Source organism: Coffea eugenioides, chromosome 2, assembly GCF_003713205.1.
Source record: "Coffea eugenioides isolate CCC68of chromosome 2, Ceug_1.0, whole genome shotgun sequence".
NCBI classification, from domain to species: Eukaryota; Viridiplantae; Streptophyta; class Magnoliopsida; order Gentianales; family Rubiaceae; genus Coffea; species Coffea eugenioides.
In genome coordinates, this window is record NC_040036.1 from 68,365,336 (window position 1) to 68,437,424 (window position 72,089).

The 72,089-nt window shown below is 34.5% G+C and overlaps 3 protein-coding genes across 7 annotated transcripts; 2 read left to right on the forward strand and 1 right to left on the reverse strand.

Annotated features, from left to right (window-relative positions):
- Positions 1–6,580: 6,580 nt before the first annotated feature.
- LOC113760427 (cysteine synthase-like) lies at positions 6,581–17,974 on the forward strand. Of its 4 annotated transcripts, XM_027302994.1 has the most exons (13): positions 7,916–8,092; positions 8,185–8,207; positions 9,224–9,309; positions 9,706–9,761; positions 9,860–9,969; positions 10,120–10,177; positions 10,495–10,758; positions 10,828–10,965; positions 11,056–11,107; positions 14,542–14,621; positions 16,119–16,178; positions 16,284–16,364; positions 17,511–17,974. In XM_027302994.1, exons 4-13 carry the CDS (start codon positions 9,723–9,725, stop codon positions 17,598–17,600), a joined length of 972 nt encoding a protein of 323 aa, XP_027158795.1. In that variant the 5' UTR covers positions 7,916–8,092; positions 8,185–8,207; positions 9,224–9,309; positions 9,706–9,722; the 3' UTR covers positions 17,601–17,974. The 4 variants fall into 4 exon arrangements, with proteins under 4 accessions (XP_027158796.1, XP_027158797.1, XP_027158795.1 ...); XM_027302995.1 differs by lacking the exons at positions 7,916–8,092; positions 8,185–8,207 and adding an exon at positions 6,581–6,732; XM_027302993.1 differs by lacking the exon at positions 8,185–8,207 and having other exon boundaries at positions 7,916–8,124.
- An 836-nt stretch (positions 17,975–18,810) lies between these two features.
- LOC113763143 (protein MON2 homolog) lies at positions 18,811–44,554 on the forward strand. 2 transcript variants are annotated; one of them, XM_027306873.1, is made up of 44 exons: positions 18,811–19,038; positions 19,156–19,341; positions 22,088–22,177; positions 23,157–23,230; positions 23,385–23,540; positions 23,841–23,961; positions 24,126–24,181; positions 24,884–24,938; positions 25,026–25,082; positions 25,193–25,294; positions 26,916–26,996; positions 27,116–27,168; positions 28,612–28,681; positions 29,040–29,103; positions 30,858–31,006; positions 31,094–31,221; positions 31,296–31,353; positions 31,605–31,702; positions 32,435–32,519; positions 32,605–32,670; positions 32,744–32,803; positions 33,036–33,128; positions 33,272–33,458; positions 34,364–34,407; positions 34,490–34,609; positions 34,695–34,826; positions 34,914–34,966; positions 35,052–35,100; positions 36,403–36,461; positions 37,071–37,210; positions 37,330–37,478; positions 39,000–39,128; positions 39,203–39,288; positions 39,405–39,520; positions 39,618–39,730; positions 39,937–40,060; positions 40,434–40,555; positions 41,085–41,271; positions 41,461–41,554; positions 42,174–42,495; positions 42,986–43,125; positions 43,214–43,338; positions 43,446–43,644; positions 44,102–44,554. In XM_027306873.1, exons 1-44 carry the CDS (start codon positions 18,931–18,933, stop codon positions 44,187–44,189), a joined length of 4,788 nt encoding a protein of 1,595 aa, XP_027162674.1. In that variant the 5' UTR covers positions 18,811–18,930; the 3' UTR covers positions 44,190–44,554. The 2 variants fall into 2 exon arrangements, with proteins under 2 accessions (XP_027162674.1, XP_027162673.1); XM_027306872.1 differs by having other exon boundaries at positions 18,812–19,038; positions 41,347–41,554.
- A 2,261-nt stretch (positions 44,555–46,815) lies between these two features.
- On the reverse strand, positions 46,816–49,295 carry LOC113760091 (late embryogenesis abundant protein 47). The gene is made up of 3 exons (XM_027302665.1): positions 49,194–49,295; positions 47,656–47,925; positions 46,816–46,995 (listed from the first exon to the last, which is right to left on the reverse strand). The coding sequence occupies exons 1-3, from the start codon at positions 49,293–49,295 to the stop codon at positions 46,816–46,818; spliced, it is 552 nt and encodes a 183-aa protein (XP_027158466.1).
- Positions 49,296–72,089: the final 22,794 nt, after the last annotated feature.

Below are 72,089 nucleotides of genomic sequence, written 5' to 3' on the forward strand. Positions count from 1 at the left end.
ATGTGTTTAGCAATAGATTAACTCATTTTAACCTTAAAATTATGAGAATAAAATTTAACTCGCAATCTGTTTTATCGAGGGTGGTGGGTGCTTGAGAGTAAAAGCGTGATCTTTCCCATTCATAAATGTAGCTTCCTAAGTTATTTCTCTAATTTTAAAAGACCTGGAGTTATATAACTAAAGGGTTTTAATTTGTGTTTCGAAAATAAAAAATTACTCTTTTTAGGTGACTCAATAATCTAAATTCTAACAAGTGGTGATTCCAAATTTTTCAAAAAAATCCTTTTTTAAGATTCTAGTGGGTTCAAATCCGTCACTTTTGTCAAGTCCCATTGTAGGTTCTTTTTACTTTTCTTTTTATATTTTTGAAAAAACCCAATGACAACAAAATTCATTTTTTATTTTTATTTTTTATTTCTATTTTTAAAAAATGGGGTTCAACACTAATAGTACCTATCCCTAACTTAATTTGTGCAGTGAGAATTAAAACTAATCTCAATATTATCACGCATGAAGAGAAATATCTTTTGACGTAAAATTTTCCTTTAGCCTAAATAAATCGCTTATGCTAACTAAATCAAAATGGCTATATAGCTTAACCTACTAAATAAGAAATATCGCCAAATCAAATTACATAGGGAAATATTATTTGCACTCCTATTATTTCATTTTCATCTTGATGAGGTCATATTATTCCTGTCCTAATTTCTTCTCATATCCTATCTTGTGTTCACATGCAAGGAAGTTGGATACAATTGTCATACGAGTCAAAAAGGTTAAAAAACATTAACTTTTACTTCTCTTTTTCTAAATCTGTATAACTATTTTTAATTTATTTTTTATATTCTTATTTCAATTTTGCAAATTTTTTATTACAATTGAGGTTCTATTGCATCGTCTGGATGCTAGATGCTGTTATTATTTTGTTGAAATACATTACTCCCTCGGTCCCATATATTTAATTATGTTTGAGGATACGTATTTTTTTATGTATAGTACATTTCACCAAAGAGTTTTTCCTTTTGTTTCACTTTTGCCCTTAATTATGTGCTGGTCAAAATAAATTTTTTTTTTATTACAATTGAGGTTCTAATGGATCATCTGGTTACTAGATGCTGTTATAATTTTGTTGAAATATACTACTCCCTCCGTCCTATATATTTAGTTATGTTTGAGGATACGTATTTTTTATGTATAGTACATTCCACCAAAGAGTTTTTCCTTTTGTTTCACTTTTATCCTTAATTATGTGTTGGTCAAAGTAAAAAGTAAAAGTAGAAAGCAATTCCCTTACATTTGTTTTTATGTATCATTAATGAAGGGCATAAGGGAAATTTCAGAGTATAAATTAGTTAGAAATGTCAAACATAACAAATATTTTGGAATAGCCAAAAAAGGAATTTATGACACCTTTCACTGGGAGCGAGAAGTAAAAGTTTCACTCCCTCTATGGTGGTTATATGAGCTATTCTTAGTAGATTTTTTGAAGTATTAGTGTCTTATATATGAGACATTGTAGTTATACTCAGTTTTGGTTATCTTTGATGTTTAGGATTTATTTATTTATTTTGGGTTTGAGTTTGGAATTTGCTCATATTACATTGTTAGATTGATCGTGAAGTTTTGTAGAAAAAAAATAATACATATTAGTGACAATTTTAAATTAATCATTTTAATGTGTAATGGAATGATTAATTGGTTTTAGAATGTAAGAGAAAATCTAATAAAGTTAACTCATAGGCAAAGAGATGAAATTAGGGAGGGGGTAATATGGTCTCCTCAAAATAAAATAGGATAGTGGGAGTGCAAATAATATATGAGGAATGTAAATAACATTACCCATTATATATTACATTAAGATTTTGACATTACTAGCTTGCCACTATAACCGACTATTCATTCCGTCCTAAATTCATAATCATACACAAAAATACACCTAAATTTTTGCAAATGAGCACTAAAGAATAATTTGTGAATTTCATTCAGAGTGCAAACTCATTCTCTTGATTTACAACCATTCACTAGCAATTTTTTACTCAAAACTTTCAATACTTACATCCGCTTATTAGAATTTTTTTGTTATCTTTTAAATCTTTTAATCTAGTTTGATTGTTAGATAAAAGGTCGTTTTCTTATTGCTAGTGGCATTAGCCTATTGTACCAAGGGGTTTGATCCCATTCCCAAGGACATCGATTTTATCTTCTTTGGAAGAGGCTTAGTCAACATACACAATAATGATGGTGCCATCAATCAATATTTGTTTATTTTTTGGGGATAGAATTCAATATTTTTTTTAGTGTATTCATATTTTAGACTTATATATTGAATTTATCATTATAAACTTTGTTCAATGCTCTAAACATAATAGCTTCCCTATGGAATGCAAAGAACGGGTTGTACCTACCACGACTTGATATCAAAAAATAAAGGCCTTCTATCATTCTACTTCATTCAGAGCTGCAAGTTAAGCTGCTATAGGTTTACCTTCCATGGTAGAATGAGCAACGAAAAAGATTCCATTTAAGAACTTCTCTTTCCCTTTATGTAGGCCTGATACCTCGTTTTCAAAAAAAAAAAAAAAGGATTTGTAATTTGATTTAAATCAGTTAAAGTCCAATTTTCTTATAATTGACTTTTTCATATATTTCATTTGGTATCCTTCTTTAGAAAGGCGATCACTAAAGTACAATTTAAAAAGATCGAATTCCCGATCCATGGAAATAGAATGAGTACATTAACATTTTTATAATTTGAAAGGAAAAAATCAATGGAGATAGAACTTCAGTTCCTCTCAATTCCATCCATCAAGATTTAAAAGAAAATAATATCACTGGAATGGACTAGGGGCAGGTACATTGGAATTTTGTTACATTCACAAATTATAGATGAAAAAAAGTACAATAACTGTACCTGATTGTACCTAACTCAACCATATTTGTCCCCCACCCCCTACCCCGTAAAATTGGGTCATGTATTTCATACTTTTAGATCCGGTCCAACTCACCCAAAAAAAAAATATTATGCTGTTTGTATTTATTTGGAAGAATTGTGAGGAGAGGGATGAGTTGAGTGGTATTGGGAAGGAATATAAGTGAAAAGTGTCGAGTTCAAAACATACCACTCACGCCAAAAAAAAAAACTGGAAGAATTGAAAATAAACAAGTAGGAGGTATCTAAAATTTTGGAAACTCCAAGCCCATAAAATAGTTTTGATGGACCCAAATTGATAATCAATCACAAACCCATAGAAAAATATTCAAGGTAAATGATCAAAGAGGCAAGGGAATTTTTTTATCGATCAAGCGAGACTCTTGACTACACACAATGAAAAGTACGACGGAAATTACTACTTACAAAAAGTCAAAACACAAATAGAGATGCCACTGATTTGTACTACTTCGACTCATGTATTGCGACTCTCGGTCCTTACACACACACACACACATACAACACGGATACAGGGCCGTCCCTGAACGATCCCCTCACAAACACAACCGTGAGGACTAGAAATAACCACGTCGACTAGTTTTGGGAAGGTGAAAAAATGACGTCACATAAATTAGTAATGGAAAAAAAATTTGACGCTTCTGACAGACCTCGTCATGAAGCATTAGCTCCGTTCCACAAAATCCCGCTCAAATGAATCATCAAACAAAAAGTTCATTTGCTTTCCCTCCACAATAATTGCCAATTTTCATTCATCCATAACACCAGAAAATGGAAGCAAACAGAGAATATAAGAAAGTGGTTGGAGGCAAAATAAGAAAGTGGTTGAAGGCAGACTAGGTATAAGGGAAAGCAGGGAAAATACAATTGCACTAAGGTATATTACAGCAAGAAAAAGGAAGAAGTAGCGACAGAAGAGCAGAGTTTCGCATTCGGAGAAGAGATAAAGCAGGAAACATCCAGGTAATAAAACAATAATGGTATTACATAACTTTTGAAATTTGACAAGGTCATGAAGCGATGTGAGTAGTTGTCATTGTTGGACAATGTTGTGAATGAATTGGTCAATTGATTTTTAATGGTTTTGATGGAACAGACTGTCCACTAGTCTCAAGTAGAAGAATGTAGGTATTTTGGTGACCAACATAGGGGAGGATAGGTGAGGAAAATTTAGTGCGCCAAGTGTTTGTAAAATCGTGTGAATGGGTTGGAAAATTGCTTGGGTAATAATATAACAAGGGTACTGGTTGTTTTATGAATTTCTTATAGATTTTGTTGATTAGCAGTGCTTGCGTGCAGATTATACTTTATGTGTGGTTTGTACATACTATTCATGGCAACATACAAAGCGAAAGAAAAAGCATTACAAAGATAATTTCCTTAAAAATGCCTCTTACAGCATGTTATATAAGAGACATTTCACATGAATAAATAATGACGCGGAGTAAAATTATTATGCGGAATAAAATAACATGACACTTAGATTGGTAGACGCATTGCAGAGAAAAAAGTTATAAGTTTTTTTAGCTAGTAGGGTTGGTCACCATGTTGAATAACTGTTACATGCAGTTAGTCAACAGTTACAGTAGAAGAATTGATATGTAATATTGCGTGAGCATACTGTAAAATTGCTACCTATTATTTGTTAGTTAACTTGTATTTGCATAATCACAGGATAAATAGAAGAAGGGGTTAATTGTTTGAAACTTGATAGTTAGGGCAGCAGACGACAATCTGAACAGGGTAGATAGAATGAATAACATAGTTTTTAACTTGGCACACTCAATGTGGAAAAAGGTTACAAGTTTTACTTTGCTAGTGTGCGTGGACATGAAGTTGAATAACTGTAACATACAGTGAGTTAGCAATTACAATATAAGAACTGCTTTGTAAAATTTCGTGAATATAACTGTGAAATTGATACCTCCTGATTGTTACATTAACTCATATTTATAGAGTAGGACAAGAAATAGAAGAAGAAGTTAATTCCATCAAACTTGATAAATGAGTGAGAGTAGATTGTAAGTGGAATTGGTGAGACAGAATAATTAACCTACTGTTAATTTTGACAAACAGAGTGTGAAAAATAAGTTACAAGTTTTCATAACTATTGTTACTAAGATTTGAAAGTGATATATTATTTATGTTAGTACTTTGTAATGCATTAAGAATAAATGGGGAAAGCATAATGGAACTGAAGTGCAATTGTCTGTGTAAAACTTCAATTTAAATGGACAGATACTCTGAAAGGGATGCATTGGAGATTAAGAATCTTGGGGCTTATGGAAAAGGAAAGTTGGTAACATGTTATTTATTGTTTACCTCATTCCATATAAAAAGTATTGGTGTATGTATTACGTGGCTTTGTTATTGAAATGGTTGGTTTAATTTGATGTTAAAGGTTGGACGACATGATCCGGACGAGAATAATATGGTGCGTGGCGTACTGAATTATCCCTGATTTGGTAGGGATGATGATGAATAGCGGGCATGCCGATATCGGTATAAATGGGCCTGTTCCATGGTTAACGAAATTTATTGTTTGGTTTGACGTAATTACTGCATATTATTGTCAACATTATGGGTCATTGATAGGTCTATCAACTTGTAACTACATACAGTTACAGTTAATATATGAAACCAATCCCAATATTGCATTGAACAAATAAGTTATCTTGAATTAAATCACATGCATGTGAATACATAAATGTAGTGATCTTTTGGATAATCATATTATAAATAAATGAAAATTCTCACTGATATCTTCAATATATCATAAATCCCGACTATTCGCATCCCCCATGTCTTGCCTTTCGCCATCCAAACTTATCCCAGTAGTACTCGAGATATCGATTTATTATAAAGGTATCACTCCTTGGTACTCGGGTACAAGAATCAAAAAATATGATCATTTTCCACCCGAGTTAGCTACGCTCAAGAGAAAATCAACCACTTTTGAGATTCCTACCCAACATACATATCTAAGATCCCCAACCATAGACATTTGTTTCACACTTAACAAGCCAATCCCTACAGTCCGAGAACCTTCTCCCGGCACGAGCTCGATAGGAGCTCTGATACCATCTGTGACGGCCCCACCTCCTCCTAAGGCGTACCAAACCTGAAATTATCAGGTTGATTCCTGACACACATATATATCATGGCCTGACTACTACTAGTACCAGTACAACTTGAAATTGAACTCTACTTCGCCCCACCATATTAACCAAACAAAATTCCTAGTACTAGAAACTAGTAGCACTAGCTTGGTTTAATAATTTCCTACAAGTTTTCTCAAAAACTAGTGGAACAGAAAAAGGATTGAAAAAAACAAAAAAACAAAAAAAAATCGGAATTCTTTTCCCGCGAACTTCAACTAACTTCATATAAAAGACCAAATGTCCATTCAATTCCCAAGTATTGATAAACCACAAAGACAACAATCCATCTAAAAACGTCAAAAAACTTTTTGTGGATACAATCTTCTCCCGTTCGTGGATACAATCTTCTTCATCTTCTTTTTGTCTTCATACTTTCTTTGGATACAGTCAAAAAACTTTTTGTGGATACAATCTTCTCCCGTTTGTGGATACAATCTTCTTCATCATCTTTTTGTCTTCATACTTTCTTTTTGTTATTTTCTTTGGTCTTCTTTCTTTCAAAGGCACAATATCCACTAGCAAATGTATATTATATTTGTAAGCATGCATTAGAAAAGTCAAATTCATCATCTCAAGGACTCATAAGAGACCGACGGCATGTGGAGACTGGAGACTTTAGAGCAGGTGTTGCTATAAATTTCAAGATTTGTTTATGGCATTGGGAAAATATTCTGCTCCATTGGGTTTTTCCGCATAAAGGGGGCTCTTGGATTATTGACGTTAATAGCAGATACAGATTCAAAACCTGAGGCAAGTTTATCTTTCATTCAGTTTTGCTTATTTATTTTGTATCTGGAGAAGTTAGTAGTGATATGTTGCTGTTATCTATAGAATCCCAAGTTTGCAATGAGCTGTTATATTGGTTCATCTACAAACTTGATTTTAACTAGTAAGAACCAAAGGATGAACACTTTTCTCTTATACTGTGTTCTCAATGTAGTGTCATTTCCTTGCAATTTTCTACTTTGTGGATTGTGAATTGGATTTAGGTGTTCTATTCCTTCAATTTAAAAGTACTTGAGCTTTTGTTTTTTAAATTAAAGTCTGGTTGGAATGTTGTGAAATGCGGTAAAGTTTCCCTTGTGTAATTTTATAGAAAAATGTCTTACTTTAGGTATTAAATCTTCATTATATTCAAACTTTGCTGACTTTCTTGATTTCATTATTTTGGGCTTGGGAGAGTTGGGAGGGGGTAGGCAAATTTTTCTTTGAGAAAATATTCTCAACTAGCTTATTTCTTTACAATTCTTGCATTTTCTACTACACAGGTAGGTTTCCCTTTAATTCTGTTTGGTTTTGATTTTCACTCCCAATTCTGCAAATCACATTCGAGAGGTAAGCCTTAGGAGGACTATTTTGTAAGATAAATGCTGCTCCTTGGTTTGGCCTTAATATTTTGGGCTCTGAAAACTGGACACTGTAGGTGTTGGCACTTGGGATCCTCGGCGATATATTTTCTATGCCAATTCAATGTCACCGCTAATATTTCGCCAAGTGTCTTATTATTATTTACACTTTAATTTTTTAATAATTCAAATTGGTTTGATTTAACACAAGTTTTTTCTACCCTTTAAACTTTTTAACCAAAATTAACCGACCGGTCTAATTCATATACCAATACTTTCATCAATGATTGCCTTCAAACTCTCCAATCCACTCCGATGAGGTCCACACTTCAATGTCGTCGTCCTTTTGATTCCTCCACCAGCTTCGCCATTCCACGTGGCATCATCTTCACTGCCGATTGCCTCACCGTCAAAGCCCTTTTCTTTCGAGCTCTCCACTGGAGGCAATTTCATGTACTTCATGGCTGAGTTCTAGAAGGGGGAAGAAGATTACGATAGCAAAAGGGCTTAATTTCTGCCTTTCCAATGTAATTTTGGCTTTGCCCTTCTACTTGTGGACTGGTCCTAGTATTCACCAAACGTTCTTCCTCACGACAACGCCGTCTACAGAGCTCTCCTTTGCTCCAACTCTGGCCTCTGTAACTTTTCCTATTGCTGATTTCCTTCCCAGGTTCTTGTTCATTCTTTTCTGCCATTTTCCCCACTTTTTTATGTGCCCATTTTCTTGCAGATGACCCTTTCGGCGATCCAAAGGTTGTAAATTTACAATCCAATGCCAATCCAAAGTTTCTATCAAGTTTACATAAAAATTGAATCTTCAATGTTATAATCGAACCTGAAATATCTGAAACTGGTGGGCCTCCACTAATTCTTCTGACGCTATGAAGAAGAAAGAGAGGGAGAAGCTTTTACTGCTTTCCCTTTGGCCTCCGTTTGGCCTTTGCCCTTCTCTCTCGGAAATGGAGTGGCGGTAAGCAAATGTCAGAGGGGACTCGCAGACGTCGGCGTTTAGTGACTCTTTTGGATCATATTCCAGTGCCCAAGATTTTATACATCATCGGCCTTTGCCCCTCGGAAGTTTCTAACCTTGATGGAAATGATGAGAAGTTTTATAGGACTTTTTCTGTAGCAATTTGCTTGGTACTTGTGTTTGTGGTCCACGTACTTTTCTGTTTGTGGAATGCTGCAACAGAGGCCCATAAATTAATGGTGTGATTAACACAAAATAGTGCAGATAAATTACCTAGAATTGTTGATGTTCGCTCCGGCAACCGTTCTTGACTCTAATATAGTGTAGAATCTCGTTCAGGGTTTGGAGGCAATTTTGTTTAGGATTTTCTGTGGTTAACTCAAAAGTATTGGTATATGAATTAGATCAGTCAGTTAATTTTGGTTCAAAGGTTTAAAGGGTAGAGAAAACTTGTGTTAAACCAAACCAATTTGAATTATTAGAAAATTAAAGTGCACATAATAATAGGACACTTGGCGCAATATTAGTGGTGGCATTGGATTGGCATAGAAAATATGTCACCGAGGATCTCAAGTGGGTGTTGGAGAGGCAGCTATGAAGAAGTGGGTTTGTAATTCTATTTTGGACTAGTTGGGTTTAGCAACTCAAGAGGGATAACTTTGAGTGGAAGCCATTAAAGAAACCTTAGGCTGAGCTTTGCTTTGATTGATTTGATATGTTCTTGTTGACATCCATAGTCACTGTTCTAAATCTATGCTTGATTGATTTCCTGAAGTTTTTTTGGTTTTCTTGATGACAGATCATTTACAGATTATTGAAGCTGATATAGATAGTCAGTCCTGTGAAAAAGGCAAAGGGTCTCCTGGAAATCTCCCTTGTGATTTGGTATGTGTTATTCTTGGCTTTTCTCAGAAACGGAATGGTCTAACAAATTATTTTGCATTAAGGTTGCATGTTTTACATCTGTGGCTTATATTGAAACTTATCAATGACTTGGGACTTTTTATTTACCTTCTCAGTTAAATGAGTCGCATCTAATTTGCATGTGTAGCTGCACACATCTGCACTGAACTTAACTTTTTGGTGGCATCATCGTCATTTTTCTGGGAATATTTTTTTTAGATGTTTTTCTTTCTAGTTTTGCAATATTTACATACTTTTGCATCTAGTTTTGCAATATGTAATACATACTTTTGCATCTCTGAAAGCTAATTTTACTCTCTTCTTTGTAATTGCTTTATTTTTCTTATCTTTGTGCAATATTTTCTTATCTCTGTGCAGTGACTCCTGACTTATCAATGGAAGAGAAGTGTGGAATTGCGAATGACATCACTGAAGTAATTATTTTTCTTGTAAACCTTTTGTTATTGATTGGTTATTTTCTGAAGGCAGGTAAGAAAGCATGATTGTTGTTTGCTATATTTACTGTTTACAGCTCATAGGGAATACCCCAATGGTATATCTCAAGAATGTTGTGGATGGTTGTGCTGCACGTATTGCTGCCAAATTGGAGGCTATGAATCCCTGCTCAAGTGTAAAAGACAGGTAAAAATGTTCCACTTATAACCGGTTCTTCTTCTGAAAAATTTTTCTCACTGTATTGTCCCAGTGGTTCCACGTCTTGTTTCCTGCATGCTGAGTACAGATGTCAATAGACCAAGTGAACATGTTATATCTCTCCTTACCTAAATGTAGGATCGCATACAGTATGATAAAAGATGCAGAAGAGAAGGGTCTAATTACCCCTGGCAAGGTTAGTTAAGTTTTTCCTACTCTCTTCTTTTAAGTTCACGTTTTACTTCTTGAAGACCATGAGTATAAATTTGCACTTGTATCCATCTTTATACTTTTCCACCAAAATTATATACTTTGTATGATGGATCTTTAAAAGATGAAACAATTACTGCGGAAGCTTTTTGTTTGTATTGTGTTACTGATGACAAAAAATTGGCCCTCTTTTCAAGAAAAACTACAAAGGTTATGGGCCCCATTTTTGGTCGTCCAACTTCACTAAAATTTTGTACTAACGATGTACTCTTGGTTTTGGATATGGACATTTGGTGGCTGAAGACGGTCCTTCTCGAGTTTACCAGCGGTAATACTGGCATTGGTCTTGCATTCATTGCAGCAACTAGGGGCTACAAACTTATCACAGTTATGCCACACACGCAAAGTCTCGAAAGAAGGATTATCCTCCGTGCTTTTGGAGCTGAGGTATTCATCACCGATGGAGCAAAAGGTATTGATGGACTTGTCAAGAAAGCCGAGGAAATAATGGAGGCAACACCAAATTGTTTTTTTCTCAAGCAATTTGAGAACCGTGCTAATCCAAAGGTACATTACATCCAGATAAAGTGCATACAGATGATCGCAACATGCCACTTAGCATTTCTCAATGTGTAGATACACTACGAAACCACTGGACCAGAGATATGGAAAAACACTGAAGGGAAAGTTGACGCCCTGGTTGCAGGGATTGGAACAGGGGGTACACTTACTGGTGCCGGAAAGTTTCTTAAGGAGAAAAATGCGGACATCAAAGTCAGATTCTTCTTCTTACTATTCTGATGCCCCTTTTGTCTATTTAATTATTCATTGTCGTTATTGTCTTGAGTAAACTATTGTTGACAGGTATATGGAATTGAACCTGCTGAAAGTGCAATACTGAGTGGAGAAAAACCAGGTGATTATATTCTAGATCTAGCTTTTCTCATCTTTTATGGTCTTTATTATGTTCAAGATTGTTTGTTCTTAGGCTTGTTTTACTGTTAGGTTAGGTGCATAATACACTCGAATAAATGACTTGGTGATAACATGTCCTTGTCGATCAAAGCCTCTCTACTAGATCACATTTCTCACTCTTTTTACCTATAATTAAATATAATCTTGTTATACAATTTGTTAATTGTGAAATGTCTCATTTTGCATCTAGTTCATAACTTTTTGATTATCCTAAGGCTGCTTGAGAAATATTAGTTTTATCTCAAATTAGTGTCTTGAATGTGTTTTAGAGTCCATGACTTGGATTTGAAAACTCATAAGCCCTCATGAGGTTCTCATCTCTTAAACTCAATTACAAGTATAATTGCAGACTATATATGGAAGTCGATAGTTCCCTTAAATTGAATTTTCCTTATGAGAATTGGAAAAAAATAGGCTGCAGTTTTCATATTTTTTGAGTCACATAAAATGAGAAATTTTTAATCTTAGTTCTTGAGCCACTTAATAGTAACAAGTTAATTTCATGATTGAATATGTATGTTTTTCATTCAAAGTTGCTCATCACTGAGAAAAACCTTTAATGATACCATATTTCATATACAGCGAGTTTTGAATTGTTTTCTACTGTCATTTTTGTTGTTCTGGAAGTAGGATTCAGAACCATTTTGATTTTTCTGCTATTCTGGCTTTATTTTCAAGTAGATCTGGTTAAAAGCTCATATTGATTTGATGGCTATGGCCTCGAGCTGTTCAAGCATACAATTGTATGGACCTAATTATTACAAAATTTAGGGGTAAAAATGAAAGAAAAATAATGTTTAGAGACCTATTTAAAATTAAAGTAGGGACCTAATTGAAAGGAACTAAAAGTTTTAGGGCCAGATTACAAATACGTAAAAGTATATGGACTGATCGGCCAATTCGTTTCTGGTCTTGCTAACCTAACAGGCCATTTGGGCCAATTTGGCCTTTTGTCTGGGTCAGAAGCTCCCTAAGCCCAATAAAAAATCCAAGGAAAATGTACTGTCCGATCCATAATCTTACCCCAAACAAACCCAACCAAAAGGGTAGGCTTTTACCTCCTAAGCCCAAGCCAAAAACCCAAATAAATAAATTAAAGCCTATTTGTAAAACCCAGCCAAAATGAACCAGACTTGTCTACCAAAACCCAACCAAATCAAACCACAACCCAAATCACTAACTATTTCACCAAAACCCAATAAGATAATAAATCCACTAAAACAAATTAAGGTATAATTACCCCAAATCACAGCAATAACATGCTTAGAAATGCACTTAAGATATGGAACAGAGGATGAAAACTCAATAGAGGCGTGACTGGTTCAATTACATAAGATTTTGGGCCATAGTGTAATTAGGAAAAAGTCCGGGAAAGCAATATATAATAGAAAATTAAAAAATACAGTAAAAATTTCATAAAAAATCTCATTTTTTATGCATTTTGATTTTTTGAGTTTGTTAAATTTTGTGTATTACTCAATTAATAGTTATTGGATTTTAACGAAACAAAAAAGAACTAAAATATGATGTTTATGAAGGAGAAATAGTAATATAATAAAAAGTGGGACAAAGAATGGCGCAGGGTGTGGGACAGAATTTTTGGAAAAAACACATGCAGAGGTTCGAGGCTTTCTTCTTCAACATTCTTCCTTCTGCAACTTTCTTTTCATTTCAACAAACACAGCTAATGCCCCCGAACCCAACATCAAAAACTTGGTTTTGTCAACCAGATCATGCAACGATATTATCAGTACTCAATCTTACTTGGTTCATGTCAAGATTACACCAAAATCAAAACCCTAGGAACACATCAAAGAGGGGACAACAAGAACAACAGTAGCCGACTTTTTGACAGGTTTAGTAAGGATCTGAACTCGTATAAAAGGAAAGGAACAAATAAATTTACCTCCTAATGTTCTATGATGCTGAATGAACGTGGAATGGTTGAAGAAAATGCGTCTGAAAGCGAGATTTTGCACCACCCAACTCCTACTGATGGGTCCAAGAGCTGGTGACGGGCAGTTTTTGAGCCGAAATTTGGGTCACCTAGAGGCAATATCTCGGGCAACTTTCTAAATGGAATCTCTTCTATGGTATGCCGGGATAGTGCAGATAAAAAGAAAACACCCAAAAGGGCAAAAATGAGATCAGATTTTGATCACCAAGTGAGCCAAACGATCAACCCTGGCTCATGTTCTTCCTCCAAAAAAATTTCTGCATTTTTTCTTCCTTTTTCTTTCTTTTTTTATCTCTCTTTTCTCTCTCTATCTACTCTTCCGCCGTCTCCCTCCTCTCTCTGCATTTAGGGCTGCGTTTGAATGCATTTATAGGAGACCAAGGTTGCTAAACCCTTATCTCAAGGGTTCATGTGCAAACTGATATTTGTTGGAGGTTTTGGAGCCCTTAGATCCATTTCTCTCTAGGTGTTTCATGATAAATCTCAAGGACTGAGGTGGCAAACGGTTGAAAAAAAAAAGAAAACAACAAAATGAGTGGAATGGGAGGCCAAAAATGGCCTCTGCAATTTTGCTTCTGTACTGTCCATGGCTTCTGGTACGAAGCCATGGTTGATGATTGCGCGCGTGCATTGAAGCAGCAAATTTTTTTTTTTAAAAAAATTGATCTTTTCTTTCTTCCCCCTTTTTTTTTGTTTTTCTTTCTTTTTTTTTTCCTTTTCTTTTTCTGATTTTTCTAAAATGATTTTTCTAAAGAAATAGAAATGAAACAAAAAATTAATAAAAATAAAAATTTAACTAAAATGAACAAAATAAAAATAAAATGAAGGAAAACAAGAAAAGAAAAAAATAAAATAAAATAGTGAAATTTTGGTATCTACAGGCTGGTAATGATCATATCACCCAGAACACAGAATAGATAAAGGGAGGGCAACCTTAACTTTGTGCTGCATCTTTTTCTTACACACCTGATTGATCTTGGATCTAACTTGGAACAGTTTTTTATTCTTAACGTCCTGTTACTTGATGCTCGATAAAGAGTTGGTTTAATATGCATAAAATCATTAACGGATGTCTAGAGTACTAATAAAGGCTACTCAAGCACCTAGTGAAAAGCTTTTTGTTTCACTATCTCTTCTTCCTATGATATGTGCCTGTTGATCTTTCTACATTTCACATCACTTCTTCAAGTGCTTCCTTTTGTTGTGTTGTAATCACACAATATAAGTGTTCTGTTTTGATGAATTGATGTTTACCTTTTTTATTGGTAATGCTGCTTTATCCTACTTTTCATTCTTTTTGGTTCTGATAATATTGTAAATAACAATTGTTGATTTGCAATGAGTCTAATGGAGCTCTTATCCTATTTTTGAGATAACTCATGTTTACCAGTTACAAATTTTTTGTATTGATCTGAAAGGTCCTCATAAAATTCAAGGAATTGGTACTGGCACCATCCCTCCAGTTTTAGACATTAATATACTTGATGAAGTTATTCAAGTAAGTAATTTGTATCTTTTTGTATCTCATGTTCGTGAAAGAAAATCATGCATGAAAGTGAAATAGAATCATGTATGAAATTTTATTTACTATATCCTTTCATCCATTTGTATTTTTGTCACAAAAGCACATTATACTTGCACTTTAGGAAGAAAAAGAAATGTGCATAAAACAGTCTAATGAAGATGGATAGTAAAGAGAAGACTTCCTTATCCAGATCTTGCTTTTTTATTCTAATGTATATCCTTGCTTTTTTTGTTTGTTTAATGGGAGTAGAGTGTAGAAAATGCTTTAGAAGTCATTATAAGTCTTTTCGTACAAATTCTACTTGTTCAGTATTTTTTGATCTTTTAGGCTCATTAAATCGTTGTTTAGCAGAAATTAGAGCTTTTTCAAATTGATTCTTGATATTTTATGCACTAATGTAGTAAAATTTGGATGTTCTAGTTCTATATATAGAAAACAAGAATAAAATATCTGAAGATTGTGCTTAAAGAAAGCTTTTGAGCCATGTCTGTAACGCATTGGCCTCAAGTATGAACTATTCTGTGTAGTTAATCTGCTCAAATGATTCTCCTTACAGTTTACCTTGTTTTGGAGTGCATCAAAAGCATTTTTAAGTATTTATTTTGGACTCATGAAACTGGTTGAATGACCATGCTATCCAGAATGGCTTTGATGAGTCATACCTTTGATCAAGTTCCTGGTTCATCCAGAATGAGTGTGGAAATCCCCCACTATCTGCTATCTTTTGTATATTGAAAAAGTTAGATTATATTGTTAGTTCCTTTTTGAGTTCAACATTTACCTAGACATTCGGCCCTTCTGACAAGATTCCGTGTCAGCTTTTGCTTTAAACTTTTGGTGCCATAGAATGAGAACATATGCTCAAATTCTGTTTGCTTTTCTGGTTTTTCTTTTACTATTTACATATATTGGCCCCTTGAAGGATCTTACATCAGTTCATCAAGTCTTGCTTATTTTTATCATGTATAATCAAGTTGATGTTCTCCAACAGCATTTATTCTCACTTGGTAGGCACATGCTATAACAGGACAAAAAGTCTAGAACCAACATAAAAGAAGACATCTTATATAGGACTAGTACAGAGCATTTTTGGCCCCCTAAATATTTTTCCTTAAGTTCTAGCAAAGCTTCTCCTTTTCATTGTAGAAGTTTTGCTTCAATGAATGGCATCATCTCTTTTGGTTATTTCAGTACATTGGTTCTAAATTTATCTTGTTGATGCTTTTCTTGAAAAGTATTTACTTAAGTCATTATCTGTTGAAAGACAGTCTTTGTTTTCAAAAGCTTAAAAATGCATTGGTGTGTCCAAGTAAAAAGTAGTCTAGGAAATATGTTTGCTAGGTGCATATGCTGGGATATTTTAGAGGCACATAAACATTTTCATTCCCATTTCCATTTAATGATTTCCTGTAACATAACTTTCTATTTGATGTCATATTTTGCTTCTTCTTTTCTCTTGGCCACTTTTAGATATCAAGTGATGAAGCTATTGAAACTTCAAAACTTCTTGCACTCAAGGAAGGTTTGCTGGTAAGTTGAAAGTTTTGAAGGCATCTCTAACCCTTCCTTCTCTGACCAACCACTACTGACATGTTTTTGCTTCAATATATATCACGTTGACTCTCGGGTTTGTAGGTGGGCATTTCTTCAGGTGCTGCTGCAGCTGCTGCGATAAAGTTAGGAAGAAGGCCTGAATATGCTGGAAAACTCATAGTAGTAAGTTGAACTTTTTCTTAGCTGATGCAGATGTTGCAGTTAATTTTTAACTGCTCAACTTCTTGAAAAGCTTTCCAAGTCAGATATCAATTATTACCCTGGTCATTCTATCGACTGCTTGAACACCCTTATGTCACAAAAATTAAGTTTCTAGTTTTCCTTGTTCTCCTGTTTTGGGTCTCATGACCAATCCATTATACTAAGGATACTTCATTTCGTTTTCCTAACGGCTGCCCATGCCTAAGATACTTAATTGTGATTCAAGCTGGAATTTTCACTTTAGGTAAATCTGCAACAATATTATGGATTTTTTTCCTTTATTATTTTTTTGGGGCGATAGGCTGAAAACTGTGGACAAGCTACAGATCTCTTGTTTCATTGACATGTTTTTTGAAATGTGATATCACCTATCAGTTCACGATTAGGTTATGTCTTTGTTATTAGAGGGTTGCGCCCATCTACTTATTTCTCTTGCTTTCAAGATTTTATTTTTCTGTGCTTCCTATTGTTAAAGCAGACAGGATATGTCAAAAAGGCAAGTGAAGAACAGCAGAATTACAGCCAAGGCCTAAACAGATATATGATGTTTTGGCTTTGGGCATAAACTTGAGCATGTATGGATTTCCAATGTCATCTGTCAACCCCAAAACCCCTATTAGATCCAATTCTCTCAGATACCTTCAAATGCTCCAAGCTATATCCATAAAAGAGTTGCAAATATATCAATCCTTTTACTTCTGTTTCAAATCCAGGTACGACAAGGAACACAAGATCCTTTAAGTCAGACTGAAGTGAGCGTTAGCAATCAAAGCAGTGATCAGAAATTGAGAAAAAAATTCCAAATAAAAAGACCAACAAGTTTTCCCTTTGGCTTGTATTCTGTTGCCCCTTAAAGGCTTTCACATTATGCTGGAAATTATAATCCACTTTAAGTTTGCTAAAGTGTATCCCACATTGAAAGTTTTATATTTTTCATGTAAACTGCAGATACAACCTATTTCAGGCATTACTCGGGTTGCGGTCCTTGACATTTTAGATTAGTCTAGGCAGCCTATCATAATAGTAGGCATTTTCTTGTTCTATACAGATGAATCTGACTTCCATCAGTTCCCCTTTTAATGAGATCTGTTTGTTCTTTCTTTTTAGGTAATCTTTCCCAGTGCTGGGGAGCGTTATATCTCTACAGAACTGTTTGACTCATTGCGGATAGAAGCAGCAAACCTGAATTTCGACTAAGTGCTCCACACTCGCACCTGCATTTTCAGAAACAGTTCACAGGACATTTGAGTGGTTTAAGGTGGCATTGTGATATATCTTTTTATTTACCTTTTTTGAAGCTCAGCCACAACTGTAGCTGTTGAGTACTTCTTTGATTAGTGGAAAGTGGCCTCTGCATACATGATATAGACACAGTTCCTCTTGTTGCAGAATTCTCTTCCACCTAGTTTGTCCTTTGTCATCATACTTTTGTGTTGTATTCTGAAGTTTTCCCTGAAGCCCTGTTCAACACCACTTTTGTTGAACATGTTAAATGACTTGCAAGCATCTTGATTAGTAATATTACTTGCTACTTGGTTATAAAGTTTGAGTCCTCTACAAATTTGACTGGAGATCGACACTTTCTCGCTCATATACTGCTTGTTTTGACATGATAATGACATTACCAGATATGGAAAAGATTATGTTGAAATGCTGGCTTTTTGTTCAAGTATATTCAAGGGGAATGGGGAATTTGTGTTGCCAATACAACTGCAACGAGACTTGAGGCTTGATTGTGGAATATTTGGCAGATACATGGAGGAAAGGTGGTTGTAACACTTAAGCAACCCTTGCTCTCAAGCTCAAGAGGTCTTATTGTGAATGGAACTTACATCCTTAATTGGTTTGATAATTTTGGACACATTCACATAACGCAGCCTGTTTAGGGTTTGAAAATTCAAGCCCTTTTTATCTTTATCCTCAATCAAAAGAATGGGAATGACGAACGGGTATGCGAAAAATCGAATTCTTATTTTAAAAATGAGAAAGAAAGAATTTTAATCACTTTGCCAAATTTAATTCTAGATTTGCGATGTATGGTGTATGTACCGATTATGCTAAAATATTAGATTTTTTTTTTCTTCTTTTTTTTTCAATAGGATAAGAAATTATCCTATTCATTGCAAATTACATATTCAACATTCTTACATGTCAACCCCCCTTTTATGCCCCCCTTCTAAGTACTAACTAAAGAACAGGCATACCACCAAGCCAGGAATATCTGGACGTTGGGGGAAGGGGACAAAATTGACATGGACGAGAATAATTGTTATGCTTGAATATGAGGGTCTTTTCATAAATATGCAAAAGAGTAAGAGCAAAAGTTGAAATATCAAAAATTGTCTTCCCCTGCAAGAGCTTCCGACTTCTAAATTCTCTGACATAAAACATTGTACCGGAGATCTTAAAAACGGTGTCGTTTAATAGTAGCACTTCCTGGATTTCAGTGTACATACGTATAAATATACAAACAAAAACGCATACAATCTAAGTTTTTTATAGGGAGGGGAGAGAGAGAGAGAGAGAAATGGCTGCTTTCATGGCGGTTCTGGAGGCAGATCTGCGAGCTCTCTCCGCTGAATCTCGCCGCCGTTACCCCACCGTCAAAGACGCTGCTGAACATGCTATTCTTAAGGTCCGATTCAATTTGCAATTTTTTCCTATCATTTTGATTTATACTGAATGCAATAAGGTAGTAGTACTTTTCTATATTGGAAGAGTGAATGTTTGATATTGAATGTGGAAATTGCAGCTAAGATCACTGTCGAGTCCGAGTGAAATTGCGCATAATGAGGATATTCTGCGGATATTTTTGATGGCTTGTGAAGTTAGAAATGTGAAGTTGAGTGTGATTGGGCTGTCTTGTTTGCAAAAACTCATATCTCATGATGCGGTTGCTCCATCGGCACTTAAGGAGATTCTCGCTACATTAAAAGATGTAAGTTTTTGTACTAGATGCTCAACGATGTCATTGCAAATAATTTGTTTTGTTTTCTGCTCATTATAACTGCAATTTGAGAGGGAAAGTTCCGTATTCCGCTCCTGTTATTGGACCTTCTATGTTTAATTTCTTGTGGTGTAGGCTTGAAGAAAGTATTGAAGATTAGCAATGGTGAGGTTTAATAAGTCAAATGAGAAGAACCAAGCCGTTCTTTACCACGCTTGAATAACGCATTCCAGATATGCCGTGTTTGGTTTTCTATAAGAACTGGACTTAGATTGAATCATATGAGCTTAATATGGATAGGACGCTATTCCAATGCCAATAAAATTTGAAGTCTGATATAGAACCAAATGTAGAACACATCAAAACTGTTCTTTGTCCTTAGTAGTTGTTAAATGTTATCCTGGACTGTACTATTGAGTGCCTATAGAATCTATTGATGTAGGGGAAGAAGGGAAATAGTATAATTATAAGAGATCGTATGCTTGAGACAGAGGAAGCTATAAGGTTGAGCGAGTGGGATTAAGGTCCCTTCTTCGGAGCAATCAAATAAGAAAATTGAAATGTTAGAGCATTAGTGCATATGCACTGTAGCTTTAGGCATTGACTTGTATACTGATGTGGTAATCAGCTATAATCAAATTTAATCACATGGGAGCAAAGAGTTAAATGTGATGTAGTGTTACGTAACATCTCCATTCCAAATGACCTTAATTGGTTTCTGGTTTGAGTAGTTTAGATAGTCTTCAGTGTCAAACCTTCTGCCATGTATTTCAGGATGAATGCATTACCCAGCAGCAAGCCGTCATTTTTATGTTTTCTAATATCCATTGTTGCTGAAAGTTTAGAGAGCTGGACAAAGTATTTAATGAGGACTAGAAGTAATGTTGCAAAGGTATATAATAGATTTTTGGAGACTTTTTACCCTCTCTTGTGGCTAACTTGGATTTGCCATTTGGAAGTAGTATTGATTTGATTTTGCAAGTACAAAAGTGTATATAACCTATAGGTAGAAGAAGCTCAGAGGAGGTTATCAAACTTTTAAATTTGGTCAAGATTGCTGGTTGCCTCTGCTTTCAAAGCAGTACACCTGAACTTTCCTTTTTTTTTTGTTTAATTGGTTTAAACTGGTATGGTTAATGGTATAGCACCTCATTCTTCTTTCATACTGTGACTGGTTTGTAAAGGAAGGCTTATGACACACTGCAGCTGAGAGCTGGAAAATTTTTTTGGTCCATTTTCAGCATCTTGCAGCAAGTAATGGCACTTAATGCACTATGTAGGGTATCCTATATGTGGTCCGAGGAATTGCCTTGGCCTGACATACATTTTCAACAAAATCCTTTGCTGGGCACGTAGGCACATTGACCCTGGCAGCAAGTATATACTATGTTTGGAGGGGTCAAATCAGAGGACTTTTCCTTATGAAAACTGGCATTTCAGACCTAGTATATTGTGAATTCAATAGTTGGAGGGATTATTGTATGTAGTGATACCATCTGCTTGATTCTGCTTGATTTTCTAACTGATGTAGAGTCTGTATGAAATAATTTGGTTGTACAAGCTTACCCAGATAAAACAGTTATTTCCACCTAGAAGTGAATTTGTAGGTAGCTAAAATTTTGATGCTTCTTTAAAAGGATGCCTTTTACTCATTGCCCCTCCTTGCCTTTACTCATTGCCGCTCCTTGCCAATCTTAGTAGGAAGATAACGATAAGAAAAAGGAGAATGAGAAAAATTATGTACATGGGTTTAGGAGCAATTTTAAATGATGTCTTGGCAGGTTGTGAAAATGGGTTAACATCCGAGGCAGTACTCACAATTATTAGACTGTTTGAAATGTAGACATGTTGAGAGCCAATGTTCAGTTTCAGAAACACATTGTACCACATATCTGTTGGTCAGTTTTCTAGAGGCATGGAATGGTGCTAATCCTGTCTATGTCGAAAATTGAAACTTGAAATTTAAACCCAAAAAAAAAAGCAACAGCAACTTATGGGAGGTGTGGACCAAGAGTTTTTAGAGTTGCTTGCAATGATGATCTTGTAGAGCTTCTGGAAGGAAAAAACTTCATTGAGCTAAAGGTTAATGAAAAAGTTGATGTTTAAGTTTGAAAAGAAAATTTTAGAATGCTATGACACTTACATGTTATAATAGGTGAACGGAGAAACAACAGTTTAGAAAAAGTAAAACAATTCTCTGCTGCTCAACATTTGGTAGGTTTTGTTGATGTACATTTGCTTTTCTCTGATGTTTGATCATAGGAAGCTTCATCAAAGTCTTGAAATGCTTAATAAGGAATGTGAGAGGTTGGCTGGGGGTTGGCCTGGGATTGGGACCCTGCTTGATACACTTAGAATTCATAGGAACTTTGTCATTCTGTCTTCATTTATTTGCCAGTTGCAAATATTCTTTTATATTGTCAAGGAACTGGATCAATATGCTGAACGTTCTACTAATGGCAGAAAGGAATTTTTTTAATACTGAAAATGAGATAAATAGTGCAGGAGTTTATGCACGTCTGACATCTATGATGCATTTTTCTGGTACTTTATGGCCCATTTTCATGCTAAGAAGTGTTTTTTGTTAGTTTTCCCCTACTGTCACTTATATTTCCTCTTCCTTAAAAGAAAAATTGACTACAGGTTGTTGTTTGAGTTTTTTCTGTGTTTAGATTTTTAACTCTTGATCCTTTTTTCTCTCTTTTTTTTTGTGTTCTTTTCCCTCATTTGCATGCAGCATGGTGAAATGGCAGATGACAGCATCCAACTAAAGACCCTGCAAACCATCCTCATAATATTTCAGTCTCGTTTGCAACCTGATATTGAGGTTATTGTCTACAACTCTACTCTTTTCATGTCTTATTTGAAGTTCTATTTGTGTTTAGCAGCAGTATATGTGTTCAATTGCATAAGAAAGGTATTGAGGAGATCATTGTGCTCCTTGATTTACCGGAAGTGCTTCTCATTCCCTCATCCTACAATGTGTTTTGGGCTTGTGTCGGTTGCTGATGCTTCAGTTGCCAGAGTCCTGAGAACCATGCGAGCATAGACTTTCTGACCATCATTTTTATTTACTTCAACAGCCTATTGCCATACTCTGTTACAATGCGTAATTGGCTAATAAACCACTAACCAGGCTGACTATAAGGAGCTCGTCAATTTTGGTTTTCTTTGTGTCTTAGTAATACAAATTTGGAATTGGATTTCGTAATGCAGCTTGACAGTATCTAAGATGGAAGTCTCCTGAAATTTTCACACTTGTTTTTGATTACGATGATATTGTTTTTTCACCTAATTCTATTCTCTGCACCAGTAATATTGTTGATGTCATATCTCAGTATATTGCCAAATTAGAGTCATTGAGGAGCCACAGATGTAGTTCATAAAACAAATTTTCTTTAACTAGTGTTACACATTTTTGGAATGTCCTTCTGTGGATGTGAATTCTTAATCCTTCAGTCAATAATGCAAAATTGACAATTTAGACTGTGTTTATCTAAGTGTTGCTTGGGCCCGGACTTTTTGCATCTCCTTCTCCTTTTCTTCGTTGTCTTGCACCCTTTCTTCTTTTCAGCACTCTCAAGTCTCAATACGTAATAAGTTAAACATAATGGCCATTTAGCCCAGTCCCGAAAGGCCTTGATCCTCCGCATCCTTGAATCATTTAGAAGGAGAAAAGGTGCATCTTTTGAAAAAGATTGATACGATCACTAAATTATGTTTATTCATTTTGGTGAGGTAATTTGAACTTGTGAAAGAATTTATCAAATTATCTGGTTGATTGGGAAGTAATCATTTAATTTCAGGAGAATATGGCTCAAGCTCTTGGTATCTGTCTTCGGCTGCTTGACAGCAGCAGATCTTCTGACAGCGTGAGGAAGTAAGATGACATTCTTTATTAGCTTAGATAGGTGCCAAATTTATTTCATATTTATATGCCAATTATCTTTCTTGTTGTATCTCCCTTCCTAGTTGACTTATTCTGTTATTTAGCAGCAAAAGTGATTCTTATCTCCCCTTTGAAACTTATGCAGCACTGCTGCAGCAACCTTTCGACAGGCAGTAGCACTGATATTTGATCATGTGGTTTGTGCTGAGTCACTTCCTACAGGGAAAGGTGGTTCTGGAGGATACATCTCTCGTGCTAGTTCAGTAACTAGTGATGTCAATCGGAATTTAAACCGCTTAGAGTATGTAATTTCCTTTTACCAAGCAATTCTTTCTTTATTATCCATATATGTGCATCCCATGTTGGTTGGATTATCTTTTGGCCTGTAGATCGCTATCCATGTGTGAGTTGTCCAGATTGCTTGAGAAATTGAGATTCTTAGATCTAGATTTAAAGCTTTGTATTCTTATATCTTGTTTGCTAGCTGTTGAGTTTGTTCAGATATGATGGCATATATCATTGAACTGGAGTTTTTCTGTTATCATATTATATTTGGCTTTGAAGGTCCTTACTGTGTGCTCACCTGAACCTTGTATGATAGGGCATTGGAGCTAGAATTGGTCTCTGGAGGGCCATCATTAATGAGGGACACTTTAACTAATTCTGGAAAGCTTGGGCTTCGTTTGCTTGAGGACCTGACAGCTCTTGCTGCAGGTGGATCTGTATGTTCTAATTCAACATTGATAAATTGCTTTTTGTGATAACTAGAATGCAATATTACAGACCAGCTACTTTTTGAAAAAATTGCAGTTGTGAGATTTTCCAATTTCAAACATCATCTGTAGTTTATTTCGAGATGAAATAGTTGTTTGCTTCAATGTCTCAGGGCATCTGGTTACGAGTTGACTCAATTCAACGGACATTTGCTCTTGATATACTTGAGTAAGTGTCTTCCCTTTCTTCTATGCTTCTGGTTGCTTAATTTCAATAGCTTACCTGGTAGGAACTTTGTAACAAGCATAAATGTGCATTTTGCCTGATAGTGGGTGAAATATTGAATGATGGAAACGCCTTTTCCTAGGGGTGTCCCTGCTTGAAAACCAACTCATGCAGGTAGAATTTAAAGTTTGATTTTGGAATTAATGTGTTCTTACTGTGTGTTTGGTGTAGCTTCAAGTAACCGTATCTATGAAGTTATTATAAGCATTTGAATGATAGGCCTCTTATGAGAATTTCGGTTTCTTTTTCATAATGTGCAAGCCTTTTGAAATTAGGAGTGTTTTAACATTTTAAATATGAATTCCAATTCTCTTTCAAGTAATTGTCAATGTACTCTTATTTTTAGTTTTATTTGTTATTACATAAATACTGTTATGCATATTGATGAAATTGAAACATATTCCTATCAGTTAAGGACATTTAAGTCAAACTGATATCTGACTATTATGTTTACAAGCAACTTCTTACTATTATGTTTGACAAACAACTTTTACGGGAAGTGGCTTCTCATTTTCTGAAATTTTAGGGAAAGGAAATGTGAATTGTTGGAGCAGGTTACTTGTGTATGTTGGTATGAATTTGTGATAATAAAATAATCAAAAGGATATGAGTTTAATTAGATTTTCTTATGCCATGGTTCTTCAGGTTTATCCTATCCAATTATGTGGTATTATTCAGGGTCTTGATTCCTTATGATCAGGTGCTATGAGTCCTCCTGCCCTCAAAACTTTTATAATTCTGTTTTCCTTTAATTTTCTGGTTTAAATATGGGCTGGACAACCAACAGGTTCTGCGTCACCAAATATGCTCACTGCTTATGACCTCACTTCGAACAAATTCTGAGGTGCTTGTCTTTCAAATATAGCCACAAAAATTTTATACAGGTTTGATGATCTATCTGGAAAAATATTTTATAACTTTTCTCTTCCACCTTGATCTGTGTTCTTGAATCAGCTTGATGGTGAAACTGGAGAGCCTTATTTCCGTCGCTTGGTCTTGCGTTCAGTAGCTCATATTATCAGACTTTATAGTTCATCACTCATCACTGAATCTGAGGTATGTTTGTTCTTATTTTGTCACAAAGCATTTGGAATAATTGTTCAAAATCCTGTTGTATTTTCCTTCAACTGATGCATTTTAGAGTATTTGAAAGCATAAAGGTTGATGTAAGATATAGGGTTAATTACACTTTGTCCCCTTGAACTTGGGCCCTGATAACACTTTGCCCCCTTAAACTCCAATTATATACACTTTACAACTTGTGGTTAACTTTTTGATGGGGTTAAAATGAAGTTATATCTTTCATGGCCAAAATATCCCTGACTAATTCTTAAACACACATAATAATTGTCACACAATAAATACCTATTTCTTTAATAGTTGCTAAATGCATCTAAACACAATTACTCTATGCACATCGAACTTTTAGTACTAAAATGAATTAGATAATTCACAAAAAAAAGTCCTAAGCAACTCAGTGTATTTATTTCATTGCGGATAGCAGTACTTATTTTAAATGAAATAAAATTAATTAGTGCATTTGGAATAAAATTATTTGCTTATATTTTTTATTGTAGCACATTTTAATGTGTTTTATATGAGATAAAAATATGATTAAAAAAAAATGTATTGAAATGCATATTTAAAAAGTTTTTATATATTTTTTTAAATATAGAACTCAAACAAAATACAAAACAAGGTATGAATGTGGTATAATTACCTAATAGCATTTTATTGACTCGTGAAAATCTTGTGAAAGCTGCAAGGTAAATGACAATTATTAAAATCAATCTGTTTACAATTTAAAGGAAGAAAGATAAGTGATGAAAAACTTGTGCAAAAGTTTTACGAATTTTTAAATTCTTTTTTTTCTCTGCAATACAATTTTTCAATTCTTTGGTATTATACTATGTTTTATTTTTTAATTTTTTAAATCATGTGACTTTGTATTTTTTTTCTAATAAGATGTTTCATATTCCAATTAAAAGTTTCTAGAACTATTGTGTGAGGGCATTAATGTCATTTTGTCAAAATTTTGGATGGAGAATTAATGTTTGACTAACAATGAAGGGGGCAAAGTGTGTATATTTAAAATTCAAGGGGCAAAGTGTTATAATGGGTCAAGTTCAGGGAGGCAAACTGTAATTAACCCTAAGATATAAGGAATAAAGATGAACTGGGAAAGGGGAGAGAGAAGGGGAACATGCCAAAGAAAAGGAGGTAAGAGTAGTGGTGTAAATCCAAAGAATAATATTTTTTTTTGGGGTGAGCGGTGGGGGGGAAGGGGGGTGGAGGAGGTACACTTCTTTGTCATGAGGACTACATGTTGAAAAGAAATCCAAAGAACTAGCTGTTCCGTTTCATTTTCTTGCCCAAGCTCCTCACTGAATACTCATCCGTGAAACCAGTTTAATTCTGGTGATTCTTGCCACTGTTTGGACTCTAATGTGAAACTTCTAATAAGCTCTGTATGGTTTGAAAAAGAATCTGAACATAAACTTCCGTTGTAACTGGAAAAATCTTCTTCCATTTGATTAAATTGGTTTTCTTACCATGTTCAGTCTGTAGGAAAAATGTTAGATTGCTTAGTGAACTTCATGTCGCTTTTTGTTCTTTCTCATAAATTCAATTCGCTGGAAGATTCTTATATGTGTAAACTTCTTTAATTCTATTGCAGGTGTTTCTTAGCATGTTGATCAGAGTTATATCTCTTGATTTACCGTTATGGCATCGCATTCTTGTTCTTGAAATCTTGAGGGTAGGTAGAATGAACCCTAATGCAGGATATCTTGATGAATTAGTCAATGTTAATGAATACATTAAGACATTTTACGTAAGCTTATGTTTCATGATGATTAATGACTGTTAAATTGACAGGGTTTCTGTGTGGAGGTGCATACTTTGAGAATTCTTTTTCAGAATTTTGACATGTAAGCATTTTCACTCTGATTAACTCTTACTAATGCTGTAACCTTCTGCTTTAGTGGAAAATATCTTGTTGGGAGATATGGTAGAACTGAGAATCCACTTTCTTAATGAGTTTACTGGTTTCCATATATCTTCTCGAATTTGCTGTAGTTGTGTAGATAAACAGTGTGTCATTTGATTTACTTCAGATGATTTTTCTATTACCTGCATGTTTTTGTGGCTTGTGGCTGATTTTGACAATTTATTTGTTGATTGGTTTTCTATCTTGTGTTTCGCGAAGATGCTAGGAGAACTGTAATTGTCAATAAACTGGTATAGCAGATTGACAATTTCTGCTTCTGTATCTAGTAGCTCAATGATACATGGACCAAAATTTAAAGAGGCCTGTGTATGATAGATTTTTGTGAAAATTTACTTAGTTTGTGTTTGGATGGGGCGATATGAGTGGATTTCAATTTCAAATCCTTCCCCAAATCTCTTGACATTTTTGGATAACTTACAGGAGATTTAGATTCACCAATTGATTAGAAGGATTTGCAGAGTTAAAACTAATGAAATTCAAATGCATCCAGATTAGGTATCACTTAAAATCCTTCTCTTTTATATTTCTCCATACTTCGTCCAAGTTATGCGTTTGTATATGTTAGCAGAGAAGACCAGGCTGCATAACCATGGTTTCGCTGTCATAAGTTTTGGCTATTGGTAAATTCATCCAAAAATAGGACACCAAAGGCAGCCTGCTACGTCATTTTGCTCTGTGATGTTATATGGTTTGAGGACTCTCACAAATTGGTCTGTGCAATTAAGTGATGTCCACTTTCAGGAAAGTCACCAACCCAAAAAAGAAAAATGGATAATAACAGCAGCTTTGCTGTGGAAGCCACTTACGAAAAGAACCACTTCAGAAGACTTTAGAAGAAGAAAAGGAAACTTATGAAAATTTAGTATATGACTATTAAACTTTTTCAATTTTCAAACAATGTGGTTGTTAATTAGTAATCCGCCTTGTACATTCAAATTGTTTGCCAAACAAGGTAATTGAATTAATGTGGATTTCAAACGAACTCATTTCAAATTCTTCCTTAAATTAAAATCCACCAATTCAAATGGACCCTTAGATTGATTTGTGCAATGATATGCCTAGAAGATTTGGTGATGGGGAATGTTTAGACACGATTAACACATTCCAAATTAATGGGGTTCTCTGATGATGCTTTCCTTGGCTCCCTTTGATGATACTGTATAGGGTCCTGGATGATCTTTGATATCATGTTGGAAGATGAATTTAAAGAAAAGTTTTAGGAAGGAGTCATTCACATGAAACTATAAATCAATGGTTGGATAACTGATGACACATTAAAGTCATCCCAAGAACAAAAATAGTTCAGACGTGCTTCTGTTATAGTCCTTTGGTTACAGAATCTGATAATTATGATGTGTTGCAGGCATCCGAAGAACACCAATATCGTTGAGGATATGGTAAAAGCTCTGGCTCGAGTTGTTTCCAATGTTCAGGTAAAAATTACACCTTGAGGATTCTTTTTGCTGTTGTATATTCTCAATATATGTTCACTCAAGTCGTTTTTTGAGTGTGCAGGGAAAGTTGCACCTTTATGATCTATCCTAGTTTCTTTTTACTGTGTTTTACTTGATTATCTTTAAATGATGCTACTCATTTTCATATTCATTATCGGTACTTGGTGAATGAGGAAATGAGAAGTATTGTGCCTTTTCCAAGTAAAGGTTCTTGAATATATACCCTGTTGTTTGTCTTGGGACTATTTCCAGCTATTCTTGTGCCCTTTTTGTCCTCTTGACTTCACAAATCAGAAGACATAGGATTTAGATTGATCACTTTTAATTCATTTTACAGTTTCAGGACACAAGTGAGGAGAGCCTTGCAGCTGTTGCTGGAATGTTTAGCAGTAAAGCTAAAGGTATTTCCCAGAATAATGTAGAGCTAAATGTGCTTTTGACCTTATTAAATGTAACAGAAAATTGGCAATTCAACGTTTTGGTATTCTTTGGAATTATTGTTGATCTTGGATGCTTGCAAACGTGCAAAGATAAAATTGTCCTCAGTGATTTTCTCCATGCTCTCTGACTGAAATATAATATAAATAAAGAAACAAAGAATCCGTTTCCAAGTGTAGAAACATGTGTCTAATGTGCAACCTATGATATGAATTATAAATATGGGCAAACTACCTAATGGACACTAAACTATTTGGATAACTTGCTTTTGGCCACTTGACTGTTTTTGTTTTCAAATTATCCACTGAACTTCTATAGTGGCATACTTTTGGCCATTCTGTTTCATTTTGGGGTTATCTAAGCAGAACTATCAAATGTGCTACACAACGAAATGGGTCTTTTTCATGAGATTTAACCTTGAAATTCAATGGAATTGTTAAAAGTATATCAGCTCTATTTTAAGGTGGTTAATTTAGAAACCAACAGAATTAGTGGCTAAAGGTAGACTATCAATATAATCTAGGGACCATTTAGGTTCTTTGCTTAAAAAATTTTTTTTTTAAATGAAGAGAAAAGCAACATCAAAATGAAACCTTTTAAATAGACACATTTGATGGTAACATAGACTAAATTAGATTAGGCTTTACAGGAGTGAGTTTTTTTTATTGTCTCTTATAATGTAGCTAAACTTTCTTGGCAGCTTTCTTTTGGATTTATAGAATGTACAATGTTGTTCTGTATCTATTATGAAAGACACCTTATGATAATAAGATTTGAAAAATTTGGTGGAATATCAGATTTTTGTCTGACTCAAGTAAGAAAAACTCAAGTGGTAGAGTGCAGTTCTCACATCAAGTTGTGATCATTAATGCTTATCAGATCAACATAATCACCTAGATTTTGACAATAACTCATCTAAATTTTTATTGCCTGAAACTAAACTATCTTACGGTAGTGCATTAATTTACTTTCACCTTAAAGTTGTTTGCTTTTGATATCAGGAGTTTTAGCAAACTTTGTTTTAGTTTACTATTCTGATTTAATTATGGAGATTGAGGCTGCACGTACTAGCACTATGGTAGAGCCACTATGAGTATAGAGTGAGGATATGAATTTTTATTATTTTCCCAGAAGGAAAAGAAGGGCTTGGTCCCTCTTTTCTTTTTCTTTTTTTTTTGGATGCATTGTCTATGATAAAGGTTGCAACATGTTTTGCTGCAAATGTTATACATTAATAACAGGATGACTTAATCAGAGCGTTATGTCAGTAAGGCCGGCCATCATTTACTACATGTAGATCAGTTGCTCAATTGCTTCAAATAATTATGACATAAGAAGTGGTCTTAGGCTAGGTATGGAAGTTTGGAAAGAGCTTACATGTTTCTAACTTATTGTTTTTGTGTGTGTGTGTTAGTCTTAAGAGTATGAAGTGCTTATACTTCCTTCTTGTGCAAGTCAGTAGCTTCTTCTATTGATGATGATCATCTCCATACAACATGCAACCTTTCTTGATCTTGCATTTGAAGAGATTTAATTGCTTTTATTTTTTTTTTGTTAAATAGCCATAAAAATTGAGTACTTGTTTTGAATGCCTGGAATTGAATAATGTATGGTTCACGAGTATGCTGTAAATAATTGTCTGCAATACATGAATTTCCCAATTGTGATTTGTTTGTCAGTCATGGACACAAAAGATGAAAACTTGAAAATGTGCCAGGGATTGAATGGAGTTTAGATAACGATGCATCCAATGCTGCTGTCTTGGTTGCCAGTGAAGCCCATTCAATAACATTGGCAATTGAGGGTTTGTTGGGTGTTGTTTTCACTGTGGCTACTTTGACAGATGAGGCAGTTGATGTTGGTGAGGTGCGCGTAGGAATCAAAGTATGTACATTTTGCTCAAATCTAGTTTTGCCACTTGCTTATTTTGTTTGTTTATCTTGGAGCCACCAGATTGAGTCCCCCCGCTATGATTCTGAGTCACCAGAAAAATGTACTGGGAAAACTGCTACTCTTTGTATTTCAATGGTTGATTCCATGTGGCTGACAATACTTGATGCTTTGTCTCTGATTTTGACAAAGTAAGTAAAAGATCATTTAGTATTTTTAGTGTTGATAAGCTGATGTGTGTGCTGATACAAAGTCAGTATTGCAGGTCACAAGGAGAGGCTATTGTGTTAGAGATATTGAAGGGTTATCAAGCATTTACTCAGGTATTCTTTATTGTCTCCAAATTATGATCATGTTCTGTTTATGGATACTATGATTTTTGTCCTTCACCCTTGGAATCTTTGGGAGCAAATTGATGGTCTGCTTATTTAGATTAGTGTCTCTTGTTTTAAAGCTGCTAATTATATTCCAACCACTTGCTTGTCCCTTGTAACTTGAAACCCATAAACTGCTATCTCAATATTGTCATCATCTTTTACTTTAGATGATAATGGCTTGCGTATTTGTTGATTAGGCTTGTGGAGTTCTTCGTGCTGTGGAGCCTTTGAATTCTTTTCTTGCCTCCCTTTGCAAGTTTACCATCAATATACCCAATGAAGTTGAAAAGAAGAGGTATCACAATTTTATTGTTCATGATGTCATGCTTTTCGTACTCCTTTATAGCTCGTTGATGTCTTACTAGTGGCATGTTAGTGGGGAACTCATTCTGTGAGTACTTTTGCGTCGATGCTGGAATTTTGTGCTATATGTCTAGATAATGGTGCCACAGTAGGAAGACAACCCCAGGGTTGTCAGTTTGCATCTTGAGATTTCCCAATTGTTCTGTAATCTAGGTCTTTTCTTGACGTTAATGTCAAGATTATATCTATTTGGATAAATGATTGCCACAGTAGCAAAACAGCCACAGGTTTGCGAGTTGGTGTCTTAAGATTTGCCATTTCTGCTGTATTTTAAATCTTTTTGTTGGCCCCTGACTTGGAAATTAAATTGGAGCCCGCTTTGGTTATAATTTAACTGGCTATAGGCTATATTAACAATCAAATATTCGACTTAAACTTGTTTTCTAGAGCACTGCCTGCATGAGTTTGCATGATATTTCTGTCTAGTCTGCATGTCAAATGAGAAATTTTGTTCATCATGTGGTACCAGAACTGTCCCTTTGGGTTCTTCCTAGTGGTCCTCTGAGTCATTAGACTGCTTACCAGCAGTGGTAATGTAGTAAAAATAAAATATAACGTCTGTTGGGTATGGAATGTGGCTGACTATTTTTCCTTTTCTAGGAGTAAGTTATTTGCAGTAAATATTTTTTGCCTTGCTTTGACTTCACCATTGAATTTTATGCAGTTTGATACAGTCTCCTGGGTCAAAGAGGTCAGAAGTAGTAGTTGATCTGAGGGAAAACATTGTCCTCACTCCTAAAAATGTTCAGGTTAGCTCTGTTTTCTGACATCAATTGATTACATGTTAGTGATTTAAACAGTATTTTGATTTATGCTAATGTTTGTGATACCCAGGCTTTAAGAACCCTCTTCAATATAGCCCATCGACTGCACAATTTCTTGGGTCCTTCATGGGTCCTGGTATGTGATTTTAGCTTCTTCATCTATATCAAAGAAGATTACATGTTCTTATTTCTTTTCTAAATAATTGTAGGTATTGGAAACCCTAGCTGCTCTTGACCGAGCAATTCATTCACCACATGCTTCAACGCAGGTATGACAATTCCTTTCCTGTCCAAGATTGAGTGCACTATAGAAATGTATCCAAAAATGCAGACTATCCCAATGAGCCCTATAATTCAGATTTATGCCAATTAACAAGTTTGAACATTTTTTTTAAATTAATATCTAACAAGATGCTTGTAAAGATCTATGAAAAAGTTTCAATTATGACTCTACATTTTACTATGATGTGCTCACAAGTTTTATATTCCATGTTCATATAGGAGGTATCTACAGCTGTGCCAAGGCTTACACGAGATTCATCTGGTTCTGGTCAATATAGTGATTTTCATATCCTTTCTTCACTGAATTCTCAGGTTATTATTATCATCATTATTACTATTCTCTTTGGGTATTTGTGGAGTATATAATTGTAATTCTTTAGTGTGTGTGTGTGTATAATCATCTCCATTAGCTTACAATTGTGTTTTTCTTTTTCTTTTTTTTTTTTTTTGTTCAGCTGTTCGAGAGCTCTGCCCTAATGCATGTGTCTGCAGTGAAATCACTTCTTTCTGCTTTACGGCAATTGTCTCATCAATACATGTTTGCTACTTCTGGTAGCTTGGCACAAGCATCCAATCAAAAATTCGGGACTATTAGTTTTGCAGTGGAAAGGATGCTAACGATATTAGTCAACAATCTGCATAGTAAGTCCAATATTACAATGCAAATTGGCTCCGTTTAATATCATTACATATTTGCATTTAAACATGTGAAAAAAGAGGAGGAAACAGTACTGATTATGGAAATTCACACTATATCAGCCTTTGCTAACTGAATGCGTGATGCCATATTTTTTTATATTAGTTGTATGTTTTTCTACTTTTCTGGTTATGGGTGTTCCAACTTGAAATTCAGAGTTGTATTCTCAAGTCTCACATATAGGAACAAATACTATAGTATCAAAGTGGTGTTAGGTTTTGAGAAGAGGATATCTTCACTTCAATTTATATGATTTACCAGAAAAGGAAAAGGGATAAGAGGAGTCATTCTTAGGCACAGGTTTTATCGACCAAGGAAGGACATCCTAGATTGAGCAGCTTGAAACTTCCTCTAAGCTGGCCACAAGTACTTGAGATAAGGCTTTGCTGAGTTTATATCATAGAGCTAATCCTTTATTGTTTTTTTTGGTCTCTGAGCATTTGATGATGCCTAGGAATTTCAACCTTTGGCATGAGCTTCAGGATTCTTATCATCTGAAATCTTTTTTCTTTTGAATGAACTGTTAGTGTCTGGGTAGTGTTGGTTAGCTTTTGAAGACATGCATATCTTTTTGTCTTTGTATTTTTATACCACACTCAGAAAAATATTTTAGTTGGAATTTGTCAGAGTGCTCCTTGCATGTCTGTTGCTTGGTTTTTCATTTTCATTAAAAAAATATAATGTTCATGTTATGAATAGAGCTTAAAGATTGAAATCGCTCTGAATAATCTGTGACGTGTAGTTCTTGATTTGAGTTTGACACGCAGAAGATACTGTGTTCCTCAGTATCTTGTGTTGGTAGATCTGTTTCCTATACTTAACATTCCTCAATGGGTATACTTGGCAACAGGGGTAGAGCCATTATGGGATGAAGTTGTTGGCCATTTCCTGGAGGTAATCTAAGCATGAATTGATTGTGCAATGTCTATACCAATTAACCCCTTTTCCCTGATTAGGTGTATTGAATTCCTTGCAGCTTTCTGATAGCTCTAGTCAGCACTTACGCAATATGGCACTGGATGCAATGGATAAGTCAATCTGTGCCGTTTTAGGTTCTGAGCTATTTCAGGGAAAAAAACATGGTGGATTTGATAATGTGAGAATTGCATATGCAGTTTCACTGAAAGGTGTAGTTTGTTGTGATTTGATACTGACTTGCTTCTCATTGATAATCTGTGCAGACACAAACTAAGTTTAGAGACTTGAGAACATTGGAGTGTGCTGTCATTTCTCCCTTAGATACTCTATATTCCTCTTCGAAAAGCTTTGACATTCATGCTGGGTCTCTTAGAATTCTTCTTCACGTTTTGGAAGTATGTCTTAAATCCTTAATGTGATGCTTGTCCCTATCTGCCGTTGTTAAACTACCTATTTTCCTTTGCTTATAAGTTTTATTTCAGAGGCATGGGGAGAAGTTGTGCTACAGCTGGCAAAATATCCTTGAAACATTAAGGTCTCTGTTAATTGTTGATATGCTTTAGCTGCCCCAGTAAGCTTGCCGTTGGTTCATGACCAAGTTTTTATGCTCATACTTTCAGGTCTGTTGCTCTTGCATCAGAGAAGGATCTCATCGCTCTGGGATTCCAGGTGAGAAAATTATGTCATTTAGTGATTTTGAAGTAGTAAAGAGCTGGTTTTTACTAAGCACAAAAGGTTTGAGGCCCAGCTCACACCTTACTTTTCTTTGTCAGTTTGCATTGATAAGTGGGTCCTTTAATGATTTTTGTTATGCAAATATGCTTCAGCTAAAGATGGGAAAGTGTAATGCACTATCAACATAAATGTACTAAAACTATTTGAATGTCTTGCTACATTTTTCTTTTTTAATAAAAAGTGTCTTCACGTGGAGCACCTTATGTGGAGAAAGAATAGTGGTCCCATGTGTTCTATTCTACCTGCTTAAATTTTAATTACCTAATTTGGTGGTGCCTGCATGTTTTTCTTTCACTCTTCAAACAGTTCTGTAATATGTAGAGTTCTGTAATCTTGTGCCTACGAATTTAGGCTTAAAGAGTATGTGAATCACTAAGAGTGATATGACTCTTATGGAAAATGTTTTGGTGTTGAATCTTGTAGATCAGACTCAGTATGTTCTAAAGATAGGTAAAAATGGAAAATATATCAGTTCTTTTCTTTTTCTTATTGCCAATCATGGAATGCAGGGGAAAACCATTGAGAATGACCAGAAAGAGTAAATTAGTTTTCCTATTGTAAACACCAATTTAGATAAGCATGCTGTTAATCCGTTGATGCGCACACTTGATAGTCTCTTGGTATATTGGAACTGCTATTATTAGGTTATAGTGACTATTTCTCATGGGAAATGCTTCAGTTAAAGGGACTGGAAATGAAATATGAACTCTTGAAAGGATTTGGTCTTTTGTACCTGGGTGGTTGCGGTCATTTCCAATAGTTTCTTTCATAGCTTTTGTTTTTGTTGCTATTAAATTTCCTCATGTTTGGCATGAATTTTTCTCTAATCCATGATAAGAATTTTTCTCTAATCCATGATAAGCAACTGGTGTTTGCCCCAGTGGCCAGGGCGGAGTGCCTTGCAAGGTTTCAAAATCCTGGTTTCCAGGTGTGTCTGTGTGTATCCCTCCACCCATAAAGAGAAATAAATGAAGAAATGGTGGTACAACATTAGTTTCCCAAAAAACTATTGAGTGCTTATGCTAGGATTTGTACAGTAGACTAGAGGGTTCAGTTTCTTTATTTTTGAGTGGTTTCTGCTTGACATGTGCTTTGCTGCATATATGCTAGCTTTTATTTTCAATTAAAACTGCTTGCATTTTTATTTCTTGGTTGTACCTAATTCCGATACTTCAGAATTGGTGCTGTTTGTTCATATCTGAAATTTCAACTGACATGTATTCCTTTCTGACTCAGAGTCTTCGTGTGATAATGAATGATGGCCTTTCAACGATACCTGCTGACTGCCTCCATGTGTAAGTGCATTTTACAGCAGGTTTACAGTCTATTGTTCTGGTCTAAACCAAGGCATGGATAGGACAAATTATTCGTCAATTGATACTACTATTCTTTTGTCATATATGCTGTTATTAGGACTTCAAAACCATAAGTTGTTGTTAGCTAATGGTGCACAGACATGACACAATGTTTTGTACATCTTGTACGTGGTTACTATGAAATTCTAAAAGATAATAATAATAATAATAATAAGTTCTCAATTCTTGTGATTTATGAAGAGAAAAACAACACTGATTCCTTTTTTAACTTTATGAGTTTAGGGTCTTACAGTCATTTCAAATACGTAGGTAAAGAAATGATGTAAAAGTGAATTCCAGAATATAAAGTTGGCAGTCAAACATAGTATAACCATTTAATTAGTTGATGTTACATGACAATGACGTTGTTCTATTAGAGCTTTTCAAGAAGGTTTTCTTTAATGAAATTGTGAAGATTGTTTATCTTTTCTTAGGTGCATTTCTACACAATAAGTACCCTCTCTGTGTGCCTGCATGAATGCCTTGTTCTTTGGTGCAACCATTAGCTCTTTACCAACACATAACATCCTTAGTCTGATGTTTTTCCAGATGCATTGATGTAGCAGGAGCTTATAGTGCTCAGAAGAATGAATTGAATATAAGTTTGACAGCTATTGGACTTCTGTGGACATCAACCGATTTTATTGTCAAGGGTGCTTCTCATGGACCTCAAAGAGAGAAAGAAACAGGTGTGTTGGCTATACATGCTTTGCTTCAGAACTCAAATCTATGATTAACTTTGCTTTAAAAAAAAACTATCATTAATTTCGGCCTTTTTGCTGTATTCTGAGCTTGTTTCTTTTTGCAGATCAAATAAACAGTGAAAAAAATGAACAGATTCTCAATTCCTCTTATCCTTTCGATGATCAATTGCTGATGAGTATTGTTGTTCGTGACAAGTTGCTTTTCTCTGTTTTCTCTTTACTTCAAAAGCTGGGTGATGATGAGAGACCTGAGGTATTGCAGTTCTTCAAAGGATTTAGACTTCTGCATATATGCAACTCGTGAGAATGACATTCCTTGAAATTTCTGATTCCTAAAGTTGTCCCAGGAGGGCAAAACCATTTAAAGAGCAAGCTGAACTGACCCTACCAAAAGACACTATGATTTTGCTGGAACACGTCAAATTTTCACATTGAAAAATCTTTCCTGAATATTTGCCTTGGTATTGATTGAACATCTTTGGACCTGGATCCTGCTTATTTGAATGAATGTTTGTTATCAGATTTAAAAAGGTTATAGACCAAATGGTTTAGGCACCATCTCTATGATTTTTTTTTCGTATGCTCTGGTTCGTTTCTGATAGTAAGTAGCTTACCCTCTGGGATTGAATAACCTCCCCTTCTCCAAGGTGTTTAATGATAGAAATTCAGCGCTTGAACATTTACTTTTGGGTTTTAAGCGGGTCTTAATTGTGAGAAGGAGATACTGAAAGATTCTGTTGGATTGATCCAAAAGATATTAACCAGAACTTTAAAGTGCCTAAGGAGTTCAAACTTCTTAATTTCTTTCGACTTTTATTTGGTGACTACATGACTTTTTCTTTCAATTTATCTAAAAAGATTACTATGAAATAAGAGCTTGTAACACCGTAACCATCAGCATGTAAACCAAACTTCTAGGTAGAAGATTGTTGTTAATTGGTACTCGGTATGAAATGACTGAGATACGATAAATCAGTTGCTCGTTCTGCTACTCCTGGAAAGGCAATAGTTACATTTGCAGCATATTAATTATTTCAAATGCATATTTTGTGGAAACATCTTATCTGTTCCATGCACCAATGATTGGTTTCTATGCTATTTGGAATATCATACAAGGGTGGTGTCCTCAACATTCTTTAAATACTCATTTTTTAACCTTTAACATTTTGCTACCTCTGAATCTCAACGTTAAAATGATTAACCAATTTGGACTACTTACGCTATAGAGTAATTGAATTATACCTTCAGGCTGTTATAGTTTGCTTCTGCTTTCTAAGCTGTTTAATGACATGTTATGACTTTGGTTTTATTGGTATTGCTTCAAGTTATCTGACAAAATTGTTCTTTATGTGTTCGTTGGTATTTAACATTTGATTGTGCATTTTGGCAACTATTGTTTATGAAGTCTTCCAATCTATGTTTTGGATATTCAGCTGCTTGAAATTTCATAACATATTAAAATCCATTTTTCTTAGTTTGGTTCTGCCAAAAAGGTTTATGTGCCTTGGCTTTGTCCAAAGTGTCCATGTTGGCTGCTAAATTCTTCAGTTGAAAAATTAGTTCTCTATTAAGTTTGTTTTATTAGTCCATGCTGACGTCGAATGTTGACCCAGCAATGAAGTGGAGTCTTCTATTTCAGTGAATAACTGTTAATGATGTGACTCTTCACTGGGCTTGATTACATAATGCAGATAGGGGAACTTTACATCATGTTTATGCAACTTATGACTATTTGAATTATTTTCTCACTTTCATTGAATTATTATATCATTAGGTTAGGAACTCTGCTATCCGGACGCTTTTCCAAATTCTTGGAAGCCATGGGCAGAAACTTTCAAAGAGCATGTGGGAGGATTGTCTCTGGAATTATGTTTTTCCTACATTAGATCGTGTGTCCCATATGGTAAGTTGAAATGGATAAAGAAAGTTCTAGAAGCTCTAATTTTTCCTTTTTAATCTTATTCTTTCTGGTCCTAGGCTGCGACATCATCTAGGGATGAATGGCAAGGGAAAGAGCTTGGAACACGAGGAGGAAAAGCTGTTCATATGCTCATACATCATAGGTATATCAATTCCACTTCCTTCATTGCAAGCAAATTTTAGTTCCTCCCATTATTTCCTAACTCCTTTTTTATGTTGATTAGTGATAAAATTTATGATCTTTTGGATGAATTTACAGTCGTAATACAGCTCAAAAACAATGGGATGAGACACTTGTCCTGGTCCTAGGTGGAATAGCTCGAATACTGCGCTCTTTTTTCCCTTTTCTCAGAGATTTAAAGAATTTTCAGTCTGGTAATTGGGTTGCATATTTTTATTTACTATTCCCTGTTAAAATGTTAGATTTTATAAAATTCTTTATCATAAGTCTGGATGATTTTTTATGGCGCAGGATGGGAGACGTTGCTCATCTTTGTTAAGAATAGTATTTTAAATGGTAGTAAGGAGGTTGCCCTAGCAGCAATAAACTGCTTACAATCAACTGTAATTTCACATTCTCCAAAGGTAGCCATTTGATTCTCGACATTTTGAGTGCCTTTTCTGCTTAGTATGCAGAGATAAACAAATCTATCTAATGCTGTGTGTTTAGGAAATGCCTTTTCTGCTTAGCATGCAGAGATAAACAAATATATCTAATGCCGCGTGTTTAGGAAATGCATCTGCTTGTTTATTAATGTTTCTAACGCATTCAAACCAATTTCGTGTACTAGGGAAATTTGCCAATGCCATATCTCAGATCAGTGCTCGATGTCTATGAACTTGTTATTCAAAAATCACCCAACTGCAGTGATAGTGCATCAAGCAAGGTCAAGCAAGAGATTTTACATGGTTTAGGTAATAAATAAAATTTATTGCCCTTTGTTGAATGAAATTAATTATCTCAGTGAATACACAATATCTGTCTGCATGCTTGTCTTCAATATTCACGCATGTGTAGGTGTTCAAGAATGATATTAGTCAGAGGACTTCAAATTCTCTTTTCCTAAACTGCAATGTTTTTGGAGGTCCCCTTGTGTTGGCCTACAACTTCATTGGAGTAGAAAGATCAGTGGGTCAGTGGGGTTTAATTATTGTATCCTATCCCGTAAAATGTGGATTAGCAATTTTATAAGTATGTCCTTTGTATCACCAAAAGGTGTGCCCATACATGCTCAATTCCTTTCCTCTCTTTTTGCTAATTTATTTTTTTGCTATAAACTCTTGACAGGAGAAGTATATGTACAAGCACAAGCGATGTTTGACACTGACATGTATAAGCAGTTGCTCTCTGTCATTGATACTGCAATTAAAGAGGCCAAATTTGCCAGTGATAACTTTGAAGCTGAATATGTGAGTTATTTTATCTAATAACTGATTTTAAGTCAAGAAGTTTTCTCCTGCTCTCTCTCTCTCTCCCTCTCTCTCTGTCTCTGTAAGTGCATAGACAGATTTTGTGTGTGTGTGTGTGTAGCTGTTTGCTTTGTTTGTTCCTTAAACGGATAGGAGATTATGGGATTATGTGTCTGGTTATTCAAAAAGTCTTCTCCTGGCCTCTCACTGTCTGTGTATATATTTAGATTTGTAAATACTCATGCTGTTTGCTTCGTTTGTTCCTTAAATGGGTAGGAGATTAATGGGATTATGGCAGATGAAAATATGAGAACTGTTGCTGCGTTATCCATATGTTTGGGATTGTATTGCGTTATCGGAGCAAATGTCTCTCTGTTTGAATTTCTTTCATTTTAATTATCAGTTTTAATCTTGAGTTGAAATTACTCTCATGTACTGTAATTCAGCGAAATGGTTATTCTGAAGTAAGTATATTTATTCTCAGTTTATAGTAAACTTCCACATAATGTGGAGATTTTCATGTTTATAGGGCAATGTTCCACCAGTTCAACGTACTGCACTGGAAATCTTGCCGCTGTTACGTCCAGCAAGACACCTTTCAGCGATGTGGTTACTACTTATTGGGAAACTATTGGAGTATCTTCCAAAACCTAGTTTGGGCATAGAAAACAACGATGATGACTTAGAGTCAACTGAGAGCAAGGACCAAAACCATGGTATTAATACTGCATAAAGATACTGCTCTTTACACAAACAAAAGGATCTTATTTCGTATTCTGACTTTTTCACAGCTCATAAGAGTATAAAGGAGGTCCCAAATGGGAAAGCCTCAACACCCCAAAAGAAAGGGCAAGCTTCTCCTAATGGTCTTGAATCAGTCACAAGCTCCAGTTATCTATTTGCAGAGAAGGTTGTTCCTGTGCTGGTGGATCTATTTTTGCAGGCTCCGGCTGCAGAGAAGTACAATATTTATGTGGAAACTATTCAAGGTCTGGGAAGGTGAGAATTTGATATCAGATTGACTGCCCACAAAGCTCAGCTGCTGAATCCTTATTGTGTCGAGTGTCATGGTGGATTCTAATAACACTTTTTAAATTTGAGTTGCTAGGCATTAGTTCCTTTAAAAAGAGAATACTCCTCTGCACATTGATAAAGTGATGGATTTACCTTTTTCTTGTAGTGTGCTCAGTTAATGTAAACCATGGGACTTTGGAAAGTAGTTGAAGTAAACATAATGCTCATTCTCTGGCAGCCACTTTAGAAGTTTACACTGTGTTATACGATAAACAAAATGGTAGATTTCTAAACTCTAGCTTGTTGACAGCCCAGACACTGTTTCCACGATCTCCTTTGATGCTTGGCATTTTTGTCTTCTCTGAATTATATGACTGTCCAGGATCTTTGTTAGGCATTATATAGTTTAAGCGGATAGAGTATGTTGTTTTCTCATAGTACCTAAAAGACTGGAAGGCTATTACTATTTTGGGAAAACTAGAAACTTAAAATGTCAAGATTTTACGTCCTTCCATGCATCCTAGAACATTAGGATGTCATTGTTTTTTGTGTATTCTTTGTTGGGAGACCTAAAACTTATTTTCACTTTCTTGTTCATTGATAGGTGTATGGCAACAAGGAGAGATAACCCTGATGGCTCACTTTGGAGATTGGCTGTTGATGGCTTCAACAACATTCTTGTTGATGATGTGATCAAAGTAACTGTAGACTCTAGTGACCTGACGTTCCCCAGAACAGCAAGAATACGTGTCTGGAAAGAAGTTGCTGATGTGTATGAGATATTTCTAGTGAGCCATTGTGGTCGTGCCCTTCCTTCTAGTGCACTCTCTGTGGCTGTGCTTAAGGCTGATGAATCATTGGAGATGAATGTTTTAGACATTCTGGGAGACAAGATTCTTAAATCTCAGATTGATGCACCTATTGATGTAATACCCTTACACCTGATTTTTTCTGGTTTTTTATTGTTGTGCCTGTACATTATGCTTTTCAGTAGACCCAGAAAAAAATAGGAGTAGAAATTGATATTTTAGAAACATTTTTATAATTAAGCCTTGATAAATGGAACTATAAGTATGAGCATTGATGAAATCTGGACATAAAGTACAATCTTTATTTTGAGTTGCCAAAAAGATATGCTTGAGCATGTAACACGTTTGTTGTGGTATTTGATCTCCTTTATGGGCTTCACCTAGTGTATTAGTAACTGGCTTGCAGTCTCATGGAAATTATACACTATCTTCTATTTTGCCTTGGAAATTTGCAACTTTCTTTTATGCACTATTCTATTTCATGTCTTGCTCCCCCTGTTCATTGATAAGCAACTCTATTGGAACCAAAAATTTTGATTTTGCTTCTTCAAGCTGGTGATAAGACGTGGCTTCTAAGGTCCTATTCAACTTATATTGATGTTCACAGATTTTGCAACGATTAATTACTACTTTGGACCGATGTGCATCACGCACCTGTTCTTTGCCTGTTGAAACTGTTGAGCTCATGCCTTCATATTGTAGCCACTTCTCCTTGAGTTGCTTGCAGAAAATATTTTCTTTGGGCAGGTAATTTCAAACTTCAGAAAAATTGAGCATATAAAGTTCCCATCTGTTTCTTTCATTTGTTGTTGTTGACTGCTGGATGTGTTTTCAGTTACCATCACGAGACCATGGACTGGAATCTTTCTAGATCTGAAGTAAGCAAAGTATCAGTAGTGATATTAATGGCCAGATGTGAGTTCATATTGAATAAGTTTTTGACTGATGAAAATGAGATAGGTGTGTTGCCCTGCCCTGCCTTAACTTTTGGTTTATAAATATCTCACCTTTATTATTCTTTTTGATCTAAGCTATATGTCACGTGAACCATTAATGTCTTCCTTCAGGTGAACGTCCCTTGCCACATGCAAGGGTGGAAGAAGTCATTTTTGTCCTCCAGGAGCTAGCACGTCTTGTAATTCATTCAGATACATCATCAGTCCTTCCTTTAAATCATTCCTTGATGGATGGCCTCTCAGGGGGAAGCGGGGGACGTAAACATTTGCTTGTCCTTTTCCCATCCTTTTGTGAACTTGTTGTATCAAGGTAAAGAGACATATTTCTTGTTGGTAGTCTTTTTAAGTAAATTATGATAATTGCACAAGTCAAGATGCGGTCATTATCACATAATCAAACTGATAGTCACTCCACAATTTGGTCATGGAATTCCTCTTTTTCAACCATCTAGTTATGGTAAATGAAAGTTTACTAGGAAAGACGCACTAAACCTGAATTTTAATTTTAACAGTGAGCCCTCAGCCTGCTGTGGTGCATACATTGTAGTGTATTTTGATATTTCCTAGTATCTAATACATCTCTGACTGCAAAAAGGATATTGCTTTACTAATAGACAGCTTGCTGTGGTTGATTATTTACAACTTTTGTGGATCTGCTATGAAATTTGTAGGATGCGAAAAAGCAAGAAACTACTAGCTTTTTTATTTGTATGCTTTTCCCACTGAAAGGAGATTACGGTATACACTCACAACCATTTCTTATGCAGAGAATCAAGAGTCAGGGAGCTAGTACAAGTGCTGCTTAGACTTATAGCTGCAGAATTGGGTCTGCAGAAGCTGAGTTTTGCAAGTTAATGTGTGGAAGAAAGCGGCTCCTGAGTGCATATTTGAGTTCCATTTTTTTGTGTTCACGTCTATGTGAGGAATTTTTTTGGGTCTCCTCCATCAGTCGATGTTGTATCACTATATATATATATATATTAATTATTGGAATCATATGGTATGTGTTTGTCTAGGTATAAAGGATAGGAGAATAGTTGGAAATGACTCGTGTAGCTGTACAGGAAGAAGAAGAATGCGTACCTCAGAAATTCCTGTAGTTTTTCTTGTAAATTACGGTTTGTTTATATATTGCTTCTTGCTACTTTTCCTGTACAAAGCCAAAAGTAGTTAATTGTCAAGCATCAGGATTTTGAGATTCCTGAAGGTATTATTGATATTATTATTGATATCAATGTGACAGTGGCCTTCACTGGCGAAGTTTCCAGCCTCTGCAATTCGAGTATTTCTACGAATGTAAGAGTGATTCTTTTCCCCGTTAACTTGCTATTTCTATTAAGTGGTTATGCGGCTGAGCCAGATCCCTTTGCTTTTATTCGCCTGGATCCCTTTGCTTTTTTATTCGCCTGGTTTTGCTTTATTTGACGGCTGCATCAATTTGATATCGGACGCAGAGGAGTTGGCATGGATGGAACGCGACTTGTAGATCCTAAGAATGTATTCCTGCAAGAGTGTGCGTCAGTGGTAAGGACTCCTTCCCGGGACTCAAATAACTATGATTTGGTACTTACCATTTGTAGTTGTTATAGCAGTTGTGCTCTATCACGAGAAAGCAACAAAAGTGAGGATGCATTGCTAGTACATGAACGTTCTACTTTCTTTTTTGGGATAATTTCAGATACCTTCCTTGAGGTTTTTGACAATTGCACTTAAATATCCTCTAAAATTAAAAGTTACACTCACCTCCCCTTTGTGATGGATGTGACAACATGTCAGCACGAGAAGCCTTCTAATGACCAACTTGCCCTCAAAATATTGTGGCTAATATTATTGCAAAAACAAAGGAAAAAATTTGCCTACAACAATAACACTTCTTTTATTTGCTTCTTGGCGCGAGCATCTACAGCAAATTGTAATTACCAAGACATTAGTAGCAGCATGAGCATGAGTTTTTGAATGGGGTGTTGCAATGTAATGTTGTATGGCAATGCACTCCAGGATGTAGATCCTTTGTGTATCAGAAACGGTCATGGACTTGGCAGTGTATGGTCTCTTAGGCTAGGCAATCCTCACCATCTTAAAGGATAGTTTGAGATGGTGTTTTTGTGTTCTATGGATTTCCTTGCATATGTATTAGTGTTGTGGCCCACATAGTAGTCTTCAAACTATCTTCTTTTGTTGCTTGGACTGCTTAGTATGGACATGTAATTAACTGGAACATATTTACTTGTCCTTGTGCTGTTTAAGGCTTGTAGTGGACTTATTTTTCCAGTTATATGTTTAATGGGCACATGCAACTGTACAAAATGGACGTGCAATCTTGGGAACTCAAAGCTGAAATTCATAAACTAGCATGCAAAAGGTGGTGTTGCTACAATGTGTCCACCAAGCATTTGCCTTCTGGTTTCATCACTACATAACTACTGAGGCTATGCATGTTGGTGGTACATTATTGCATGACTATGGACTAATCAAATGAATTTTACAGTTTGTATGAATATTTATACAGCTAGTAAACTCAAATTTTCCATTATCAGCTTTTCGATTGATGAAATTTAATTGCTTCCAATTGATATCTGCTAACTTTTCTTGCTTCGAACGGTCAAAAGTGCAGAATTGCATATCTACTCTTTGCTATACTGAGAGGATCACTACTACTTTCATCTCCTTTTCCCCTTTTTAATTAATTTTTATAAACAAAGTGGTAAATATTTTGTTCAGAATATAAAGAGGGTAAAGTTGGCAAAATTTTGTATGTCAATACCTTTTCCCACTTTTTTAACTTTTTTTTCGGATAGGGGTTGCAACATTTATCAAATGTGTCCATCCAGGAGAGATGAGTGTAATTTTTAATTTTAGAGGGTATTTAAGTGTAATTGTCAGAAACCTCGAGGGAGGTATCTGAAATTATCCCTTCCTTTTTTGACCAGCTCCAAATAATTATGTCAGTTTCGTAAAGTTAAAATCTTATAATTAACATGAATAGTTGCATGGGATTGGAGCTTTTAGCCAGCAGATTCAAGATGTACATGTTTAAAGAAATATGGAAATTGCAAGGGGATTCCACACGTCTTTCATTGTTATTACAAAATGTCACATTATTTCAATTCAGATTGGCTGGTTAAACTTACCACATGGAATTTAGATCGAAGGAAATAGGCCTAGAGAAGTCAAACTCAATATCAAACATATTTGACTCCGGCAGTGTCCTTGGATTGGATTATCCATCTTTCAATAGAATCGCTAAAAACCCATACCTCGGATTTTTCTCAACATGTTATAGGAGGAGGATGTATATATGATAAGATGGTTCTGCTAATAAACGAATCATGGTCACGAACAATGCATGGAGTTTCTTAATGCGAGACCAATAAATATGAAATCACGGCCTCAAACAATGCAACAAGGTTCTTGATAGCTACATTTGGATCTTTAGATCAATCTAGATCTGAAATACAAGTCATTAGGATGGAGTCTCTGATTAGCTTGGCTGGCTGTTCCGGTTCATCGTTTGGTTGAGCCTTGCAGCTGCAGCCAAAGAAGCTGCAACACCACCTGGACGAGTGGTCAGGTTTGGATCATTCCTCAACTCTGCACCTATCACCCCCTCAGCATCTCGGCGAGTCACCGGCTTGTCTGCTGGCAATTTCGTGCATGCCTCCTACCCAAAAGTAAATGCCATGACATAAATATTCCATTCTAAAATACGAAAAAAAATGACGGAGAGTGTTCATGGGATTATTAGCTCATTTAAAGTAAATTACTCCCTCCGTCCCATTTTGATAGTCTTGTTTTCCTTTTTCGTCTGTCTCAATTTGTAGTCCACTTTCCAATTGAAGAATGTAGTTATTTTTTAATTTCTCTAAAATATTTTTATTCAATATAGGTTGTTATTAGTACAAACTACCTTATTTAATATAAATTATTATTGAATATAACCCACCACATTTAATGTAAAATGAGGATTGATTCTTTCTCGATAATCAATTCAAATTTTCATAAACCATCTATTCAAATTTTCATGAATAATTAATATAAGGTTGTACTCTATTTAATGTAAGGGTATTTTAGAAAAATAGCAATCTAAATTTATTTTTCCAACAAATTTAACTATTTTTTTCTTAAATTACGCGAAAAAAGAACTAGTACTATCAAAATCGGGGACAGAGGGAGTATGTTTTTAGACTTTGCAAAACTACACCACATAACACACCTAAATATGAGATTGAAGTTTCCTGATGCATTCACCGCCATTATGAATATCAAACATCGATCAAAGTATAAGCATGCAGATGACAAAAAGATGCAAGTAATATTGTACCGATAAAACATCTGCCAGCTTTGTTTTGTCCTCATCCCTTGTAACTCGAGCATTACGGGTTGCTGCAGATTGAGCTGCAGCAGCAACGCCACCAGGGACAATGTTGGTACGGCCTGTTGCTCTAACTTCCGCTGCTTGTATTGCAGCTGCATCACTATAATCCACAGGCTTATTTCCTGCTGTGAGAACTGCGGCCTCAAGTGCTTCACCAATGGTGATGCTGCTCCTCAGTTCGTGTGGAAGAGCTATTTGGCCATCTTGCTGGCCAACCTAGCACAATATATGTTCCCAACTCAAACAAGTAAGTATTGGATTCCTTTTTCATCTTCTCTTTACTTTATAATGAATGAAAGAACGTCACGTGGACTTAGGCCTTAATAGTTGCAATTGCAATTTAGTAGAGGCCAATTAGCGGTCCAAAACGAGTTGTAATCGATGTGGCTCAATTTGGATTGTCCTAATTTGTTTTTGGAAACAAAAAAAAAAAAAAAAAAACTTTGATATTTGAACCTAATCTAATTGGAACACATTATGGCAATCTAATTTGGACCACTAATTGTTACCTACGATTACACCTACAACTGGATTAACCGAATTAATGTGTAAAAACAATTAAATCAACAGGTGGATCAAGGTTAATTTCTTAGAATAGTATCTATTGATTTAAACATTTCAATGGTTTGAGGATGAAAATCTAAGAACTTCTCTAGCTACCACCTCTTGGTAACTTGGGGTGCACGGTATAATTTGGAAAGCATTTTTCATATATTTCTGTTCTTGAGGTCATTTGAGCACATCCTATAACTTATGCCTTGTTAAGAACTTGAAATCCTATGATCTATGTGAATAGTTGGGTGGGTGCATACGATCTATATGATCTATGATCTATGTGAATAGGTGGAGGAAAGATTCAGAAAGGTACTCCCTCCGTTCCTATTTAAATGACCCTAACCCAATTTTTCCTTTTATCTGTTCTTTTATTATATCAAGAAAGCATTTATGAAGTTAATTTTTTTTTGGTACAAATTTATTTTTATTTATACTCCCAACTTTCTTTGAGTTGGGATTATGAGAAATTAAATGCAGTGTTTGTAGCGTTAAACATTAGAAAATGGGAGAGAGTAGATTACAGGCATTAATTATGGAGATATATGGGTGAGTAGAAAGATAAATTAAAGGGTAGTTTTGGATAAACATTTACTCCTCCAAATCAACAGCTAGTATGTACCAATGTATATAACTTTGTTGCTATATGTTTTCATGCATAGAATGTATATCTCACTAATTAGAATAAGTATCGTAATTACCCCAAAAAAAAACAAAGAAAAATCATGCGTGCTCACAATAGCAATACAATATTTCAAAAAAAAAAAAGAGTAAAGTTAAAATAATGAGCTACGCAAAATAAAGAGAACCTGGGCCAGATGGGAGGGAGGTTGGATTGGGTGGTAGGGGGAGAGAGTGTAAGTGAGAGATCTCGGATTCGAGTCCTCCTTCTTACACTAAAAAAAAATAATAAAAAAAAAAAAAAAGAGAACCTGTGCCAGATGAGCTAGGACAGCTTCCTTTGATGCAACATCACCACCACATTTCACTTGTTCTTCTTCAGATTGAGGCCTAATTAGCTGTTCTCGACTCATTTTCCACTGCTGGAGATATGAATTTTGAGCTAAAACACGAAATTTAAATCAGTAAATATTAGTAACATTCATGAAATTCCAGTGAAGATAATAGTGGCAGTAGTAGTTTGCAATGAAATTGACACAAATATAGTGATGAAGAGTGGTCGAGAATATGATTGATTTTAGTGCAACAAGTGTCCAAACACAGCCAGATTCTTGCGCTGAATTAAACACGTGGTGGGCTAAATCACACTGCTTTTCTTGGGGGAGCAAAATTGGAGGTGAGATAGAAGTGGCTGTTGAACCAGTAAATGTGACTTGGTCTTCAGGTTGTGCAAAAAAATTTTTTTTTTTTCTAGCATACTTCTATCTATCTATTTTCTAGTTATCAAAGCTGTTAGCACAAAGCAGAAGAAAGAAAGCGAGAATTTTTTTTTTTTTTTTTGGTAAAAGCATGCCAAAACAGTTATTCCTCTAGAGCCTTACACAACTATCATTAGTTACCCTCTTTTTATGCACTTCATTTTACCGCAACGGATCTTCTGTCTGTACCATTCTTTGTCTCACTTTTTATTATATTGCTATTTATCCTACATAAATATCATGTTTTAGTTCTTTTTTGTTTCCTTAAGATCCAATAACTATTAATTGAGTAAAAAATAAGTACAGCAGCTTCAAAAAAGTAAGATAAAATTAAAAAATACAGCAGAAAATTCATTAAAAAATCTCATTTTTTATGCATTTTGATTTTTTGAGTATGTTAAATTTTGTGTATAACTTAATTAATAGTTATTGGATCTTAAGGAAATAAAAAAGAACTAAAACATGATATTTATATAGGAGAAATAGTAATATAATAAAAAGTGGGACAGAGAATGGCACAGGGTATGGGACAGATTATCGGTTGCGTTCATCTTACCATATCACATTTTTGTGCTTCTAAAAGCGTTTTGATAGAGTAATTCATAGGGTTTTGAGTTACTCATAGTTAGACATAATTATCTTTGAGTTTTAAGTTGGCCTTAAAAAAGGGGTAAATATTACCTTTAACAATCTTAGACAAGTTAAATAACTCTAATATGTGTTACTTTACAAAGTCAAAATGTTTTTACTCAAAGTTGAGAATAAAAGAATTGACCGCAAAAACAAGGATCAGAACAGCTAGGGACAGGCCATAAGTATGAACTCTAAAATTCAGAAAATGGCAAAAGATCACAGATTTCAGTGCTCATTTCATTATGGAAAATGAACTGAACTAGCGAAAGTATCAGAAATCATTGCATAAAGTTCTTTCCCCTCCTTTGGTACGTGGGAATGGTATGGAAATAAAAGACCTTTTCAACTTGTCCATTGCATTTCAGCGTTTAGTATGGTTTAATTAAGTGGGAAATCCTTTTGTTCCTGGATTGCTCATTCCAACATTTTTTCTTTTTTCCGAAATTCCATTTCTTAAACCAACCTAGGGAATGCCCTTTCTACCTTTATCCTACAATGCCTAAATAGTAGGATGTCAAATTTATCCTTATACATTTTTACACTACATCATGATATCTTAGACTATTTGTAAGCTCAATTAACATTTAAATGTAATTTTTCATAATAATTAATTTTCCTTGTATTTAAAATAATTTTTTCTTTTATACTAGAAAAAAACTTTTTAAGATACTTTATTCTTTGACTTTTGAACAATTGTGCAAGAATTTTTTTGAATCTTAACAAAATTGAAAATAGATTAAATATGCATTATAATTGTTTGACTTCATGTAATTGATACTTTATGTTGCTAATCATATTGCTAGTAATTGCAAAATTTTAACTCAAAAATCTATAAATTAGAATGAATCGGGTATTATAATTGAAGAATTTTGATACCAATTCTCATTTATTTTTGAAGTAAAAAATCAAAATTTCACGTAAATAGACAAATACTATAGAACAAATAAACAAAAAAGTAATAAGACATATTACATCCTATAAACTAATCCAAGGCAACTAAGTTAAATTTATACTTAGTATATTCCACACTGACATCTAATTAATATTAATTATACAAAATATTGGAAACAGAGTAAATATTCCATTCTGACTTGTCTACCAAATCCCAAAATAATTAAAAAAAAATTGCCATTCTGGGTGAAAATATACCAAACAAGGGGTTAACTGTATTTCCAAAACATGATGGCATAGATGTATAGATTTTCCCCAACTTTAAGGGCAACTGACTGTTGGAAGATATGGGGAACAACAATTTAAAGGAAAACTGACTTGAGCAAAGATGAAAGTGAATTAAACTAGCCATCCTCGGTTAATTACTCTGTAATGGGCCTTATTCTTAGGAATGGCAATACGGCGGGGATGGGATAGGAGGCCCTTCCCTTGCCCCTCGCCGCCACGTTGCCCAAATATTCGCCCCACCTCGCGTCTGCAATGCGGGAAATGTATTGGTGTAACTGATCAATAATTTATGTTAGTAAAAATATATAATTATTGGTATAACTAATGATATTATATATATATATATATATATATATATGGAGGGGGTATACTCTCTCGTCCCCTATCCCGTTTTTTAACAAGGGAGAAAATAACCTATCGCCCCACCTATCCCCCCGCCTCATCAACCCTTGCCCGTGAATTATCATCCATACTTACTCCTTAGATTCTCTAATCAATCTTCCATGAGGTGGTCGCCCCGAATTGCCATCTCTACTTACTCTTTAGACCCTTCAACGCACCCAAAAAAAAAAAAGAATTAAACTACTCCTATATTTGTGCATAAAGAATTAGTGCGTTTAATTTCATTACTTGTTAGGAGGAACCAGGAAATTTCCTATGAAAGGGTGAACTTTAATGCAACCAAAACTTAAGTATATAACCTGAAGCATTTTTTTAATTTCTTGCGGGGGAAATATTTAAATTTACAAAGAAGCTTTTTCAAACTTTTGGTTTTTCAATAAAGAAAATTTTTAATTTTCCAAATCTTGAGGAGCTTTTGTTCCATCCATGCTATTAGGGATATTAGCTTATAGTTTTTGGTTATTATCACTTTACCCCCTTAACGTTTGCTGTTACTACCAATTTTCCCCTTAACGTTATCTTTTAGTCACTTTACCCCCAAGACTAATGGTCAAACTTAACAGAGTTTGTTAATTAAAGTGAAAAGATATTTTTAATCTTTAAAATTATTATCACTTTACCCCCATAAAATATAGTCTCATTATCAATTTACCCCCTACAGTTATTTTTTAGACAATTTATCCTACCATTAAACCAACTTACCAAGTTAAAAAACTTTATAAGAAAATACCCTCCTCTTTGCATAATAAAAATAATAAAAAATTTAAAGTGACTCTTCTCCTTTTTAGTATCAAGAAAAAAAGTCAAAGTATTAATTTCTTTCTTCTTGCAATTTATTAATATTGAAAAAAAATAGAAAGATGGAGAGGGAGAGGGAGGGGGAGAGGGGAGAGAGAGAGAGCTCAATTCTTTTTTTAAAAATTACAAATAAAAAAGAATTAAATACTTTTATTATTTTAAAATTATTTCACTTTTTTGTTTACCACCAAATTCGAGAAATTTCTAAGTTTGTGATGAATTTTAAAAAAATTCTACAAAAGGGGTGATTGTGGCGAGGAATTCTGTCGGAGGGGTCTTCGCATTCGTGAAATGCGAGCTCAGGAGAGTTCGCATTTCACGAATGCGAGCTCTCAACAGAGCTCGCATTCCTGAAATGCGAGCTCAACAGAGCTCGCATTACAGAGATGCAAATTTTTTTTCTTTTTTTTTTATCTACATTTTTGTTGCATTTTATATACTATATAACTAGATATGGTTTTGGGTTTTTCTTTTATATTGCACACCGACAAACAAGAAGAAGGATTAAGGAAGCATCTTTGATTCTGAAATTGAAAGGACAATGAAGCAAGTTTGGTCGTATCCCATTCCCATGGGGTGCCGTCAATGTTCATTTGCATCCGCATATACAGTAATAGTATCTATATGTCCCACAAGTGGCATGCATGCAGTAGTGTTTGATATTCATCTCTCCTTAATAAAACGAACACTTGTCACTCATGCACTCTCCTGCGCGACTTATAATATCTTCCCGACTCCATTTTGTATCCCTGTTAGTGTTGAGTTAGGTTCCATTTCCTGGCATTCCATTTGGCCTGCAGTCCGGGGGACATCTTCACTAACAACAGCAAGTAGGAATTGAATATACTTTTAATGCTTCTGGATTCCTAGCGGTTGAACTCTAATCGTCCATGGACAGTGGGAGCTGGGTAGTGGGAGCTCACTGAGCTCGCATTCTGAAAATGCGAGCTCAGTGAGCTCGCATTTTCAGAATGCGAGCTCACTGAGCTCGCATTCTCAAAATGCGAAAACCCCCATTTACAGAAACCCCCCAGGAAACGCCCTCGTTGTAGAATTCTTTTTTTTTTCCATCACAAACTAAGAATTCACCCCACCAAATTCCAATCCTAATCTCGAAAACTTAAAGTAATACGATAATATTAGACTTTTCTTTATTTTCTTTTTTTGCAAAATCTAATTTTTTGTCTCCTTCTTTCCTATCTCTTTTTCTTTTCCTAGTATTAATAAATGTGAAAAAAAGAAATTTGAGAAAACCCTTTTATTTTTATGTTTTTCGATCTCTTAAAGTAAAAAAAAAAAGAATAACCATTCCAACTTTTTTATTTTTAATTATATATAAAAAAGGGTAAATATATTTAAAATTTTTTGACCATACTAGTTAGATTAACGATAAGGTAAAATGCCTAGAAAATAATGTTAGGAACTAAAGTGATTGTATCACTATAATCTAAATGAATAAAGTGATAATAACAATGTAGTAATGCTATAAAATAAAAGGGTATTTTTGTTCAAAGTTTTTTAACATGTTGAGTTGAATTACTTATAGAGGTAAAGTGACTAAAAGATAACGTTAGGGGATAAACTGATAGTATTGATATAGTTTAATGGAGTAAAGTGATAATAATCCTATAGTTTTTGCAACTTTGTTAAATATAGGGAAATTTTGTGTAAGCAAAGATAATCTTTTAAATAAATCAAATGCAACATACATAATCTTTTAAATAAATCAAATGCAACATACATAATCTTTTAATAAAATGACACACATTATAGACATCAGTGATTAAGATACAATATATACTTTTGCAACTAATAAAAATAATATTTTTTTAGAAATTGACAATTAAACACTAATATCTAAAAGTCGGAACTCAAAATTTTTCACTATTAGAAGAAAATATCGAGATTAACAATTTTTACGACTGCCACTTGTTTGCCTATAAATTTAACAATGTTAAGTACAACTATCTTTAAATTTGCTACTTCATATATGCAACGTAAGTTTCAAAATCTTCAATTTTGGACTAAGGGATTAAAGTGCCAAAAAAAGGAGAAAAAGTGGTAGAATAATAATAGTTAGCATTGAGCTTTTGTTTATTTAAAGGATTTTTTAACGGACACCTAATGGGCACTTGTTAATATGGATAAGAAACAACTTGCTTAATTAATGTAGTAATTATTTCATATTTTAGAAAGCTATTTTTAAGGGATTCACATGCTAAATGACATACCTAACCTTTCTCTAAAATAAACATCACAAAATCTTCCGTTGGCACTTAGGAACATGATTTGGAGTTATGAAAATTTTAACTCATATTTAAAATCTTCAATGATTTGAGAAAATAGATTAAAGACAAATAAATGCAAAATTCAAGAAAGAAATTATCTTTCAGTTGAAAATGTTTTTGTATTTCAACATCGTTTCACATTAAAAGCATTAATTTGGTTTAGATTAGTGTTGTCAAAAGTCACGAGAAATATCTTAAATTCATTTATCAAATAAAAGAGAAAGGAAACCTATAAACCAACCACATATAATTTGTTTAATTAAGAGAATTAGAGTATCACATATGATATGCTTGTTTTTGTCGATTTTTTTGAATTTATTTTTTTGTATCTTTCACAAGTCTTACAAAATTTATTATTCTATGTCTTCTTCCAAAATAAATTATATTTTCCTTTCAACTTGTCATTGTATGGGGATAAAAATTCCAAGTTCATAATGGTCTCTTACTTTATTTTTAAGCCATAGTAGTATTATTTTGGTTTGGTCTAGAATTTAAGCTAGAATCTACTATCTCTTTGTAGTTAAAAAGAAATAAAATTATAAAATAAGACATTTTAGGAACCTTGATAGTATTATGCATCGTTTAGACAAAAAAAAAAAAAGAGAAAGAAATAGCAACAAAGTTGGCCACACTTTTGTTCTTAGTTTTATGAAAATGAATTATTAGATTTCTAAACTTATGTTAAAAAAAATGACAACTAAACAAAAAAGAAAAAAATGATAAAGTTGAAGTGCAAATAGTCAAACTTTCATCCAGTGTTTGTTCGTTTATTTGAAATGGTCTTTTTTGTCATTTGCAAAATTCTTTACTTTACTAAAAGTTTTCCAAAACTAAAGATATCACCTCTTAAATGCTAAAATTTATCAATTATGGTAACTTTATCCATATTAATGAGTGCCCATTAGACACCCGTACCATTTATTTAATCTTTAACATTGTAAAATTCCTTCATCCCAAGTAGTTTGACAACTTATTGCAGATTTGAAAAACTATTCAAATTTGAAAATTGAATCTCCTACAATATATGCAAATTTATTTCTTGCCATATAAAATGATGCGGCATGAATTAATTTCCTACCATACAATGAGGCCGAATTAATTTCTTGCCATACAACATGAGGCATGATAGGGAGGATGCATAAAATAGGCACAATAAAATGCCTATAAATAGGCCTTCTACCTCAAACAATAGAAACATAGTTTAAGCTTGTCAAATATTCACATAGTCAATTCATCGTATCAGGCAATGGCCAAGAAATTAACTAATGGTTGCCAGAAGGTTCCTATAGTAAAAATTGAAATGAAAACCAACCTACAAGCAACCTTTTCAAAACGTCGCAATGGTCTTTTCAAATAAGCTAGTGAATTTTGTAATCTTACTGGTGCACAACTTATTTTGGTTGTATTTTCTCCTGGACAAAAGGCTCACTCTTTTGGCATCCATGTTTTGAATTCATCATTGACAAGTATCTTGGCAAAAACCCCTTACTAAGCATTAATAGTAGCATCAGTCGCCCTACCATGAAGGCTAATCACTATATTGAAAATGTTGTTGAGCTAAGTCAAAAGCTCACGAATTTTGAAAAACTCTTTGAAGCTGAAAAAATACGTGAAAAAAATCCTTGCTCGAATGAGAAAGGAAGGCCAGCACAAGTACTGTTGGTAGGCTCCAATTGGAGAGCTGAATCTGTGGCAACTTCAAAAGTTGGAGAAGGCACTCTTAGGTGGCAAAAAGATAATTGAGAATGATTTGCATAACCGCAAAAGTCAAGCAGCAAATTTATCTTGATACCTATTTGAGGAAGGAGCTTTTGGAAGAAATGCTAGTCATTCCATTGCTATGGGTGTCACATATGGTATTAGGGTATTTGGCATTAGTGCGTCATCTTCTTTTGGTGCTATGATTGTTGATTCTCCTATAAGAATTGATCTAAATATCAAGGCACCCGAAATTGATGGTCCCAACACGCACCATGGAAACTAATTTAGCTGTTTCATCAAATATGTTTGGACATAGAAGATGTTGGTGTCAACTGTCAAGTTATTCTCAATTTTACTATTTTCTTTTATTTTGTTGTCATAGCTCTAAGTTTACGTCATCTAAAATCGTTGTGAGAAAGGTGCCCTAATTGTGTTTGAAGGCAAAAGTTTGATTTAGAGTTTTTTCTTTTTAGTTCCTAGCTTGCATGTCCCAGTGAGTTATTTATGAAGTTGTATCTTGCTCATGAAATATTAACCATCAAGAAAGTCCATTATTTTGTTTGTTGAAGTTATCTTTCCTTTATTCTTTTGAATACATGGGTATTTGATGGTACCCTGAATTTATAAATTTTTCCATCCATAGATCGAGGAAAAATAGAAAGCAAACATATTAGTTTTGGATCTCCTTTTCCTTTGTCTACTCTTTCTCCATAGTTCTTCTCTTTGAAATACAAAAGACTAATATAAATAGGCACTTCAACTGATTTTTAGATTCATTACATATTTGATATCCAAAAATACTTGAAAAGTTTATGACTAATGTTGTCTTCCCATTCTGAATATATGATGTCAAAAAAGATCATATTAAATATATTGGGAAAAATCATCGTTTTCGTCCTTAAACTTTTTCACTAAAATCAATTTTGTCCTTAATTGTTTTTTTACCAATATAGTCCTTCAAGTTTTATTTACTATCCAATCAAATCCTTTCATGGCGGCACTACTCTTTTTGATTTTTTCAATGAAAAAATCATGGGCAATATAGGAGCGACAAGTGAACTCCTCTATAAAAATGAGGGAAAATAAATATATTAAACTAAGTTGGGGAGGAAAACTAAACTTTCAATTAAATTGGAGTAAAAAATAGAAATTAGTAAACTTTTCCCAAACCCAGACATTTTGGTTACAGTTCAAAAACCAACTATTCCAATTCTTCTGAAAGGTGGAATCTAAAGCGGCCTTTTAGGGACGATTATGGTTACAGTTTTGAACCTCCGGTTTAGTTATATTTAAACACTTGTTATAAAATTGATTCTAAAAAAATATAACAATGAATGTTAAAAAATTATTGTATTATCATGTGTAAGGAAAACGAAAAAATGATGCAAATTTTATGAAAAAAAATGTCATTGTTGATTAGATTAGATTGGTCTTGAATTTAGATTAGTTATAGGATATAGACTTACTAATGGAATGAGACCATGGGTTGTTGGATTAAGATTGGAGCTACTAGTATTAGATATTGACTATTGACATTAAATTCTAAACTAGCAAATAGGTTTAGATAGCAAATATATTCTTAGATTATTAAACAGATTGTAAACTACCAATTCCGATTCTGGCTCAAAATTTTGGTGAACCTGAACTAAACCTTTAGTCGCATTATGGTTCTGGTTTCAATTTCCAAAATTTAGCTTCGGTTTCGATTCAACAAGCCACAAGGCCGAATTTGATCCAGTTTGGATTCAAATCTGAACTGTGGTCACCCCTATTTCTTCATATTATTCTCCCCTCTCAGCTAGTAGACTCGCAGGAATTTTCTCACCCTTTCACATCCAAGCATGCAGAAACTACATACACGTGTTAGTCTCTGTCGCCAGCAAAATTCACAATAGACAACGGTTCCTCTTATTATGTAAACATATAACATACACATAATTACAAATTCATTTTCATTATCAATTTTACATTTTGTCATTTTCACAAGCAGTTGGAGGGCATTAATTGACCTAGTTTTTCTTTTGAGAATTGTTGTATAATCCAATCTAGGCTAAATGTTTTAATCCAATTAAAAGTTTAGTCTTTTACCCACAATAGCATATTTAAAAGAGGACTTAAAAGAGGACTTGATTCCAAAACTATTTTCTTGTCTTTGAGTTTAAAACAAGATGTGAGGCAAGAAAGGTACAGGAATCATTTCCAAGTGCTATATTGAGCTTGGTTTTAATAGTGTAGTTATAGCAATGGTCAGCTCAGGTCAGTGTTGATGTGCTCTCCATCCTATTATTTGCATTTTTTTCGATTAAAGGATTTTTTAAAGAATCTCAGTAAATTTAAAAGGCCAGTGATTGATTTGAGGTTGTGTAATAGAGAATAAAGATGACAAATTTCTTTTAGAATTGCAATCTAAGTCCTTTTAAGGCTTTCTAATCTTTTTCTACACTTAATTTCTCTCAACATTTTCACTTTTTTTTCAACCAAATTCCAATCTTACTCAATCTAAAAACAGAAAGGCCTTCCTTCCATCTTTTCTTGGTAGCCTCTACTTGAGTAGGGCCACTATAGGTGTCAATACTTCTTCTACTATAGCTTCTTCTTATTAGAGTAGTAGCTATGTGCTTTGATGGAGCATGCTTGTAAAGGAAGGATTGATTTGCATGATTTGGCAATTTTTTATTTGCAAATTTTTTATTTTCATCCTACTTTAATGAAAATTAGTTTTATTTTGGGTAAAATACAAAAAACCTCCTTATGGTTTGGGGTTTGGTTACGATAACTTTTCATCATTTGAAAACTCCCACACAAGCCCCCTGTACATTGGAGTTTTTTGAATTTTTATCTGAAAACCTATGCTAGTCAATTTTCACTCAAAATACCAAAAGTACTCTCAATCACCATACATCGTTAAGCTTAATTACTGCTATGGACTACTACTTTTCTTCTTTAACGAGAATTCATCAGACCAAAACTGCTATGTTCAACTTGCTTTTCTTCTCTCTTTCATACACGGCACACAACATCTATACTAAAATTCAAACAAAATAAGACAAAAATAATAAAAGCAAAATGGAAAACCCAACCCCAAAAATTTGTCAAATCTCTCTCTCACACCACCGGTGAACTCCTGGGATTTGGCCAGTGTTGTTAGAAAATTGGCTTAATTTCTTTTAGGTAAGTTTCTTGTTTTGTGTGAAAATAACTAGTTTCCTAATTGATTTTAGTTATTTAAAATAGTAGTCAAGGAATTTTCTATTTTGTTTAGGATTAGAAGTTATTTCATATTCTATACAAGTTTAGGAATTGTTTTGGTTTCCTGTTGTTATTTGGACTTTTGACCAGATAATATTCTCTATAAATAGATGGGTTGGCATACTACAAAAGGACACATAAGGAGTATAAAAGGACAACATGTAGCCTTATATATAAGGGTAAGAGAGGGTTCTTGGGAGATGAGAGATGGTATACAAGAGTTGGACTTGGGTTCAAGTTATATTCTTGTATAGGATTTTCCTCTCATAGTAAAGAACGGATTTCTCTCCATGGACGTAGGTTCAATGGTGGAGACGAATCACGTTAAATTTTGTGTGTCATTTATCTTTTATACTTGTGACTTGTTTGTCATTAAATTGTTGTGCATTTAATATTTCAATAGTTGTGTGTTCCGCGCTTGGATCCTAACAAGTGATATCAGAGATTGGTTGCGAAACTGGACTGCTCACAAGCACTTGGATCCCAACAAACTGAATGGTTAGATCAAGAGTTTGGTTGTTCAAGGTTGGATCCTGATTAACTATTGAGATCAAATAGGTTGGTGGTTGTTACCAATTGAATAATTTAACGGGTGGTATCCTTATTTCAAGAGTTTGGTAAGAAGTATTGAAAGTGAAAGATGGAAAGTCGAAAAGCATGGAGATACTTGATGGTGAATCTAGATAGGTAATTCAATGGTCAAGGAAAAGGTGGAGTCTAATGTTGATTTTTGGACATGAATCGTTGGAGACTTTCTCACATCTCCGATGGTTGATACTTCATCCCCGTGACTTTTAGATGTTGGTTATGTTTTTTGAGTGGTGTGGCATGTGTCCCAAAGAAACAAAGAGATATAATGTCCATGTGCCAGAAGATTTTGACAGTTACGAGTTTTTCATCTTAGGTAGAATTTTGGAAATCATAAATTGCGAGACAGTCCTGAGAATGGGAAGAAGTGTGGTGATTTTATCACTTGATTGCTTCAATGATTAGGGTTAGAGCTCACAAAAGGGGATTCCGGATTGCAAGTGGTAGTGAGAATAAATTCTGCAAAGGGAGATGTTAAATTGAGGCATCTTTTGACAAGTCAACTAGAAGTTGGATTCGGGGTAACTACACACACACGTTCATTTGCCGATTAAATCAATTTGGTGTTAGGACTGTATTGATTCGGGTGTGTAGTTTGGTACCATATTATTTGGTAGTTGAAGGCAAATAATTGCTAAAAAAAATTTCATCAAGGTGGAAATTTGTTAGAAAATTGGCTTAATTTCTTTTAGGTAGGTTTCTTGTTTTGTGTGAAAGTAACTAATTTCCTAATTGATTTTAATTACTTGAAATAGTAGTCAATGAATTTTCTATTTTGTTTAGAATTAGAAGTTATTTCATATTTTGTACAAGTCTAGGAATTAGAATTGGTTTCCTATTGTTATTTGGATTTTTTGCCAGATAATATTCTCTATAAATAGATGGATTGGCATACTACAAAGGGACACACAAGGAGTACAAAAGGGCAACATGTACCTTATAAATGGGTGTGAGAAAGGGTTCTTGGAAAATGAGAGATGGTATACAAGAGTTGAACTTGGGTTTAAGTTGTATTCTTGTATAGGATTTTTCTCTCATAATCAAGAACGGATTTCTCTCCGTGGACGTAGGTTCAATGGTGGAACCAAACCATGTTAAATATTGTGTGTCGTTTATCTTTCATGCTTGTAGTTTGTTTGCCATTAAATTGTTGTGTACTTGATATCTTAATAGTTGTGTGTTCCGCGCTTGGATCCTTACAAGTGTTGAACAGGCCGGAGTTCCTTCCTTTTGCTCATACAAATTTGAAGAGTCCAAACTTCTCTTTCACAAGATTTTATAAAGATATTTCATCGAATAGATTTTGGGCCTAACAAAAATTGAATCTTTTGTAAGAAGTTCAAAAGTAATCAGGCCAAAATTTTGCTAAAAACTAAACTAATTCAAATCCAATAACAAAACATTGAAATTTCAAGAGATATTTAGGGGGTAAAAATTTAAATCAAAATAATTAAGAATTGCCATTTTCACAATATTAGTAGATAAATAGGGAAGGGAGGTTTGCTTTCTGATGAAGACTCACGGTGGGGATGGTGGTTCATTCCCATGAAAAGGTAGCGGCAATAGTAGCTCCTCCCCCTTCCCCATCGGCTCTTGTTTCTTTTGCTTATTTTTTCCTTTTGCTTTTTTTTTCTTTTTTCTATTTTTTCTTTCCTTTACTTTTGATGGGGTTTGAGGTCCTCAAAACTAAGGTTTGGCAAGTTATTTCTTTAGAAGAGTTCATAAAGCTTTCATAGTGGAAGATAATGGTGGCCACTGGTCATTCTTGTTTGGTGAAGGATAGAACCTTTTGTGAATGATTCTTTAAGAATTGATAGACGAAGGATGATGAAATTACTGTGGGCTTTCTAAAAAAATAATGAAGGCTATTTCTTCAAGATAATGGTGAAGGTTGAAAATAAAATGATGATGATAAAGCAGGACTGTGGGTTTTCTGATACAATAGTGAAGGCTATTTTTTCAAATAATGGTAACGGTTGAAGATAAAATGATGACGATGAAGCACCTTTCACAATCATACTTTTGGTATTTCTCTTAGTTATTGGTTACAACAGGTTTTCAGGTAAAAATCCAAAAAAATCCAAAGTACAAGATGGTTATGTGAGGGTTTTCTAATAATAAAAGGTATCATGATCAAACCCCAAACCACAAATGAGGGGTTTTTTTTTTTGTATTTTACCCTTTTATTTTCCTTAACTTTTAGAAATGTTAATTAGATTTCGTTGATATGGAATATGACCGGATGAGACAAATATGTGTAAAATTTGGTGATTGCATCGTAGAAATACTACATTAGGTAACTAACAGTAAATTGTGCGAAATGTCACTAAACTATTGTAATGTGCCGCTTTTGATTAATCAAATATTTTCTTAGTCAAAAATGTTACTGAACTAGTAAATCTGTAATGTTTAGGTCATATCATGTATTTATGCCATTAGGAGAAATGGAAAGTCACTTTTTCAAGGGTAATTTCATCTGTATAGCTTTTTCCTTAAAGCACTCTAACATAAATTGTCATTCAATGTGCCCAGACAACTCCAGGTTCAATTAGAAAGCCCAAATCCTAATCCTTTAATCGATTTGTGCTCAAATATGGAGTTTTAGAGGCAATATTAGCATCTATAATTTGCTGGGAATGTGTTGAAGTTTCATGAGAGCAAGATGTAAGGAATCAACTCCAACCTACACTTGTGGCACCAAAACCAATTTGAAATTTTCATGGACTGATAGAAACCGAACAAGAATATATGTTGAATGTGCTCATGGCGAGATAAGTGTGCGAAAATCTAGAAAATTCATCAAATTAACTAGAAGATGAAAATGATTAGGGCCCTATTTGACAAATGAAATTTTTACCAAATTTTTTAACAACTTTAACTACAATAATGTCAAAAAACTCTTCAAAATTTTCAAAATATACACCTTACAATACCAAAAAATACACAAAAAATTTCCTTCTTTCTATTCTTCTTCTTCTTTCCCCCACCTCAATCCACCATCATCTCCGTCGCCAGCCAGCGGTGACTGGCAACTCTACCGATGCCAACTGCTTGCCACCATTTTTTTCTTTTCTCTCTCTCTTCCCTCTCCTTCTCTCTCTTATCCTTCCTTCTTCCTCCTTTCTCCTATTTTCCTCTTCTCTCCCCTCTTCCCTTCTGCCTACTTTGCCTCCCTTTTCCCTTCTCCCCCCACCCTCCTCTCTCCTATGCGCAATGGGGAGGGCAAGGGAGGAGAGAAAGGGAGATGGAAAGAGGAGAAGGGGGTAGAGGAGAAAGGAGATGAGGGAGAGAAGCTGGCGGGGAAGAGGGGAGGAAAGAGAGAGAGGAGAAAGGAGAAAGGAGAAGGAGGGAGAGAGAGAAAAAAAAATGAACTAAACTACTATCACTGGCGAGGTACTGGCGGTAGCGGCCGACACAGGCCAGGGAAGGAGAAGAAGAACAGTAGGGTGGGGGAAAAGAATAGGAAAAGAAAAAAAGAAAAAAAAAAGAAAGGAAAAAGAATAGAGAAAAAAGAAAAAAATTTTGTTAAAAAAGAAAATTTTTACATACCTCAAAAAAAAAAATTTCCAAATTCTACAATTTGTAGTAAAATTTTAGACAAATGTTCAAAAAAAACTCATTTGCCAAATGGGGTCTAGGTTAACATGTAAATTTTTGGACATTTATCAGGAGAAAAGAACTCCTTTTTTCGTAGGGTGATGGTTGTGGTTATTGGAATTGGTGTGCTGATGAAATCTATGAGTGTTCCAAACAAGTCATACCTGGTCTTTTAAGAAAAGCAAATAGGCTGGAAACTAAGAATAAAGTTTGTAGGAGCAAGTTCTCAAGTGGCAAAATAAAGTTGAGAAAATGGAGGTTCATGTAAAAAATCTGAAGAAGAAGTTTGGAAAAAAGAATAGGAAAAAAATGCTCACTATTCTTTTTGTTGCAACTTGGACAACTCTCAGTGTATCAATGTAGGTTTGGGGCCCTAAAAAGGAACACAACTTTGGAAGACTGCAAATTGATGGCTACTAGAATGTGGTTGTATTTTCTAAATCCTATACCAATGCTGCCAAATAGTTTAGTAGATAGTTAGTTTTGTTGAGATGGTGCTGTTGTTGTTTACACCTCATTTTGATTGGTGTTGTTTTCATCTTGGATGTAATATATGAGATAGTAGTTTATGGACAAAAGAGTGAAGCATTAGTTTCAGACTTTCAGCAAATTACATATGTTCAATTCAATAGAAAACTAGCTCACAAATACATCTGCACAAATGCCAAATACAACAAAAGATAAGTAGATTTAGCAAAATGAGATTGAACATGCAAACTTCTAAACTAAAGAGTACAACTTTCATGAAATTGTCACTGTCATTAGCATGAATTTCCTAATGAAAACTGCCAACAAAGTTATACTTGTTTTATATGTCAATAGTCCAAAATTGTCCTTGCCATAGAATACATCCAAACAAAAGACTTGGTAAAGTACTACCAATAAAACAAAAGTCAAAGCCAATCATATATATATATATATATATATATATATATATATATTCATAAGTCCTTTAATCTGATCTTCCACCTCTGTTGCTCCTTGATATTCCAACCCATCTACCAATTTTGAAAGGAGGTTCTTTGTCCAAGTACTCATAGTTGGTATTGATTCTTATTTTGTCTATATTAAACTGCTTTTTCTTTGAATGGAGAGACTAGCTATGGCTTTTTGCAGTTAACTGGTTAGCATTATTGGCAGGCTTAACTCTTCTCACTTATACACGTCAGATAATAGCTACATTAGCTATTTATCATAGTAAACTAAAGACAAAATTGAAAATAAATTGAACACCTATAGGTGTCTTAGTCTTCCTAATCTCCTGCTTTTCTTAGTATTAGAGCTGTAAACGAGCCGAATCAAACCGAGTATCTCATGTTTGAGCTCTGTTCGTTAAGCAATTCGAACAACGTTCGTGTTCATTTGTTAATTTTCGAACTCCAAACCTGTGTTTGTGTTCGGCTCGTTAAGCAAAGTTCATGTTCGAGTTCGAATTCGTGTTCGACTTGTTTAACATAAACGAGCTCTTCGCGAACATGTTCGAAAAGCTCGAATCCAAATTATTTTAAGCCTTAAATATGACATACAAATCATTAATCATCCTTAAAAACAATTAAAGCACTAAATGAGTAAATTCTATTATTCATTAATTATATAACTAACATTAACATAAAGGCAACAAATAAAAAAAGCAATTTGCCCTCCAATTATAATAGTCCATCCATAAATTTAATCCTAAAATTTGTCAAATAATAATTATATCCATGTTCGCGAACCTTCGTCAAAACTTGTGAACATGCTCGTGTTCGCTCGATTATTAATCGAACAAAAAAATTCGTTCGAACTGGGTTCGTTTAAGATTTCAAATGAACCTTTCATGAACACGAACGAGTCAAAACGAACCGAGCTACCAAACAGCTTGGTTCGTTTAACAACTCTACTTAGTATTGGTGGCATCAATATTATGAATTGGTTGTTTCTAAAATTCTAATGGCCCTGTTGCATGTACATTAGTTTTAGCATGTGAAAAGGTGTCATTACATGAAGCAAATCGCTCTTCAGCTCCATTTTGCTAAGAATTAGTACCAGTTGTATGTGTATGATGATCTCCTTGAGCTTCTTGATGAATAGAAAGTTGAGCTGGTGCCAAACTTGACACATTTATGCTACATTTGGAAGACTTTCTAGCCTATGAAGACTTTATACCATGTTTAGGATCTGGAGCAGGTTGACTGCAAGTCTTACCTATATTTTCTTGTACACTTTTGCAGGTAGCAACATTGTGACTTGCCTAGCCATATTTTCTATGGTGCATGATCACACGCTTTCTTAATTTTTGCATATTGTCTCTTCCAATATGAACACCATTTCTATTTTCAAAACTATCTTTCCTTCTTGATTTTTTTTGGCCTACCAGATTGGACACATGCAAGTGCAAGATTCAATATGGGACTGTCATTTTGGGACCATATAGACTTGCCAGTAATTGAATATAGAATATTCTCATATTTTTGGAAGAATAGATCTATACTATAAGATTGATCTGCATAGTTACTTGCGTCCCTATCAATTTCAAGAATGGCAGAAATTGCATGGCAGTAGGGGAGCCCATACTACAAGAAATTTGGCCTTTTGTGATAACATTCTCAATGACAACAGAGAAATTAGTCACAATTAAGAAGATTCCATGACGATTTTTGATGTCGTCATAGTTGACTGTGGGTACACTTGTCAACAGTGACAACACCAGATAAGTCGTCACAATATGAATGAGGCACAACTAGCCAGTGTGGCGGGAGATCACTATTGTGACGACTGGAAAATAGGTTGTCACTGAAATAGGTCCTATGGTGACAACTTAAAATGTCATCACAACATGGTTGCTTGCTCAGAATTAATGACAACAACTAGTTGTTACTGTTCAAAGTGTTTGTTTCTAACTCACTTTCACTGATTCTACTATATCACCCTAATTTTTTCAATATGACCCATATGTTGTAAATAAATTTTATTAATTCTACTATGACATCCTAACTTTTAAAATTGAACCCCGTATGTGGTAACTAATCTCATTAACTCTACCAGACACCTTATTTTTTGCAATTTAGGTTCGCATTGTGACGACTTGGGAAAATGTTATCACTGAAATAGGCCCTACAGTGACAACTTACAATGTTGTCACAATAGGGTTGGTGGTTCAAAATTAGTGACAACAATTAGTCGTCACTATCTAAAGTGCTTGTTCCTAACCCACTTTCATTAATTCTATTATGCCACCCTAATTTTTTCAATATGACCCATATGTTGTAAATAAATTTTATTAATCATGTTATGACACCCTAACTTTTACATTTTAGCCCCATATGTCATCTTAATTTTTCAATATGGCCCATATGTTGTAAATAAATTTTATTAATTATATTATGACACCCTAACTTTTACATTTTAGCCCCATATGACACCCTAACTTTTTCAATATGGCTCATATGTTGTAAATAAATTTTATTAATTATATTATGATACCCTAATTTTTACATTTTAGCCTAAATAAATTTTATTAATTATGTTATGACACCCTAACTTTTACATTTTAGCCCCATATGCAACCCTAATTTTTTTTAATAAGGTTCATATCTTGTAAATAAATTTTATTAATTATGTTATGACATCCTAACTTTTACATTTTAGCCCTGTAAATGTGTCTGTGTAGGAAGAGTTAATATGAAATACAAATGTATTGTTGATGTCCTTTTCTTCTAATGATCAATTGCAGCTCTTTAAGACAAAGCTCAGTGACATGAAGGTTGTCACTAACATGCAAGTTCATTAAGTAATGACTATTCTTGTCACTGAATACTAGGACTGGTAGTGACGAGCCCAAGTCGTCATTGTAGACTTTAAATTTGTGACAACTTTTGCTACATTTATGACAAAAAAATATGTGAAACAGTGACAAGAAAAGTCGTCACAGAATGATAACAATTAGTGACGACTTTGTCCTCGTCATTGAATAACAAGATTTTGTGGCGACTTTCAAAGGGTTGTCACATGGATCTATTTGTGACATAGAATCAGTGACAACCATATGACAATGGAAAAAGTCGTCACTGTACTCGTATAATGACGACTTTTTGGTTTTTAGTGACGACATTTTGTTGTCACCAAAGGCCAAATTTCTTGTAGCGCCACTAATTTATCACAACTTACATGTACATGTTTTGTCTTCTAGGTACACAACAAATTGTTCCCCTCTTGATTCCCTAACTTGATATCCCCCTTTAGCATTTGACATTAGCTTTTATTTCCTAGAAAGCTTTTCCTTTGGTTCAATCAAAGCAATTATTGTTGGCCTCACAGGACCACTACATTTTCTCATCCAATCAACCCTTTTTGATATTCTCTCCATTATGAATTATCTAATCCACTCAACCATCCCAATCACTAGAAATTCTTTAGCATTCAATATATGAAAATCAAATATCTTTAATAAATTATTAACTAACATGCCAGTCTTCACATAAAGTGGGAAAAAGGCTTTATACCAATAATGAAATGGTGTAGCTCTTTTGACTCATGCATGAGCTTGTTGGTCATATGTCCTCAACTCTTCCAATATTGTCTCATAGAACTCCACTATTGACGTTGGTGCAATGCTCCGAAATCTCTCTTTAAGCACTTCACTAGGGAATTTTTATTGAAAGTTTTTATCATGTGTTGTACACAATATCTATGCCCAACTTCTAGCAATAGCTCAAGCAATACATTGTCAAGACCCTACAAGTGTGGTTCAATATTAATTGCCTGGAAAAATATGATTTGAAAATACATACAATATCAGCAGAGTACAAGAATACTAACCTTTTGTTGGTATAAAACAAAAATGTACTCACTACTGTTTGAGGTATTTCTAGATCATCAATCAATAAAGTCAAAACCAATGCCATTGCTCTCAAACCTCCTATCAACAACTGCCCAGACTAATGGCCATCAACCATTATTTAGATTTGCTTCAATAGCAGTCAACAATTGACCAGGATATGTCCCCTTAGTGCAATAGCCATCTAGAGCAAGAAGGGGCCAACATTCCTCCTTAAATTCCCTTTTTAATGGTCCCAGACAACAATAGAATCTCATAAACTTGGGTTTACTTTGGGAATTAGGTCGTGGGAAATACTTAATGTCTATGGTGGTGTTGAGATGTGTTTTTTGTAGTTCTACTGCATGCCTCCAAATATCAGCATACTGTTCAGCAGGTAACCCTTTGATAGCAGCCCTAGCCATAGCAAGTGTTTTGTAACCTTTATTTCTTATAATCTCACAATTATATTTCTCATTAATACTTTGCAGCAGTTGGCTAACAGGCATATTCATATTTGATCTAACTGACTCTTCATGCTTTTCGACAATGTAATTGGATGTCATATTTTTATTTCTTCAAGCATGGTTGCAGTGTGTGTGGACATCATAAATTCACTTCACAACAAATTCTTGAGGACCCAGAGCAGGAACTTGGGAAGCATAAATATACCCACTTGCATGGATATGCATAGTTAGCTCTCATTCTTGTTTTGTCATTGAATTACATGTATAGAGGTTTTTCGGTCATAATTCAATAATTTTTGAGAGCATCTAAATTGTTTTTTTGTACCAAATTTTTACCCAACATAAAAATGGGGATTAATTCCATCCTTGGCAACATTGAAGCTAGTGTATCTCAATTGATCATCTTCATTTTCTAAATCTGGATTACTATTTAGCTCCACTTCAACCTGATCATCTAAGAGTGGGTTGTGCTCCATTCCATTTTGTGTTGCTGCACCTTCATTTGATGCACCTTGAGTTGTTGCACATCCATTTGATGTATCTTTAACTAAATCAGAAGTGGTCTCTAAAGTATGAGATTTCCTACTATCTATTCTTCTTCTATTACTAGAGCTACATTATCCCTCCTCTTCTGACTTAGTGGAGTTGGGTCATTATCAACTTGGCACTGCGTTTGTGGCTTAGACTCATGTTCATGTATGTAGTCATATCTACACTAGTCATTGTACTCTTTGAAATCCCTTCTATCATCATAGGCTGAATTATTAACAAGTTGGTCACCTCCCTCAATGACTTGATCACCTCTCCTAGTAACTTGATCATCCTTATTAGGTTCATTACCAGTATTAGTACCTGCCTTACTATTCCTATTAGCTTGATCACCATTCACCTCCCCTAATAGCTTGGTCATCTCTGTTGTATTCATTACCAACATAAGTACTTGTCTTGCTATTCATGTTAACTTGGTCACCTCTCCTACAAGCTTCTTAGTGTGAAAACACCTGTTCCCCAGCAAGGTCATGCTTCCACTGTAAAGCAAAAACTAATTTAATTACCAGCTTTAGCTCCTTGTTTACTGCTAGGAGGTACTGTTGTCTATTGTATAAGTACTTCACCATAATCCAAGATCTCATTTATTACAAATGAATTCTGTCTTTGAGGATTCCTCCAATTGCTTTTTCTTCTGTAACTCATATATTTCCTCTAAGTGTGATATGATGATAGTAGACTTCCATCAACTTATACTCAAAACCCAACCACAGAATTGTCCAATGCCTTCATTGATTTGAAGTTCCATCAATCCATGGTTCAAATTACCTCTAGGGTCAATGTAATAATATAACGTCGTATCATTGTGCACACATTCTTCAACCATTTCATTTGTTAACAAATCGACATAAAGTTAACATGACAAAGATTAAAGTAATCTATCTCTCCACCCACATAACTCTTGTATTTGCCTTACTAAATTTTACTCCCATAGTGAAGTTTAATGGAAAATACATGTTTATCAGGAACTGCAATGACAAAAAAGACAAAAAAAAATCTTGTTAATCACCATTTTTATTGTCATACAAGCTATTCTTCCGATAGTAATACATAAATACCAATTGTTTATTAATCCCAATCAGACAAATGCGACAAAAGTTTATAATTTTCTAAGTAAATTATTGGAGAGACGGTTCTTGTAGATCCCTTTGCAACCCATTACTACGACAAAGGGGAATATTCTTGTTCTTATGTCCGTTTCTAAATAGCTAGATCACATTAGCAAACCCTAAACCCAATAAACACAATGGCTAAATACTTCATTATACTCATAACACATACAACACGTTTAATCAAACATTAACCAAATCTACAAGGGTGGGTTCGTATGATTTCTTACGATACAGTGCGTATGGATTGATGAACTGATCCCTTTGCCTTTTTACCCATTTTGATGTCATTGATCACTTGTGCTTCACTGCTAATCTTCATCTTTAGTTGGTGCTTTGGATCTCCTCACTGATTAGTTTGATTTTGGTGGATGAATGGAGCAAGTTTTCTCATCGATCGTTTGATTTCTCGAAAGTTTTGCCAATATTCTAAACCCTACTCACCCCACTCTTGTCCCTTATATGCCACAAAAAGCTGTACAAATGAAATTGTCCCTGGAAAAAATGAGTTTCCGTCTCTCTTAATAGTATAAATACACAGAATGAGCTAAATATTACAGATTTACAGTTTGGTGACATTTTTTGCTAATAAAATAGTTTAGTGACCAAAAGATGCACATTACAATAGTTTAGTTGCATTTTGTACAATTTGCTCACTAAGGACTGAATAGGCTAAAAAACATAAGGAATGAGATTGGTTTAAGTGTAAATGTTCAAGGACCAAAATGGTGAATTTTTCCTATATATCACACGAGGATTGCACTCTAAAAAGTAGAAGTGCAAATAACCAATTTGTGTTGACAATTGAAAAATTAAAATAATAAAAATTAATGACAGCACTAACAAAAAAAGTATGGATGCAACTCAAGAGGAATGATCGTCCAACGACAAACAGGCAAAGATTTAGAATGATGCGTGATGTCTAGTAATCCAATGGAATTTTTAAAAAAAGGACAAATTTCACTTTACCCCCCTGTGGTTTAGCATTTTTTCACATAACCCCCCTATGGTTTCAAAAGCTATACATAACCCCCTTATGGTTTGGATTAAAGTGTCAAAGTAACGGAAATAGTCACTCGTAACGGCGTCATCTA

Excerpts from the sequence above, each read along its gene's own strand:
- LOC113760427 (XM_027302995.1), top strand. The coding sequence starts at position 9,723 with ATGGAAGAGAAGTGTGGAATTGCGAATGACATCACTGAA. Across the intron at positions 10,759-10,827 it reads AGAACCGTGCTAATCCAAAG|ATACACTACGAAACCACTGG; the intron begins GTACATTACATC and ends CTCAATGTGTAG. Across the intron at positions 14,622-16,118 it reads TACTTGATGAAGTTATTCAA|ATATCAAGTGATGAAGCTAT; the intron begins GTAAGTAATTTG and ends GGCCACTTTTAG.
- LOC113763143 (XM_027306872.1), top strand. The coding sequence starts at position 18,931 with ATGGCTGCTTTCATGGCGGTTCTGGAGGCAGATCTGCGAGCTCTCTCC. Across the intron at positions 19,039-19,155 it reads CTGAACATGCTATTCTTAAG|CTAAGATCACTGTCGAGTCC; the intron begins GTCCGATTCAAT and ends TGGAAATTGCAG. Across the intron at positions 24,182-24,883 it reads TTTGCTCTTGATATACTTGA|GTTTATCCTATCCAATTATG; the intron begins GTAAGTGTCTTC and ends ATGGTTCTTCAG.
- LOC113760091 (XM_027302665.1), bottom strand. The coding sequence starts at position 49,295 with ATGAGTCGAGAACAGCTAATTAGGCCTCAATCTGAAGAAGAACAAGTG. Across the intron at positions 47,926-49,193 it reads TCCTAGCTCATCTGGCACAG|GTTGGCCAGCAAGATGGCCA; the intron begins GTTCTCTTTTTT and ends ATATTGTGCTAG. Across the intron at positions 46,996-47,655 it reads AGCTGGCAGATGTTTTATCG|GAGGCATGCACGAAATTGCC; the intron begins GTACAATATTAC and ends ACTTTTGGGTAG.